The sequence below is a fragment of the Crocodylus siamensis genome, chromosome 5, assembly GCF_052110815.1.
Source record: "Crocodylus siamensis isolate JL-2025a chromosome 5, ASM5211081v1, whole genome shotgun sequence".
Taxonomy (NCBI): domain Eukaryota; kingdom Metazoa; phylum Chordata; order Crocodylia; family Crocodylidae; genus Crocodylus; species Crocodylus siamensis.
This window is the reverse complement of record NC_143399.1, coordinates 145,718,980-145,791,068: the sequence shown is the minus strand read 5'-3', so window position 1 is coordinate 145,791,068 and position 72,089 is coordinate 145,718,980.

The window sequence follows — 72,089 nt, the reverse complement described above, 5'->3', positions numbered from 1 at the left end:
CTTCACTTATTTGTCCCTCTTCATTCTGTGGAAGAGGATAATTACCTCTTATCAGTAGTTCACACAGAATTCTAACCATATCACAGTTCAGCAACATCCTGTGCTGTATTTGGGAGATCAGTTCATCTGATATCCCATCTCTGAATCAGGGTGTAGAGAGATACTAGCTTTGATCAGCATATGCAAGTCCCATTGACAATACAGTTGAATTACAAACTAAGGACAGCCTTTGTCTCTTCCCTTTTACAAGAATATCTATATTTTGCCATAAGCTTGCTACCAGCTTTTCATCTTCCCTGTTCTCTGCCAATAGACAGAAACTATGTATAGTTGCTTTGTTCTCATTCTTAAATCTCAAACTAGATAGAAATGAAGAGGAGCTTTGCATAGTTGTCACTCCACCAGCGTGCATTTGATTCTTGAATAATAAGAATGCAAGTAATACAAGTACAGTAACTTAGACCAAATAAAAATCAGCAGATCTGTTACATGCAGCTCCCTTGATTCTAAAACAATAAAAATGATACCATTTATCTTAAACAAAGCTGACAAACATTAGTTCAGTCACAACACCAAACAACAGAGGTAACTACTACTGAGACTGCAGAGAAGTATCATCAGCATTGTACTGGCAGTGATACTGCCTCCAGGGAAAGGATAAAGGAATGAAGCATTTGGTGCACATGAAATAGCTGTAGACAAATCCAGTTTGGGGCTAAAGTACAAGAAAAGGGAACTCTCTGAAACAGAAGGTGAAATGAGAAGGGTGTTTCAAGATAGAAGCCAACCAACAAATAGTTTTCATTATTTAAAAAAAATGCAAGAGGGAGACTCACCTATCAATCAGAATTTGTTTGGAAAATGTTTCAAATTGTCACCCAATTGTCACATCAATGCCAAAAAATAAGGGTTGAAAAGTGAGCATAGAGAATTATGGTCAAATATGATGGGGAAAACACTGTGAAATGGAGCAGCATCTCTGGCAGCCAGACACTACTAGCACAAATGAAGTAGGCCTATGGGCAGGGTTGTTCCTGGATGTTTAATGCTCATAAGCAGATTTTCATAGCACCTGCCAATGTAGTGCCCAAGCACTGTCCTAAGTGGGTGCTTAAGATATATTTCACTGCAAAGATCCCCAAACCTTCCACCTTTCCAAGCAGGACAGTTTATTATATTTTTTTTTTTAAACCAAAAAACCCACCATTTACTTTCTCATGTTTGTTCTTCATTCTCTTATGCTCCTCACTCTGTTGTTTTCAACTTTCTTCACAATTTCTAAGCTTGTATTTTCTTCTCTCACTCATGTGGTCAAATAAACATCCCCTGTCATTCCCATCTTTTATTTCACTGCTTCTCATCCTTTTTAGGCACCGGTTCTGAAACCCAAGGCACCCCTTATTAGACATGCCTTAGAAAATGCCAGCTCTTTGTTTTTGCTTGTTTCTTGACTAATGAAAAATAATAGAGTATTTTTTTTCTGCTGTAAAGAAATCAGAAAGACCACCACATGTTAGAAAGTTTCTAATTCTTTGGATCCCTATGCAAAATCTCTGGGTGTCTATACAGGTACTCCAATGTGTTTGAATTAGAAAGCTCTAGCATTGCTGTGCCATAACATGCATAAGCCCCTGTGGATTTAAAAATGGTTGCTGGGGTGCTTTAACTAAAGCTTATTGAATGAGCTTTAGGTAAAGTGTCCTGTGGCCATTTTTAAACATATGAGGCTTTAACATGCATGATGCTGCAGCATTTTAATTAGAGGGGCTCTCCAGGAACCACTCTAATTAAAACAACCTGCCCCCCAAGCACATGTATAGACACCCTCTGTGTTTATTTTGTGAATCATGTCTGCACAGCTAACATTACTGGATGCCCAATGGCACCCTTAAAAGTATCTCCAGGCACCCCAAGGTGCTGTGGCACCCTAGCTGAGAATCATAGCTTCATTTTCTTGTATGGTGCTTTTCACTCTTATCTCCTCCTGCCCTCCTTTCCTCCAATCATCTTTCCATTCTCATTCTCACCCCCTTCTCTTGTTGTTCTTCCTCCATCCGCTAAATATTCTTCCTTTTCTTCCTCCTTTTTCTGGAAACCTTACTAGAGAATTATTTTTAAACAGTCACCACTGATGGACTTTGGTACTGAAACACTTAGTTTTGCCATATGGCAAGTTTCAAGGGATGAAACATTAATGCCTTAGCAGAATCTCTGTATAAGTCACTTATGCATCATGTAGTGGTGGCCTCCACATTTATTAAAAAGAGATCTCATCTCTGATTTATTTACTCCTGCATCCTGACTCTGAATGTTGGTATGCTGTTTTAGGGAGATGCACATGAGCTGTTTCACTGCTTATTAACACATTCATTATAGAAAACACAGTTTTCACTGTCCCTGAAAATACCAATCATTATTTGCAACCTTGAACCTACTTCTTGTAACCACCTTTCTTTAACCTGCTTGTCAGTTAGCTGACATCAATAATTTGGTCTCTAATTAGCCCATCTGTTATCTAGGCACAAAAATTTCAACAATTTGGCAGGTCTTTAGCATACTATGTAAACTTGGCAGGTATAAAGATGCTGTGCCATTCCCCAGTGACATTCTTGGAAGGATCCAATTATTCATGATATTTCTGAATAACTCTATCGAACCACTGTAGTACTCTCCATTCTGCAACTGGAACATCGAGTAGATCTTTAGTGCCACTGAGTTTGCCACATATAAGAACATAAGAAATGCCAGCCTTGATCAGACCAGTGGTCCATCCAGTATCCTGTCCCTGACAGTGGCAGAAGTAGATATCATACAAAAAGAGCACCAAATCATGTATTTCTAGAGTGGTCTGTCCCCTGTGCAATACCCTCCCTAACATGCATTTATTTAAAGATGTAAGAGGACACATCTCCAACCATTCTGTTCAGTAGTATGAGAGAGGATTCACCTCCTCCAATTTTTCTTCAGTCCCATTTGCTTCAAAAAAAAAACTTGGAACCAGTTCATCTATCTCCTCCTACCACTGTGGTATTCAGAAGATCTCATTTGTGCCAGTTTGACCCTTAGTCCCAACTTCTTAATTCTGTCACAATGTGCTAAAACCAGAAATTATTTCCTGATTCTAACCATACAGCTTTCTGATAGAAGGCCACATGCTGATGGTCCCTAACTCCAGCACCTATGGTCAACATTCATAGTAAACTCACTTCTCCCTCCTTCATCCCAACAAAAAAATAACAAACCAAATTTCTCCTGTTCTCAGTAAATCAAATAATTGGCCAAAACCAAAGCAATTCCTCATCAAAGCTCCCCTAGATAAAAAAAAAAAAAATGCTTACTCTTTGTTGGCGGATTTTCTTCCCAGACTGCCTGCCCTCTATCAACCAAATACTCTTCCAAAAGCTTTGTCACCGAGCAAATAAGTAGAAAACTTACTGTGGCTGACCTCCTACTAAGTCCATTAGTCTAACTACTAGGGCCTCATGTGCAAAGACAGTGCCATTCCATATTACCAATACCCCAAAAAGACAGCATCGATAGCATAGTTTTAGGGATAATATGTTTTGGATAGGAATGATCCTGCCTTGAGTAAGGGGTTGCACAAGATGTCTTCCTGAGGTCCCTTCCCTTCCATCCCTGATTTTCTATGATTCTATGACACGATCGCATCAATCTCAAATGGGGCAGGCTACTTCATAACAAAACACACCATTCTTTTTTTAATATAATCTGTGTTTAGGTGGGGCGAGGGACCTAACAGATACCTTCCCAATATTCTTGCAGGCTACTTTGACCCATTTTAAAATGAGCAGGAGACTGGTTTCAATAAAAAGTAACTCCATTCATGATGGTGGAATTAAGCCGGTGTGAGAAGGTAGTGAGACCCTCATTTGAGGTGTCTCAGCTTTTAAGACTGAGACTCTAGATTTTATTTCCAAGACCTTAGAGATGTTGTACATCAAAGCCTGTTACTTCATTATCTTCATACTACTCTGTGAATTCTGCTGTAGGGGGTCTGCAACTCCTAGGAGTATCTTAATTACACAGGTAGCTTAAAAAAGAGAACAGCAAATACATTATAAGCTTATGTGCTATGTATTATATGCAAGGGACACATAAGAAAGCCTAGTTGCTAATGTTAAAGGCAAACTGTTAGGTGGAAATAAAAATGGAGATTAACTCAGACACATGCTCTGGATGCTGCCACTAAGTTACGAAGTACATTTAAAGATAAATTATTTTTAATTTACATTTCTTTTAAATAATTTTCATCCTGTCTAAATTCTGACGCTTGCTTTTGCCTAGATTCTGTATTACTAACCCCACATGTTCAAAAATCATAAGTTAAACCCTCAAAACTGGCAACTTAAAATCATGACATATTAAAATATTACATATTTTGATTCTATTTATGTGTCTTGATTTTCAATCGCTTCAGCTTCAGGTTTCCAGGCTCTCTCTACAACCATGTACGTGGGCTATGTTCTTGAAACTATGTACTAAATACTTGATAAAAAAAGCTAAGCTTCTCGTGCAAATACAACTTCAGGATAAAGTGCTTTAAGAAAAATCACCAAATATCAAGAGCTCTATGATAAACATGATAAAGGAATAAGTATGAGAAGCAATCCTAGTTTGCAGACTGGAACTGTAAATTGTCACAAAATGCTGTTGAGTTCTTCAGCAAAATCAAGTGTCATAAGATCTCCCAGGCAAATGTAAAGCAAATATAAAAAGATGAAATGTTTTGAAGGAAAAAAATCTTGAGAACTTATTTCTCTCTCAAATACAGTTTTTTCATAGTTACAGTTTTAAAAAGGAATATTTACTGCTCTGTTTCAGCACTGACAAAATAGAGAATAGAAGCCAGTGGTTGCTGAAAACCCACGGAGAATTTAGAATCTTACCAGATATCCCACAGATACTGTTTTCTGTTCCAAAATGCAAGTTTTCATAATGGAAAAAAATGTTAAAAAAATGTAATTCCATGTATTATTTTATTCTTGATTCTACATCAGACAAAGACAAGAAAACAACAGCATAATAAACTAATTACAAACATACATCTCAGTGAAAGCTAACTTGAAAGACTCATTATGTTCTCTTAAAGGCAACCATGGTCAATCATTTCCCTCCTGAACATCATTCCAGAAAAAAAAATAATTTTACATATTTATCTAGGGTAGCTGGGGATTTTCCTCATATACCAATGTTCCAATGGATGCACAATTTTAATGGGCAAATATTTGAAGGTTATTTGGACATGTCTTATTGTTTTTATACTAATCTGATCCAATAAGTGAAAAATGCATTAGCACTTAAGTGTAATTGGTACATCAGATATTACACTTGCTTATGGAAAGTGAAAGGAATGATACTTACCTTTTCATTAAACATGATTTAAAATTATTCTTCCCTCATACCAGTCTGAAAAAATCCTCTTCCAAATTCAAACAGCAAAACTCTGCTACGTTATTTGCAGTGAAAACAACTAGGTGGGCAAGACGCAAGAGGATGACAATGCTTTCCCATAAAGGCTTTTAAAGGAGTTGTAGGACCATGGTTGGAAAACATTTATCAGAGCTTCAAAATGTCATCACCTGCTTCTGTTTCCCTGAAGGGAATCTATGAGTTTGCCCCTTGAGCTGCAACAAAATCTTATGTGGACACAAGGTAACTATTTGACAGCTCAATTAAGTCAAGTACTAAAGTAGTCCTATTGTGCCCGGTCCTCTCACATGCACACACATACAATGCATGCACGTGCATGCACACACACACACTTACTTGTATAAAAGTAACAGTACCAAAATGATTACACATAATGGTAGGCAAGTCTTTTTAAGATTTAGTTGCCTTTTTCCCAGCTAGCAAAGTATCCCAGGAGAAAAAAAAAAAACTAACCAGGTTACAAACACTGATTATTTCAGTAAATGCACTGACATTCTTCTGATAGCTTGACATGTCACACGTTTATTTTATTATTATTAAGTAGTAGTCAAATTGGCTGCTAACATAAGAGTTGTGCTTGTATGCCTAATTTTTAATAGAGAAACCGTTAAAAAGGCCATCTGGCAATGTCATACCCTGGAGCCTTCTTTATAAGCAAATCTCATTGCTCATTTCATCAGGAATTTATGTTTAAAAATAAAGGGCATCCTGTGGCTCTTAATGACGAATGATCTGCATCACAGTGGTGCCTGAAGGCCTCAAGACTGTTCAGGGCCCCATTCTGCTCGGCTCTGTACAAAACCATAAGTAACTTCTTAAACAAAAGAGCTGTTTTTTCCAGCTCTTTGCAAAATGCAGCCCACGAGCTGGATGTGGCCCTCCAGGCCATTCTATCCGGCCCACGGGACCCCTAAAAAATTTAGAAAATTAATAGTTTTCTGCTCCTGGCTGCCTGTCATGTGGCCCTCGAAGGCTTACCAAAACTCAGTAAGTGGCCCTCCGCCCAAAATAATTGCCCACCCCTGTGTTAGTCTGACTAGACAAACCAGAGTCCTAGGAGAAACAGAAGTACAGTCACTGTCCCAGTATTACACAAGTGGCCAAGGCAAGAATAGAGCCCTTGACTCCAAACCAATACCCTACCCGCAAGGCCACATATCCTCTCCTTCGTATGGCTGGCTCAGTACCTCATCACATCGTGCTGGTTAAAATTAAAGCCCATGGTATGTCTAGCTCTTAAGAAAATACAGCCTAAGATTTTACACTGTGAACCAAATAATAGGCTGTTGTGATAAAGTAGAGCACACTGAGCTTATCTTCCTAGCTCTAGTGGGTGAGCTATTTCTGAGCTCAGTGCGAAGGCCAGCATTACCTGCAGTTAGGGAATCGTTTCAGGAGTTGGGTGAAGCATATGTCTGGTCTATCACATGGAACACAGCACCCACTTGCGAAAAGCGGTTTAGGAGTGCTGCCGAGATGGGTAATAGAGGTTAAGGAAAACAGAAAGCAAATTTCAAATATGACTACTGAAGTATCCTGACTCTATGCTTTGTACAAACCAAGTAACCTATAAAACTAACCTATGGGAGGATTGTCCCTAAATCCATAGTGCAGTACAACTCATAACAATCCTTATTAAGGAACCATCTGTGTCCAACAGCATGTTCTTGATTTATGGCAAGGTGACTGATTATTAATTAACTATATTAAGGCACTGGCCTCTGAAGAACCATAGGCTTGAATCTTAGCACTGTACTGAGTGTTACACTGTCTAGCACCCATTGGTGATGCCTCATGCACGCCCTGAGATTGGCCGTGCACCCCTTGGAAGCACCGTCTGTAAAACCGGACGTGTAATCAGCCAATGGAGCCCCGCCCCCCCGGTCGGTGATCGGCCACTGGGGGGACCCCCCTATTGGTGATCTGGTGCTCCCCCAGACTCAGGAGGCACCAGCTGCTCATGCTAGCACCTGCCAAAATCCAATTTATTGTCTGCGTTAGAGATGACAGGCAGACCTATACAACACCTGTAAAGGTTAGTTCCTGTAGAAGGTTAATGCTGCCAAATTCAGACATATGCAAAGCAGGAACCAGCAGGCATTACGTTCTAGGCATGCACCAAGCTTTTATCAGCACAAATGACCTGTGCTGTTGGGTTCCCCACATCGTGCTGCTACAGCTAGCAAACAAAGGCAGATCCTTAGGAGATCCTGGAAAACCTGTCTCCCACTCCTCTGTCTTCTCTCATATTTCTTGTCCTGCCCAGGTTGCAGTACAGAGATTCCAGGTCTCTTCTGAAACCTGGAGGAGGAAACTGGACCTTGGAAAAACAATACATTGGAGATAAAATTCAACTTTTAAAGAAATAAATTAAAATGCCAATGCCCTCTTCCTTATTACATCTGGTGTTCGGGAAAGAGAATGTTTTCTGAAGCTACGTGCAGACATGACATTTGGATTGACCTAACTAGAAGTAGGCCCATCTAAGTGTGGATATGTGCAGACATTTGGGGAGATTAAATCAGGCCAAAAAATGATAGACCAGATGTAAATCAGTTCACCTGAGGAGAACTAACTTGACTGGGAACCAGCCTGATCTACTGAACATCTGCACACATTCGGAGCACAGCCTCAGGGCTGGGAAAGCCCAGCCCCAGTCCCAGCCACAGGGGTATCTTCTTCCTATTCCCCCAACCCTAACCGAACTATTTTTAGCATCCTGACTACTTCAACCCCAAGATGGACAAAGCTGCCAGAGACCCACCAACCCCATCACAGACCTACCAGTCCTCCCAATTCCTAGTACCCCTCCTCGCACCCCAAGCTACTTCCACCAGGTTCCCAGCATAGCTCTCAGCACCAGTGAACACATGCATATGCTGCTCCCAGTCTACAATCGCATGGTTGAAAGTAACCCATGCAATCATAGAATGGGTGTTGCAAATGTCTGCATGTACCCCATGGCGCTAACTTGTGCTACTAAAAATGGGAAGCACTGGAATGAACTTTCACTTGCCTCTGTGAGAATCAACTGGGCTCCTGCAAATGGCAAATAATGCTCAGGTAATCATTCTAATGCAATATTGAGACAGCTGTAGACAAGACAACCAAAGCAGTGATGGAACCAGAAATGTTGCAAAATAACATTAGAGTGCAGACAAATAAATTCCAATTCACACAACCAGTTGGACACTGCTAGCTGCAACCCGTGCAAGGGAGACTGAAATGTTTCTCTGAGGTAAAAGGGAAAGAAGATTAAAAAATGCAGGATGGTTCTGCAAGAAAACCCTAGTAATAGCCAAAGTTAGGGAGAAACCTTCAGACAGGGTTTAGGTTTTGTCAGCATAAATTGATTAACTAACAGAACCAAATCAGGGGAGTGAAGTCTGAACAATACACAGCAACTGCCTTTATTCCATTTAGACGCATGTAAGAATTCCCCAGGTAGAGAATATAGATTGAAATTCAATGCCTCCTTTAGGCAGACAACAGCACTCATACAAGTGGCATTTAAGCCACTTATGCAGATCTTAATTCATACTGCACAACTTGACTTGTCCTTCTGGAGGCCTAGAACCTGGGTCTCCCATCTCCTACATACCCTAACTACAAACCTATTGAGCTGGAAGTTGTAAGTGCCTCCTCCATCCTAACCTCAAAAAAAAAAAAGTATGAGTTGAGTTGCACAGACAAGACAAAGATCTAAATTTGGTGTAAATAGCCAAAGTGCTATACCTGCATAAAGGGGAACGGGATTGGGGGCCATAAGATTTTCTACAATGAAGCTCACTTTGATATTCTACGTGAGAAAAAAAACAGCAATTTTAACTCAACCCAGAGTTTAACAGGAGTTTCAAAGGTAGGAGAAAAAATTACCATATTCTTCTCATTTGATTATAACTGTTTCCTAACCTGCTATCACCATCTGTCTGCATGACACTAATTTCTGACCCCAAAAACTTTTCCACCCTTGGGAAAAAATGTTAGAATAACTTTTTGCCATTGCCAATTCTTCCCTGCTGGACTTACATCTGTAAAGATAACTTCCATCAGTTTTTTAATGCCATCATACTTTTGTCATTAAGACTTCTGATTCCTCCATATTAAATTATAGTTAGGGAATTCGGGGTGGGCGCAGCAACCACAAAACCTATTGAGCTGCGTCTTAGAAGCAGTAAGTTTCTTCTTGTGCCCACTATTTCCATTGGAAAGTTGTTCCAAATCTCATTCTTTTGATGGTAGAAACCTTCTTCTAGTTTCTAGCCTAACCCAATTTATGGCCAGTTTCTATTAATTTGTTCTGTGTCTTTTAGATTTGGTAGTTTGTTTACCTCCCTGATGTACTTACAAGTAGCAGTCATATCCCCTCTCAGCCTTTGTTTTCCTAGGCTGAAAAGGCCAATATTATTTGTGCTATACTTACACAATAAATTTACTATCTCTGATGGTATCATCAAGCATAGTAAGCTGCTTTGGGTGACTTGCCTCCTAAAATAGAAGCGGTGAGGCCCCATCCAAATGATGCCACACAGGTAGGCTTAAGAGTGAGCTAGTAGGGCCTGTATCTCAGCAATGCCAGATAACTCATTAGGAGTGCTACATAGATGCAGGTATTTCACTTCCAGTTTAGTAGTGCACTGGCTTTGAGAGCGTTGCAGTTGGGCACAATAAGGCTATGCCTACAAGGTAAAATGTACGAGACTTAGCCTGTACGCTCACCTGATTATCTCAGTAGCCAGTTTTATTACCCATTCCAGTTTGAGTTCAACTTTCATGAACCCAAATTATACGGTGTACTCCAGACCAAAGGTTTTGCTTTTAAAATAGAAAACTTTAGTTGTGTTTCTCCTTTGGTTTAAATCAGACTATATCAATTTGTAATAGTTTCATAGTTAGTAGGGTCAGAAGGGACCTGAGCAGATCATCTAGTCCAACCCCCTGCCATGGCAGGGAAGAATACTTGGGTCAAATGGCCCCAGCAAGATGTTCGTCTAGCCTTGTCTTAAAGACCCCCAGGGTAGGAGCCAGAACCACTTCTCTTGGAAGCTGGTTCCAGATCCTAGCCGCCCTGACAGCGAAGTAGTTTTTCCTGATGTCTAATTGGAATTTACCCTCTGCCAGCTTGTGACCATTATTTCTAGTCACTCCTGGTAGTGCATGGGGGAACAGGGACTCCCCCAGTGCCTGCTGGTCCCCTCTGGCTAGTTTGTAACAAGCCACTAGATCCCCCCTCAGCCTTCTCTTGTGGAGGCTGAACAGGTTCAGGTCCTGTAGCCTCTCCTCGTAGGGCCAGTCCTGCTGCCCCCTGATCATGTGAGTGGCCTTCCTCTGGACCCTCTCCATGTTGTCCACATCCCTCCTGAAGTGCAGCGCCCAGAACTGGATGCAGTACTCCAGCTGCGGCCTGACCAGTGTTGCATAGAGGGGAAGTATCACCTCCTTGGACCTGCTTGAGATGCAGCTGTGGATGCATGACAAGGTGCGGTTGGCCTTCCTGACTGAATCCCCGCGCTGCTGGCCCATGTTCATCTTGGCATCAATGATGCCTCCAAGATCCTTTTCTGTCTCTGCACTGGTGAGAAGGGAGTTTCCCAGCCTGTAGGTACGGTGCTGGTTCTTCCTCCCCAGGTGCATCACCTTGCACTTGTCAGTGTTGAATCCCATCCTGTTCTCATCCACCCACCCCTGTAACCTGTCTTGGTCCAATTGTAGCCTATTCCTTCCTTCTAGCATGTCCACATCCCCCCACATCTTAGTGTCATCAGCACATTTGAACAGGGTGCTTTTTACCCCCTTCTCCAAGTCACTGATGAAGATATTGAACAGCGTGGGCCCGAGGACCGAGCCCTGTGGAACCCCACTACCCACATCCCTCCAGGTCAAAAATGACCCGTCCACCACCACTCTCTGGGTGCGGCCCTCCAGCCAGTTGGTGACTCAACTGTGTAGGTGTCAACACCACAGTCCCCCAGTTTTTTAATGAGAACGGGGTGAGAGACAGTGTTGAATGCCTTCCTAGAGTCCAGCAAGACTATGTCCACTGCTACCCATGCATCTAAGGATTTGGTGACCTGGTAATAGAAGGCCACCAGGTTGGTCTGACAGGACCTGCCTCTAATGAACCCGTGTTGGTTGCCTCTAAGCATAATCTCCCCTGCTGGCCCCTCGTGGAAATGTGCCAGGATAATTCCCTCAAAAAGCTTACCCAGGATCGAGATAAGACTAACTGGCCTATAGTTTCCCAGGTCCTCCTTCCTCCCTTTTTTGAAGATGGGAACCATGTTGGCCCTCTTCTGGCACCACACCGGAGCACCACGAGTGTTAGTAAACCCATGCCAGGGGTCCTGCAATGACCTTAGCTAATTCCTTCAGCACTCTGGGGTGGAGATCATCCAGACCAGCTGATTTAAATACATCCAGTCCCTCCAGAAGTTCCCTGACTAGATCTTCACTGACCCTTGGCCTAGGTGTGCCTGCCCTGGGGCCTGAGGGGGTTCCAGTGGGGGTGCTGATCCAGTCCCTGCTCAGGAAAATGGAGGCAAAGTCGTCATAAAATAGGTTAGCTTTGTCATCTGGTATGACGACCAGATTTCCTAGCATGTCTTGCAGGGGCCCCACGTTATCCGGTACCTTCTTTTTGCTGCCTATGTATTTAAAAAAGGACTTCTTGTTGTCCTTGATCCGGGTTGCTAGTTCCAGTTCCATCTCCGCCTTGGCCTTCCTGACTGCCCCCCTGTATCCCCGAGCAACCACAGTATAGTTCTCCCTGGTGATGGCCCCTCCCTTCCATTGTGTGTGCGCCTCCCTTTTAGCTAGGAGACATCTCGGATGCTTTTGGTGAGCCATAGAGGTTTTGCACCCTCCTGCTCCCTTTGATCCATTTTGGGATTACCTCCCTTTGGGCTTGGAGGATCATCTCCCTAGGGAGCAACCACTCTTCTAGGACACCTGACTCCCCTCCCCTCCAGGACCTCAGTGCCTCCCCGACTATTCTCCTTAGCTCATTGAAGTCTGCCCTACTGAAATCTAGGGCTTTTGCCACCTGGATGGTGAATTCCAGCAGGCGATGATCACTGTCGCCCAGGTGGTCAAGCACCCACAGCCTCCTCACCAGGTCAACACCCGTGGCCAGCACCAGGTCCAACAAGGCGTTTCCCCTGGTGGGGCTGTGCACCTCCTGGGTTAGGTGGAGGTACTGCATTTTGGCTAGGAACCTATGTGAGCGGTCAGACCTGGCTGACTGCTCTTCCCAGCAGATGTCTGGAAAGTTCAGGTCACCCATGATGACCACATCCTTTGACCTAACTACCTCCGTGAGCTGACTTAAGAATTCCTGGTCTAGCTCTTCCCCTTGGTTGGGTGGTCTGTAGTAGACCCCCACCATTAAGTCTCTTTCTCCTCAACTGCCTTGGAGTCTAACCCAGAGCGCTTCAGTGTGCCCCTCCTCTGACTCTGTGCTACTTGATGAGGATGTGTATTCCTCCTTAAAGTAGAGCACTACACCCCCGCCTTTCCTCCCTGTCCTGTCCCCCATTCCAGCCAAGGTATTTTTTTTCCTTCCATTAGCTGTGCTACAATATCCTTATTACTCAGCAAAACCAGGACCAAAATGGAATCACCTCTTGTTGTTTTGGGGACTATACGGTGAAAATACCTGTTGACTATCACCTCCAGGATGAAATGGGCTCTACCATTTTTATTTGGATTTGTTCTTCAATTCATATGAGGGAGATTGAACTCCTTCATAATGGCATGATTCCCAATGGTACAGTTCTAACAAAAAAACAGAGACCTCTCGTCATATTCAAAGCCAAGTTGGAGAGAGAGCTCCACAACACACACACTTCTGTGTTACAGAAACCCTGAAAAACTCTTCCATGCTGTGCTTTTGCAGCAGAGAAAAGGAGCAGTTTCTTTGTGTGTGAAGTCCTAAATGGCAGTTCCAAAAAGCAGTCACCTTTTACTTGAACTGCAGTATTAATGGAGCTCTCCAGTTACAATTGTGACATTGCCCCAGCTGAACTTTCTTCGGTGAAATATTAATTTTTAATACAAAAGCACATCCGTTCTCACATTATGCTCTCCAGATATTATTCAATTCCGATCCGACCATGGTTACCTACAAAGGCTGCCTGTCACTATGGGGAAAAAAGGCTTTGCAAGTTTTGCCAGATAAGTAATATCAGGATAAAATAAATTATCTAAAATTGAGTTAAATATTGACATTATCCTGTTCAAAACTTCATCCAGATATTGAAGTTGTTGACCAACACGGAGTGTAAGTATATTATTTTTAAGTTGGTGCCAAGCAAACACTGCTTTTATTAGCCACTTTCTTCATGTATTCCAGAGTGCCAGTTTATGGCACAGGTGCAAGCTAACCAGAAACAACATGCTTCGTAAATAGTAATTATGAAAAGGCAATGTAGTTGAGCATGTTATTGTTCTTAATAAATGAATAGGCTCTCAGCACAGTGGAAATCAGCCCAAAGTAGTGTGGGGTATGATTCACTGCCATTTGGGAAACAATTATTGAGAGAAACCTTTGAAACAACAGAAGCAACAGGTTTGCTGTAGTCAAGATACAAAAGGAGGCTAAAACATCATCACCTCTTGAGAGTGTCATCTAAGACCAAAGAAATCACAAGGATACATCAGGAAGTTGTGAGTACAGCAGTGGTGAGTTATGATTACAGCAGAGGTCTCTATGAAAAATGAAATAATTTTTAAAATTAGTTTTTTAGCATTTAATCCTACTTCCATAAACATCAGTGACAAAAAAACCACACTTGGTTTTAATAGGCTAAGAGTAGACCCATAGCAATACAGAACTCAATCCTACAGTATGTTTCCTAGTAGTTTGCCCTACTTTTGAATGCCCCAAGCAATGATGTCTCCATCACTTTGTAAGGGGATTATCCAGGCTAGGGACCAAAATTACACATAAATGGGTATAAGTGATTGGAAACCTGCTCAAATCTGGAGCACAACAGAAGTTCAGTACACATAAACTGCTTTCAAAATGGCTGAAACTAGTTTAAGACAAACCTGGATAGTTGTAGTATCAGATTTAACTGATGCAGGTTAAAACAGTTTATTGAACTTCTGTCCCACGTCCCCTCCAGTTAAGTCACAGTCCCCCAGCATCCCAGGATGCTTTGTATTTCCCCTGCAAACCCCACCTCAAAGGCTGGGTGGACTAGCCTTGGCTCAAGGTGTCTGCTCCAGTCAAGCAGAGAGGTGTGCTCTAGCACCCCCTGGCTTCTAGCCTGGGCCACTGGAGGCATGTGGCTGTATTTCCAGAATCAAAAGTTAAATGTCTGTTCACTTGCTTATTGGTTCAGTCTATGCACCTTAGACTTAACCTGCAAAGATTGAATCAATTCAGCCATGGGCTTTTTGACTGTCTGTACTTAGTTCCTGCGGCCAAATAGAGCTGAGTGTCATTAAACTTTTTTAATATATAGTTTTATTTCTAGTTTTAATAAATATATTTGTAAACTTATGCTACCTCTGAACAAGCACTGAGTTCATCAATGCACATTAAACCACAGTGAACTTCCATTCACTGATTACGTTTGCTTGTGAAAATTACATCCCTCATTGTTTAACACATGGCCCACAAGCATTTCAGTCTTAATTGTGTTGGATTCAATTTAGAAAAAAACACTTTTGCCTGTTTTCTACTTCTCTAAACTCTTTAATACTTTTTTATAATTGTCCTCAGTCTTCAGTGCATTCACAACATCTCTCTCACACCCAATGACTCCTACCACAGATGCTTGAATGGGAAAAGGTGAGGCCTACGTTGTTTATGGGATAGTATCAAGAGAATCACAATGAAAAACAAACTAACTGCTCAAAGAGAAAGTGTTACAATGGGAGTTAAAACTACTCATTCCTTACTTTCCTCTCATCTCTCTCCCATCTATTCCACATTTTTAAAGAGGTAAGCATTCACCAAAATACTTTCTGTCGACCTCTCTTGACATGAACAGAAAACTATATTAATTTTCCTTTACAAAAATCCCTCCCCAAATTACATCTAAATTGTTTGCTTATATTTTTCAGAGATACTCACATTGGAAAAAAACTTCACAATGTACCATCTTCATATGCACTCCAAAATTCCATTCATTTCCCCCCTAAAACTTCATAGATGCGCCCCACAAGTTTGGCAAGAAGAAAGAGAAGTGCCTTGGTCAGGAGGGGAAAAAAACTGAGAGCCTTTGGTGGGGCTGTGGAAAACCTGTGAAAGCAGGAGTTTGTCATAGAGGTGTATGGTGTGAAGTAAGGGTTGCAGGGTCAGCACAGGAAATGAGGCAAGGAGTAGAAGTAGTCAGGAGGCTGTGAATGAAATGTCTATTATGAAAAACTCAGGGAATTGCAAAAAGCAAGCCTGGATGTTTGGAGAGTCAGAAAATCCTGAAGATTTTGATAGTAAATCCCCAAAGATTTTTATAGTAAAACCTAGGGTCCTTATCAAAACCAAGTTGAATGCTGGGTATTGTACATGCATGTAATTTGTGAGAATCCATAATGCAAAGATATTCCATGATAGACAAAATATACAAATCTGAAGATGCAAATATACACATCACTGAGAGAGAGACAAAGGGCACATCCTCATGAGCATGTATGTGCATTTCCCTGGAAACAACTAGCAGTGGCACATATTAGTGCCGCTACTACTTTTGCCTGGGGAGTGCCCTTGCATGCACACTCTGGCTTATGGCAAATAGTCCCGGGTTGGGTAGAGGAGGCTAGGGCCAGGTATCCGGGCTGGCCTCCGCAAACTTACCTGGTGTCTTGGGGGCCTCCCAGGGCTGCAGCAGTGGCAATTTGGGTGCATGGAGCCTGGCTGGTAGCATGAGCAGAGCATAGCTCTGGCCAACCAGGTTCTGGTTCAGCGCACACTGCTGCCACGTGCACCATTCCACTTTTCTCCCCACTTTTTTTAGAAACTTGGATTTCCTGGTATCCAATTTTGCCTCCATGCTGCAAATATGCAGCACAGAAAACTTATTTATGTGCCTCATGTGCATTTTGCAGTGCCTAAAAAGTGTTTGAGGCATCAAAAAGTGCACGTTCCCGCTCATGGGGATGTGGTCAAAGTGATGAAGTGACTTGCCAGAGATAATCAAGTAGGTCAGTAGCAAAGCCAGAAACAGAAACCAAGTCTTTTCAGTCGCACTGCAGTTCCCCCTCCACTAGATGATTACTCTGCCTTTGAAGCTTTGACCAGCATTTAAATTCTGATGGTTTTCCTAACTAAACCTCAATACTTTTTGCTTGTTAATATTTTTATAGCTACAACGCTGTTTTGCTGTGTGAAGTGTAAAGCCCGTAGCACAATTCTCCTGCAATTTGCACAACCTCATTGCACTTTTCAGCTTGATGGCACAACCTTTGAACATTCATCAGTCCTGAGCATCAGGTTCCTGAGCACATCGTGATGGATGCTGTGACCTGATTAGTCTAACTCAATTACATTAAGAAATGAATGTGATAGCTCCTACTGCTCTCCAACCAATTTGCACATTTCCTGAAGACTATTTTGAATGCTGTTATCACCCAGACACCTGCCACTGTGCAAGTAGCATAACAAGACAAAAATAAGGGAAAAATAATTGAAAACACAGGGACTAAAAAAAGCAAATATTCAGTTATTAGTATTTCCTTTAATGTACACTAGAACAAGTAAATAGGTAAAATGGAATGAGGTAGACAGTTACACGAGGTAGTGATATGAACCTATAAAAATTAGGGTAAAGTACTACATGTGAATAAGTGTCCCATAAATAAGTTCCAGTCTCAATTAGTTCCTCATTTTTTGAAAAAGCTAACTTCACTTCTAAAATAACATAGCAGGCTCTCAGAAGTGGCATCTGATTTGGGGCAAGAGAAAACAGGAAAACCCCCCTCTGTTGAGTGACTTGATGATAGTGGTATGGCAAAACCATAAACTGCAGCCATAGCAGACAACCTGGTGACCACGCTCTTTTCTCCGATCCAGTACATCAGGGCTTCAGTTCATAACGCATGCTGGGCTTTAACCATACTGCATATTCAGTCTGAAGTTCAGAGCTTAGTTCAGAGCTTCCAATGCTTGTGAACTTATCACAAACATGATTTTGGCCCTTTAAGCAAAAATTCAGAAAGCTTCATTTGATATCAAAAGAGAAAAATTCACAAGGCACACTCTCTGACGTAGGCAAAGGTTCTCTCAAAAGCAAGCCTAAACAACACAAACACTTCCAGTGACTGCTCTTATTATACACCTGTTGCAACTTATAGCCTCATACTACTTCCCCAGGGGCCATTATTTGTTGCTTTAAAAATAAGATGCACAGTTTAAACTACAAGCGTGATACAGGCTTTAACCACATCGTCCTCCACTGTGTTCCTCGAGACCCTTCCCCGCCCCTACCCAGTCACCTCATGAAAGTTCAAGATAGACGGTGTTCAGTGAACCAAGCAGCTGTATGCATCTGCCATGCCTCATTAAGGTTTTAGAGACTTAACAATAAAAATAATAAGCTTTGTGTTCCCATCCCTTCTGACTATTCCTGTGATACTACTCCCACCCTCCTTCCTCTGCCCATTAGTTTTAATGTGTTCATATTCTATTTCATTATAAGCTCTTTTTCCAAGCTAAAAAACTCCAAAAATATTTTTGGAAGTATAGCAGCTACAAATAGAAATAGTCTGAATCTAAATACACTTTTAGTTCATTCACCCAACCCTAGGAAGTGATTTGTAATTGCATTTACTGAAGCATTTTGTAAGCTGCTTTCAAAGGAACTTGCTGTTTTGCATCTCTCAATCTCCCAGGAAAACCTAGATGAGGAAATCTGAAGTGTAGCATCTGTCACTGCCTTAAAACCACTGGAGGAACAAAGCAATTATTGCATATGCCTTTGATGATTTTATTTACCTTTAATCTGCACCTGAGGATCAACTCTAAATTATCAAACAGAAAGAAAAATGCCCAGTTCAATCGTTATCTGAATCACGATGCATGGTAGACCGAGCACATATGGCATAACGAAAAGGGAGTATCCAAAAAGCATATTCAGGGCAACTGATAAGCAAATGAAATAGCCCGGAGGAAGTGCCATCATGTCCTTTTCTTCTCTCTTCTTACAATCTACAAGTAGTTGTGGATACCCTTGAATGGAGAAATGAGACCTGCCAGCAAGGAGGCAGTGAAGCAATCAGGGAAAAAATCCTGGTGGTTCTATAACCATGATCATATTTCTGAAGGAACAGGTGCATCTCTGGTTCCACTCCACTGACAGATAACGACATGCAGATAGCCTAGGAAACAGCTGAGGTTCTATTTATGTGAAAAGGTATCATCATTACCATATGCATATCTGGCCAAACCGAATCACAGCACTCTCAGTGGATAAATTCAGTGAGCTTAGACCATGTCTTGACTATGAACTTACTGTACTGGGCAGTGGTACCCCCAAGCATGTTGCACTGCTCAGTGCAGGCTGCCTCCTGAATCAGAAGTTGTGTAGCCACCTTCACACAGAGCTATGAGCAATCTAATTAGCACTGCTTTGTGACAGTGCCAATTAGCCCATCTGTACTAATGCGTAAACATGCCTACACCACTTCCAGATCAGAAGGCACACCGGTCTGAGTAGTGTGGCCACTGTTAGGCATGACAAGTTTGTAGTTTAGAGATGGTCTTGCACATAGAAGTGAATGCTAGTCTGCATCCAACCACAACTACAGCTTAGACTACTCCCAAATCCTATGTGTCTGTTGATGGCAGGCTGGCTTTGGCCAGCTTGGAAATGAGTCAGGAGGGTCCAGAGGTGATGTGATAGATCAAAACCTGGGTACAGAATGGTAGGTATTTCAACAAGAAAATAGGGCTCATTCTCACTGCCAGTCAGATGCTACTGAGAAGTCACCAGCTTTTCAAAACAGACCATAAGGGACACTGGAATTTAAAACCAGCCAATGGAAGACTGAAGATATCCAGTACAGTAGGTGGTCAGGTGAGCTTTCAGCTACCATTTTGACTGGTGAATCTTCACAGAAAAGTCAACACTGGCAGACATGCAGTTCCTGATGTGATGTATATGGGCACAGGGAGTTGCATGTCAAGTGACTTAGTATAGGACAAGTTAGGGCCAGGTTTGAGGACAATATTCTGCTGTTGAACAGAAAAGCAGGACAGCAGCTTGCAAAGAACCTTTTTTCCAGCTACTCAGTTGGTTATCCAAAGAAACTTGCCTGCCTAGAAACTTGTCTGCCTATGTCCTTAGACCAACACGGCTACAACCTACAGCCCTGTATCTCCTAAAATGACATTTGAACTAGTTACTAAGGTTCTCTCTCAACTGGACCATCGTTACCATGGGATAATATTCACAACTTCTTTGTATTAAGTCTCTAAACTTGGCAAGCATTTGTCTCTCCCTTTGAGATCCAGTTTTCAAGTGTCAGCCTACATCTCAGATCCAGTCTTTTGTTGCACCCTTCTCCATTCTTCTTAACTCTGCAAGTGATGTTCCTTTGATTTGCTTAGTGCTCCCTCTTCTCACAAATTTCTCCACCTCATATGTTTTGAATGCTGTCTCCAACCCTCTGGGCCAAGCCACCTCCTTCCCTTCCCTTCCTAAAAACACCTTTTAGCTATATCTCCCATGACAAATGGGGGAGCAGAAATGTAGCAGAGATGACATTCCTCAATGCATGCATGTGGTTTAATGAGTAACTTCACTACTTTTACATATTATCATGCTCTTCCTCCCCATGTTGTTAATCATGTATTTTAGAATAGCATTCCAAGTGAGGAGAAGATTCACTCATGCAGGGCACTGTATTTTGCAAACATATAGTCAGAGGTAGTTCTTTCCACCCAAAAATACATACTCAGAAAAGACAAGACAAAGCAAAGGGAAAGGGGGCAAAGAGAGGTAAAGCAACTTGCCTAATATCATGCAGCAGTTCACAGATAAGAAAACCCAGTACCTGTGCCATAGTCACTGACATGTATTGCCTCCCTTTGTTTTCTCTCTGTTACCTTCCCTCTTCGTGTTTACAGATCTAGTTTGCACACTCTTTGACACATCTTTTAATTATTTCATGCCTTGCCTTACTGGTACAGGAGTTCCCTGCTCATTCACAAAGTCATCCAGCAGAGAGGTCAATTTTCCCTGCTCCTGGCTTCCCACTGTACCAGCAACAGGAGGTTACCTTACTTAATGCAAGTGGACTTCAGCCCATAACCTTGCCCAAATCTCAGGGCTCAAGTACTCTCTGAGCTCAGGTTGCAACCCTGTCTACCTCAAAGTTGCTGCACCTGCACACCAATACACCTGTACCCCCGTAGGCCACTTTGTTTGACCTGGTCAAATGGAGAAGTAAAACCCATACTTATTAATGTATAAAGAAGGCTTGATAGTGTTGAATGCCACACTGAGCATTCAACAGATCTTACATTTAAATAGTGCTGAGATTTCAATGCCATGGTTCTGTCACACCGTAAATGTATCAAGGGTTTGTATGCAGTTTTGAACTGGGTCTTCATGACCCAGAACCGCCTTTCCTGTTATCATTTCTGTGGCACCTGCTCTTTTCCTTGAGTTGGTTTATCTCATTGAGTTATAGCAGGAGAACCTTGAATGTATAGACTTTGTGACTGGTCTCTAATTAACTTGCAATAATAGTATAATAAAACTCTTTTGCTGTCTTTACAGTGACCAGATACTCAGATCTCAATTATATTTCATACCCAAAACAAAGCAGCACCATGTTAGTGTTTTGTCATCTACATATAAGCTTACCCCAAGGAAGTTTATCAATTAAGGAGTTCTGAATGGAATAATTTCTCTTATTCAATTTTGACAGTGTTTACCGTCAAAAGATTATTTGTTGTGTTAAATAATGAATACTTAAATAACTTAAATGCTCAGTCTTTGAACATCTTTAGTTATTTGTTATAGAGTATGTGTTACAGAAAATGTACTAAGCATCCTTTTGAGAAGAGAAGCAGGCAGATGAAATGTGATGACAAATTTGCAAGTACAATAGATTGAAAACACACACTCCTAGCACCACTGCAGAGTTAGGGATTTGTGCACTATTTTATCCTCAACAACACTGTCAACTAAATGCCATATGGTGGCTGTAATACTTCCTTCCATTACACCGCGACTTTCTGATGGGGAAAAAAAAACCATACCAACCATGGTACTCCCCATAGCGACTGCCTGTTTTACTAATCTGTGTTCAGCAGCAGATCTTTCAGTGCTGTCAAAGGATGCAGTAATGTTATTTTCCTCCTGTAGCAACTTTTTTTTTTCAAACCAGTTGAACAAAAAACCTAAAAATACCTGCTGCTAGTAATCCACAATTTCAGATCTGTGCTCAGCTGATAATGGATTTTTAAAACGGATTCTGAGCATGCTGTTGCTTAGTTTTGGATTGGGAAGTTGAAACAGGGGCTTCTGTTACTAATGCGAATTTAGGACTTAAGAGAAAACATGACTTTTTAGTTTGACACTGTTTTTTTTTCTTTTCTGTAGAGCACAAGTAACTAAACCAGTGATTCTTAACCAGGGTGCTGTAGCATCTCAGGGTGCTTTGAGAGCCTTTCAAGGGTGATGCAGGGTGCCACACAATGGTAGCACTCTCAGATGTACAAATATCATTCACAGGATAAAACTAGAGAATAGGAAATAGGAATTCATACTGTTGAAAACATTCTGACTTCCTGTGGTTTCCTGAGTTCTTTGCAGCAAAATTATTGTTCTGTTACTTTTCTGTAGCCAAAAACTGAGTGAAAATTGTGAGCTGGCATTTTTTGAGGGGTGCCTTGAAGCTAAGTTGAGAGCCAACAAGGTTGAGAACCACAGAAAAATGAACAAAACCGTCCCCCCCCCACTCAATAACTATTGTTCAATCCTGTGTCGTGTTATACAGTTAGTACATGGCGATGTTATCAGCAAAACAAACGAGAGCTGTTAAGTTCTGTGTCTAAATGCAAATACTGATGAAAGGTTGTACATCCAGGAAACCATTTTTTTTTGGTTTTAATAGAAACTCCTTATCTCAGAAAAATAACTCTCACTCACTAGTTATCTGAGCTTCTCAGCTGCTCAGTTCTAAACAATATGTCACTCCAAAGCTTCCAAGTACTGCATTTGTTCAGTATGTGGAAAACAAAAAGATTATATATGTATAATCGTTGTGTATATGTGTATGAAACAAAACATAAAGCCAAACCCCACGATGTTAACACTGAATGATGCTAGTGGCTATCTCAGTACAACAGTGAGGACTTCAGGCATATATCAGGTGTTTGAGAGAGAGAGAGAGAGAGATTGTTTGGAAATGTGCATCAGTAAAGATTAAACAAAATGATAATGTGAGGCAGAGGCTAAGCTCTCAACTCATAGTGCACAAGAACAGACAGGTTATCTGATCAAAGTATATCATTCTTATATTTCTTATTATATCTATCAAAAGGGCTTAGTCCGTCTGTCTGTGCGTAATGCTCTTGGGGGTGTGGCTTCTGGTGGGGTGTGGCTCCAGCCAGTGCTGTGTCAAGAATGGCCGTCAAGAATGATGGGCAGGGCGTGGGAGAGGGCCAGGCAGATGCAGAGCAGGGAGGGGAGGGGGGGAGACAGGGCCAGATGCAGACTGGAGGGGTGCAGGGCAGGGGGACAATGGATGGTGGTGGCCACCATGTACAAGCTCTCCCCACCCCTCCCCCATCTTCTGGGAGGCAGTGGCAGTGCAGGTAGTGGGTGGCGGCACTCTGTGTGTCCCCCCCCACAATCATTCTTGATGGGTAATTCACTAGTATATGTATATATGGTCACTGAGTGTTGTTCCCAGGTGCTGGCATGCAGGCAATGACATGTTTTCATAATTTTTATGAACTGTATTAAGCCTTCCCATGGCGCCTTCTGTTTTCTTGGTACTTTCTATAGGTTCTCTCTACCATAGCCAGACACTTTCTGGCTAGTGAAGTATTAAAAACAAACATCTACTTTTCATAAAGCCTCAAAAACAAACACATACGAAACATTAAAATTGGCAAAAGGAAATGATACATCTAAATCAGCAGAAGTGAAGGCTACTTCCAAGTTATGCTCGTCCTGCACTCAAACCTCGGAGAATGCCACACTGCAGATTTCAACTGCGAAAGGTCTGACAAAGACACAATGTTATTGGGAAAAACATTGCATGAGCCTGAAGCAGCACCACACAGAAATAACACTGATGCAACTGAAGTTGATAAGGAATGATTATCACACTGACCTGGAGTGACCTCACCACACAGGTCACTGTGATAACAAAAGACTAATGCAATAGATATCACAGCTTTTTAAAAAATGGAAATAGTATAAGACTTGCTACTACTCAGTAATCAGGAAGAACAACTTTGAAGGTTCAGCAGCTTTAACTCCTTATGTGCATCACCCATTCCCATCATCCATGCCACAGAGGCTTTTTTTTTTTTTTTTGCACATTTCTCATCCTCCTTCCTCTTGCAACCTCACCTTGACAACCTTGTACTGGTAAGAACATGCAGTTACCAAATAAAAGGATCACAAAATATTGTTCCCTTACCATGAGCAATTTGATGTAATTAATTTAAACTTTAAATATTTCAGCCAATATAATGAGAAACAGACTGCAAACTCTGTTATTCACAGAACAGGTGCGTCTTTGCATCTTGTACACAAGAGCAAATTCCTTTCCAGTCCCCACACACGTTTCACACTATAACTAAAGGAAGCAGCTCTCCAGGTAAAGCTATCCATGATCACTCAATTCTGGGTCTTCCAAGGGAAGCCCAGCAGCTTCACATGACTCTATATGAGGTGGTCATGCATTCGCTAAGAACAGAACCAAGACCACTAATACATTTAATGCATGCCCCCAGACAGCACATCTAACAGTAATCATCTTTGGTTGCCGAGAGGTAGCCACAGACTGGTGACCTACAATGATTTGTCCCAATAAGCCAATTAAAATTACTTGTCTCAAAGGCTGACTGAATAACTTCCCATTAGCGATGCCTTTCAAAAAAGTCAGGAGGGAAGTTTATATTTCCCCGTGTTCCTTTTTAAATGCCATAATAATTTTAAAAATATGTATCATCGGCAGTTTCTTTGTTATACTGAGGAGTGATGTATGATTTTGCACCAGTAGCTGCAACAGCATGTGCTTGTCTCCACAGTTTGATTTATTACATTAAGTTAAAAGAAAGGGAAGGTTACTTCAAAGTACTTTAGTACATATGTTCAGAGAATTATTTTTAGCCTAATGCAGATATAATCTAAGAAAATATGTGTGCTAATGCTGAGCCATGTGTGCATTGTAAGCAGCAGATCTGACCACACCTGAAGAGCTTGTAAACTACATGATTTCATTATACTATGTAAATTAAATACTAATGATGCAGTAGGGAAGGATTCATAATTACTGCTGTATTGCCTGACATCTGCTGTCTATAGTTCAACAGTCTGAAGAGCACCAAGATGTCCCTGATGCCATTAGTGTTAATTACACTCAAATTATTCTGCTCCATGTTTGGCAAAGATGATTTTTGTCTGTTGGGTCAGGTGATGACAGGTTTAGACTTTGGAAGGAACAAGAATCCCATTTTTTAACTGCATTACTGGCAATATCCAATCAGTTCTAACCCCAAGCATAAAAGCCTGATACTCCAAATAGTGTCATACACTTATGCAAAGATTTTTCTACCTTTGATAGTTCTTGACTCACTGGAAACAATGGCACACATAGCAGTAGTCTATCTAATGGGATTCATGTGGATGAATACTAAGCACAAGCAAAGTTATAGAAACTGGCAAATCATCATAGACAAGGCTGGTAGAAACACCTATAGTTAAATCTGTCTATTGAAAGACCCTATTTTAGTTGTTTGTAGATCTTTGCCAAACTTAAAAACCTTTGACACTGAAATTTTAATCCAATATTTCTCTCCCAGGTGGAATTTTTGGGCCCATTTTGCCACAAGAAAATTGAGTGGTTTTCACAACAAAGTTCAGGAAAAATCATCCTTTTATCCAGGTTCAGAAAAGAAAATCATATGATCTTTTTAGTGAAAGGCTCCAATGTCTCCATCCTTTGCGCATGGACTGGCAATTTAACAGACGCATCATTCTAGTGCGAGGATACCTTTCTTGCTGTACCAATAAAAATCATCCCCAAACCTGCACAGAGTTCACATCCTTTCAGTAGGGGCTTGCTTGGCAGTCGCATTCTCATTGCATTCTCTGCAATGGGCATGCTCCAGCTGAGGGATACACAGGCTTTAACAGTATATCCCAACTGCTGCCCCTGAACTGAGAGCAGAGAAACTAACTGAGCGCACAAGCCACATTCAAGTCAGGGCACAGAGGAAGGAGGAATGAAATAAATGTTGCCAGAGGAACACCGTGGGAAAATATCATTAAAGACTGCAATGTAATGGATATGCATAGGGAAGTCAAATTAAGGTTGCCTGGGCCACCTTCATTCTTGCATTTTCCAGCTCTTCAGTGGATGATTTGTTTTAAGCCAAATCACATGCAACTAAAACAACCCTAATAATTAAAGTGCTCTTGAAACTCGCTATGTAAAATGGCACCTTCCTGCCCATGTCTATTCCTTCTTGTAATGAGGAGAGCTGCTCCTTATACAATATAAAATTGTAGAGAGAAACACAGACCCTTACTACTTGAGCTGCATGTAGTTAGCTTAGCTATTATGAATAGACTAGAGCGAAAACCAAGGTGAGAGAACTGGTTCTAAGAGATTTCCTGTTTGTGGATGATGGTGATGATACTGCAGCCTTGGTTGCCCACAGTGAATTTTCCCTACAAAATCTCTTAGGCAGATTTTCTGAATCATAAAAGAGTTCTGGAGTGGCAATTCACCCCAAGAAGACTATGGTCACATACCAAAGTGTGAAAGAACCAACACTTGACATCACTCTGGAGTATAAATCGCTTGGTGTTGTTGACATATTTTGCTACTTAGGGTCTACAATCAGCCCCTCCCTTTACTCCTTTCTTTTTAAACATTGTAACGTGTGGTGTTGGCTAATAGCTTTTGCCTAATAAATTATGTTGAATGTGACCTCTTGCAACTTAACTGCAAATGACTGTATTGCAAAACACCATGTTTCAAACAAAGCAAATGTTTCATGCTTTATGTCCCTGCTAGGACTGGGTTGATATCCTTGCTAATGCTGGGTCACCGACAAAGGAATGAGAGACAAAGCAGTAATGCTGAAATAGCTTTGGGCACTTTGGCCCCTGGTAACAGGTCTATTCATAAGTAGGCAACCATGCAGCTTCTGGATCATGGTGTACACATAAGAGATTTAGTCAGATGCCTGATGAATCTATTTGTGGCTGACAAGCCCAGTTTGAGAGAAATGGCTTGTTACAGAATTCACAGATCTATGTGTTGTCTGATGAGGGAAGTTAGTTCAAGTTTACAGCATGCTTCTTTCTTCTTTCTTACGTTGCTGCTATCTTCTGGATCAAACCTGTTTCATGTTGAGCTGCACCTAGTGCCAGATGTTCCCTCGAGATCAGATGGGATTCTGCGCAGTCCCCTCAGCTTTCTACACTGATGTTGAATGACTTCATATAATTTTTACACATATTATGGTACTGCCATAGAGGGGAACCTAGCTTCCTAGAGCCATCTCAAATCTCACTGTGCAAAATGGTCTTGGGGATACTGTCTCCTCCTAGTCTCCTGACATGACCAATCCATCACAACCTCCTCTTCTTCATGGCGGTTTCTAAGTGTGTCAGTCCGTAGTGCTCCAATACCTGTGTGTTTGGTATTTTGTCCTCCTACTTTATTTTCAGGATCTTATGCAGACATCTCATGTGGAAGATGTGTCTAGCATATGTAGTCCACATTTCTGAATCAAAGTAGGGATGACAGCATGCAAGTCTCAAAGATTTGCATCTTCACCTTAATTGATAGTTTGCTGTTATTCCATGCATATTTCTGTAATAGCCTGATATTCTTAGCTGCTTTTTTGATTATGTTAGTCAGTCTGAAGGTCAAGCTTCCTGCTGATTGTAGAAAAACATTAACATTATGCTAATACATTTTAACAAAGCAAATAAGCAAAGCTAAGTTAAAATATTTTGGGTTTGTGCTATGCAGTTTTTAGCATTGTGTGTAGCTTTTATATATGTATGTTAAATAATTGGGTATGTTTGATTTATGATACATAACTATATTAAAAACAGAAAAACATAACAACAAATATAAATTAACACTAGCTTTTTTTTATTGGTGTTTAACAGCCACTGATTTTTTTTAGTTTATTGGTGTTATGGGGCATTTTGTAGCTTTTAAATAAATTTAATATATTAAATTTCATACACCATTAAATAACTTTAACTGAAATATATGTACTTATTTTAATTTTTTTAATTGTATTTGATATATTACTGAACTAGGATGGTTAATGAAAGGTACTAGTTTAATTTATTTGGAATTTAAAGTATGTTGTCTTTTACTTAATTATAAATCTATAACTTGATTATAATTTTTTTTATAAAAATGGGTTCCTAATTTGTTTGTATTTTCCCCTGAATTTGTTGAATTTTTTTTATTGTGTTATATGTGCTGCTGAATAAAATCAATGTATTCAAAACTTCAAAAGTTGCAATTAAAAACTAAATTTCTATTTGTTCTCCAAATTTAAAAATTGTAACCCATTTGTCACCGTCATTTAAAAGGTCAAATGGGGGACATGTAGTATGATTTTTTTACATATTAGTTCATTTTATATGGTAGTTTAAAAGTTTAGATTATGCTTAAATGATAATAGTAGTAAATTGATAAACCTCTATGATTGTATTAGATTTATTTTTGTCTTTTATAAACAACTAAAACTCCATTTTGTGCTTGTTCCGTGCTTGACATGAGTAAATGAACTTTGTATGCTCTATGTAAGTAAGAGTATGTGTGAGAGGGTAAATGGTGAAAAAATGGAATTTTTTGCATGAAAGCAAAAGAAGAAAATTTAACTTTTTGTGTAAGCAACAAGGAGCCAATGTATGAGTTACCAGACACTAAACTAATTAATGGATGGCTGAAGAACCCACTTGTGACCAGGTACAAAGGAAGATAATGAGGAAAGGAATGCTGCATATCCTGCCATTTGGGCTAAAGAAGAATACTTCAAGGCTGAGATACCAGCTTTTACAACCAACATGACCTTGAGCTGAGATAACAAGACGATGGGTGGAAAACAACATCTGAATAAAAACTGAGAATGGAAAAACCCCAAAATGCAGGACAAAGACTTGCAATCCCTATGTAAGTGAAATCAAAGAATGCCAATTTCTTTGAACTCTCTTTCCCTTTCTGCAAATCTTCACTGGAGCACAGGTGCATCTGTTCACCCCGCTCCTATCTTCATCTTCTACCATGAGCCTAGGCTGGCCACCCAGTGCTAACATTGAGCAACCTCTGCTGGTAACTATAACATCTTGCTGAAGTGGTTTTGTCTATATGTCTGTCTATGTCTGTTTGTCTGTATGCTTGTGTGTGTCTGTTTGTATAACTGGTGTGTCCAAACTTGTGTCTCTGTATTTTACAATCATTAAACGTGGCATTTTGCCTTATCCCCCTTTATAAGGTCTCACTCTTGATCCGATCAATTTGCAATTTGTATAACAATAATATTTTTACATCATTCATAGTTTCCTGTCAATGTTAAATTTTGATAATTGTTTCTGATGCATTTGTCTCTAATTTCTCTATATAGTAACTTTTCCAGAGATTTCTCCATTCCTACAGCAGGCAAATAATTACCATCCTTCATTCAAGTTCAGATTTTATAGTGCCTTCTAACAGTTTTAAGAACCTGAAAAGTTTTATCGAGTCAGCAGTGCACAATTCCCCAGAAAACCATCTTTCCTCCTATTCTCTCTCTTTCAAGTCTCTGATGAGAGCATTTGCCTCAGTGAAACTGGTTAGAGACCCATCACAAAGCTTCTACTGGGAGATGTTTTATTGCAGCACAGCATGTTTCCCTTCAGACCATTACCATTCTCCCTCGGTTTCAGGCTGAAAATAAACCTGAAAGGATTTTAAAGTTTGAATCTAATTTAGAAGTTCATTGTATCTCCAGAAGACTAACAGATGGGTATGCCTCCTAGCTTCCCTCATCCCTCTACCACTGGTGAAGAATTTTATTAGTTCAAAATTGTAATGAAATAACAATCACTACATAAAATTAAGACATTTGATAAGGCTTTAAAAATGTACATCTTATGCTGTTCTGGCTGCCAATGGCAGATGTTGGGCCAATGTGTTATATTTTTATTTCAACCAGTTTTTACACAGACATATATATGGCCATGAATATAGAAGTTGACCAATAAAGTTGTTCTGAGATTATTTTTTTCTTTTTATTGTTGTTGCTGTTGAAAAATATCAGCTGGACTTTTCAATTTTAATTGAACTTTCTTCAGGAAAGTCTTGTCAAATCTAAAACTGAATTCCTGGACAAAATGTGAAAGTCATCTAGCTCAGTGACTAGGTCTCCTCACCCAGTTCAGAAGAGCAACTTGACCCTGAGTGCTCAAAACACCATGCTATCACCTCTTACAGATAGACCTCTCTCCTTCTGGTTTTACACATAAAGCTTCAAATGGTGTTTGCTTCATAGCGATGCAGAATAGAAAACATTTTTAAAAATTCAAAAATTTTCAGGAGTCAGTGACAGTTTTCTAATCAGGCATAGTCAAAAACAGCATATATGCAATTCTCCCCTTTCAGGAACATTCTCCAAAACACTAATACCCAATTTCCAGGAAGTAACTCTGTCTCAAGAACTCTGAGGTTAGAGAAATGAAGACTGAGTCAAAATGCCTGTTTATCTGCCAAAGCTCCATCTGAAGTAACCTGCATTCAGAACCAACACCATGGTATTTTTCAAGACCAAAAGGTTAATAAAGAACATGTGCAACTTTTTGTTATGTTGCCCATCTGTTGAGCTCCTGTACAACAATGCTTTTTCACTTTACCCGAGCTCGAGTCTACATATTTGGATTCTTACCTTGCAACCACATCCACAAATTAAAAAGAGAATACAAAAATACCAAATAGGTCTATTTTCATGGAACAGTAACTTCAGTCTCAAAACAGGGGGCTGTAGAAACCTTAACATTTAAGCCCCAAGCCTTTTCTGTTCTAGGGACCAGCTAGATTGATTTTAAAAACTACTCTAGTAAAAACCAGTTTGGACCTGGCCTAGTTTCATAGTTTCTAGGGTCGGAAGGGACCTGAGTAGATCATCTAGTCCAACTCCCTGCCATGGCAGGAAAGGGTACTGGGGTCAAACGACCCCAGCAAGGTGTACATCTAACCTCCTCTTAAAGACCTCCAGGGTAGGAGCCAGCACCACTTCTCTTGGTGCTAATATTTGTTCAGCTTGAAAAAATAAGTTACAGATTTAAGACAGGCATGCTATGTAGACAGTGCCATAGCAATGCAGTTTGGCACCCAGGGCAAAGCCCACAGTGGCAGCCCGCACTTGTCCAGCACACAGATCAGGGGGGCACCCCCATCCCATGCTTGCCCAGGAGTGCACACAACAGTGGGAACAACCCTTCCCCTATCCCCACACTGCCCAAATGAGCCACTTGCAGCTTCATTGTGTACCCTGCCCTGGCTGGGCAGCACCTGTTGGCACCCCTTCACTTCAGTGCCCATGACAGCTGCCCTGCTCCCCACCCCAGCCCTTGCTACAGCACTGTATGTAGACGACTTCACCTGGAAGTTCATCACAGTCTGATTGCTCTTTCCCTTTTGGAGGAGGATTACATTGTCCACTAACTGTACAACTGTGCCTCCACCCCCATAGGAGTTAGCCACCAAAGCTGTAGGGATAGAGATAGTAGCTGAACGATGGGTGGGCAATTAGGCCACAAACCCTGAGCAATGCCTTAAGGGGTAAGGGCACCGGAAAGGAGTTAACAAGTGCCTTCTACACAGCACTTTCCCTGAAGCAAATCCAGCTCTGGTTTTGGCAGTGGGGAGAGCAGAGTAAAACAGTAACAGTGGCAGCGTATGTGTCTGAGGTTTGTTGGAGGTTTGATGCTGTTGGGGAGGTGGGGGAGAGGGCCACCTTTTTTGCTGTTGAAAAATCAGTGTCTAAATGGCTGCTTGACATGTCAACAGCAAAAAATAGGAGGCAATTCCCTCCCCCAACAGAGAATCTTTGTCTGCTGCTCATGCACTGTGCACTGCCACTGTTCAGAGCATAGAACTGGGCAGTTTGCAAGCTGTACACTCCAAAAGTGATGTGGGCCCACAGGCTGGGGGGTTACCATCTTTTTTATAAGCACATTCCAGGTATTTTAAAAACTTTGTCCAATCCCCCCTTCAGTCTTCTTTTTACCAAACCAAAAAATCTCAGCCTTTCTTATAAACCCGTACTTGTGCATTTGTTCCTTCTTACCCTGCCTCCATAGTAGCCAAGAGCCCCTGTCAAGGGCAGAATGCCCCTTCAAATGCTTCTCTGGGATGGCGAGGCTTTGCACTGCTCCTTTCTGCTATCTGATGATTAAATGGCATAATCTAGCCCTTAATTATGTATACAAGAGATGACTTTGTGATTTTTAATCCATACAGCTGTGATAATGCTGGCATGGAATCATTTTAAAATTATATACAACACATTGGTTTTTAAATTAAAAAGTCATCAACTGTGATTTGCCAAGCCATTTTCTGCCCTGCTGCAAGTATTTCCTTGATTAAATCTGAGATATAGTCATTGTCCTGCAAGTCAAAGTGCTATGTGTTCCATTCAGCAAAACGGAGAGCAGGCTACCGGCCCTGATGTGCCTCCTTGGCAGTAATCAGCACCTGGTGTTCAGAATGATTGACTCTGTGATTCCACTTTGCTAGCTCGCATTTTCATTACCTGTTAGTCACATTCGATTGAAGATTTACTCCTCTGTAAGCGAAGTGCAAGTCTTCCTGGCCTTGTTTGGATTAAAAGGAATAAATCCACAATCACTAACGTTAGAGAACTAGTAATCTATTCCCAGACAGTTGGTAAAAATACAAAACACCCTTAATATCTAGGTCTCGGGGCTTATTCCTATAGAAGCAGCCGATCTAATGCTGAAAGAGATGGTGGCATTACTTTGGGTATATTTCATTTAATTTGTATGCATGGTCAGTGCTGTGGGACAGCAGGTTTCTTTACATCCAGCTCTGCATGCTATAGTCTTATATGCTTTCCTTGGGTCTGAGTATTTTGTTCACTCCTAAGCTCATCCAGGTCAGGACTACAGGACTCTACTGCCTGTCCCATTAAGGGAACAGGTTCACCTTCATTCTGTGGAGCAGATTCCTTTCCTTCCTCATTCAATTCAATCCCTCCAGAGAGCACCATGCCAGAATATGCTATATCAGAGTCTCGCTGTGCTCATCATGAGATATGTTCTTGTGATGGCCTGATACCTGCTGACTACTTCCTCACCAACCAAGAAATGATCATTGTCCAAGTCCTGCTGTGGCATGCTGCATGTGGTCAGGTCCAGGAAGTGGGTTAATTTATTGTAACAAAGATCAAAACTATTCCCCCTGGGACAGAGGATAGTTCATAAACTGTCTCTGAGACTGATTTAATTATTCTGTATAGGACCATGCAGTTCTACTACAACTAAGTCTTCAAGCCTCTCTGAGTTTTATGATCCCCGATTCAAGCTAGTTCATCCTCTTAGTATATCAGAGCACTTCTGGTGCCTCTGGATGACTCCACTTTGGTTGTACCTTAGAGCAGGGATTTTTGACCTTTTTTAACAAGTGTACCCCTTTGGTTTCACAGTTTCAGCTCATGTAACTCTTTATATTTTTTTCTTGTTTTTAAGGGGGCGCAGATCGAGGCCCCTGAAGTGAGGGAGGGAGTGGGGATGGGGATGGGGCAGGTGCTGCATAAGTGGAAGGAGAAAAAATTATATGAGGGGGACTGAGTGCATGCACGCCTCTCCCCCCCCCCCCAAAAAAAGGTAAGTCTGTGAGGGAAGCAGTGAGGGGAGGTAAAAGGGCCATGGGGGATGTGGCAGATCGAGACCCCCTTGGTGAGGGAGGGAGTGGGACACAGGCAGGAGCAGAGGCTAAGGTGAATGGGGTCCCAACCAGGCCGGGTCATGGGACATTCCCCATAGTGCAGGAGGGAGTGTGGCAGGCATGAAAGATTCGCCTCTGCCCCACTCCCTACTGCACTGTGCGGGGTCTTGATTTGCGCCCCCCTCCCCAGCCCAGTTACAAAGAAAGTGAGGGAGGGAGGGAGGATGACATGAGGGAGGGAGTAGGGCAGGTGCTGCACAACTGGAATGGGGCATGTGACTGAGCTGCATGGGAGGCAGAGGCTCCCACCACTATGCGCACCCCCAGGAGTGCATGGGGTATCTGCCCCCAGATCAGTGGGGGGGGGGCATGGTGGGCTGTGCTCAAGGCAGGCAGCAGTGGCATTGGGAGTAGTGCTATGGGAAGGGCTGCAGCCACCCCAAAATTCCCCACAGCCCCTCCCAGCCCCCTCCCAGTGCAGCCCAGCCCAACCGCCCCACTGGGAACAGCCCAGCACTGCCCCGGCCCCAAACCATAGTGGCCAGCAGCCCACCCCCATGCCCTCCTGGGGGTGTGCATAGCAGTGGCACTGGGAGCAGGGACCAAATGCCAGGGGCTCGCACACAGTGGCTGCCACCCCACTTGGCCACATACCAGGCTGCTTTTCCATGGCCAATCCTGCCTCCACAGGCTGCTGATGGGCCTCTTGTCTGGCCAATCATGCACTGCTGGGGACCGACAAAAAACCTGACCCTCACAGCCTAGCTGTAAGAGGGTAGCAGCCAATTAGAACAGCAAGCTGGGGTGGGGGTGGGGGTGGTGCCACAGTGTGCTGCACAGGGCCAGTGACACCCAACATGTCCCTCCCTCTCCTCTGGGTAAGAGGTGAAACATGGGAATGCACTGGGGGAGACTCTGCCACCATGCCCCAGGGCACGCTCTGTCCCCACCCACCCATGTGTACCCCTTACAACCTTTCTAAATACCCCTGGGGTTACATGTACCCATGGTTGACAACCCCTGCCTTAAAGTACTAAGAATGCCTACCAACCATGTTAGGTACCCTCTGGAATTAGCATACCTTGCCACCACATCTGCCTCACACAGTATTTCTATTAGGACCTCATTCTCAAACCTAAATAGACCACATGAGGTATACAGGTGTACATGGGACATTGCAAACTGTCTCTCCTTGATGGCAGAGGCACCTCTTTAAGGTTAGGGAAGCTTCATACTGTTTGAGGAAAGCTATCACAATTGGAGATTTCTGGGAGGTTCCTTCTAGTAGCGGAGGAAAAAGGGAAGATGTTTGATTTTGAGGACCAGGCTTGAGTTCATAAACAGGTAGAGACGCTCTTCACTGGGGTCCACTTGCACTGCATCCCTGTATCACTCCGCTTGTTTTCCCACATAATTTACATAGGCATGAATTTAACTGAAATATCTAACAATTGCATCCTGCCCTATATGCTATTCCCTCGCCTGGCTGCTCTATGCATAGTTCTCTCATAGTTTGCCACTACCATCTAGCTCCTCTGCTGCTGATGGCTCATCAGGAAGTTGTCACTGCTCCCCCAGGTGTAGAGTTACTTCTTGGATTAGAGATTGACCCCCTCCTCCTAATCTGGCAAGAGGCCCCTCTGGAAATCATGTATCAGGAGCTGATAGGATGAATGCCTGCCTATTAGAATCTTCTTTCTGCCCCATGGAAGTTCAGGTAACGGTAAATTACACAGTTACATATGAGCAGTAAAGATCACCTTTCATTAAGTACTCATGGGTGCAGCTACATGTGTACTTTACTGTAGAGGTAGTAAATCAGCTCCACAGTAAAGCATCACTGTCTACACGTGCACCAGTATTAGGGTTCAGTAAATTAATTAACTCAGCAGTAAAACGGTGCTGTTAGAGACAGTACTATCCTACAGCAGAGTCATTTACTGCACAGAAATTCATGTGTGGATGGTGACCAGGACTGCAGCAGTTTCAGCTGGGGCAGAGCAGCCCCAGACTGGCAGCAGGCTCAGGGGGAGGCTCAGCCACATGGTTCTTGCAGTTTTGCAAGTCTTGTGCTCCAGCCAAACCCTCCACTGCCTGGCACATCCAGAGCCCAGGGCTGACCCCCTGAGCCTGCTGCAAGCCCAGGGCTGCTCCATCCCAGCTCAAACTGCTGCAGTCCTAGGTGCACGTGCATATGCTGCAGGGGTGTAGGTTGTAGCCAGGTTGGTCTAAGGACATAGGCAGACAAGGTTCTTTGGGTGAATCTGATATCTTTTATTAGACCAACATAAATAGTTGGAAAGAAATTTTCTTAGCAAGCTGTTGGGTTTAAAAACTCTTCATCAGGCTGAGGAAACATGCGCAGTTGGTATGTGTTCTTCCTGGATGGAATGAATAGTAAAGAAGCCAGAGGCTGGAATGCATGCAAGAAAGGCAGTAAGTGAAGATGTTAATTGAGGAGTCAGTGGGTGAGAGACAGGCTGGGGGTTGGGGTGAGACAGAGAAGGGGATGAATGTAGCAGGTAAATAATGGAGAGATACATGGGGAGTCAGATGTCAGGCAGGTTATAATGTGTCAAAAATCCATTTGGTGCATTGGATGAGATATATTACCTTCTGGGAGGTACAACTCTAAGATCCAGGAATGGTGATGGCTCTGTTGTGGGGTGTGATAATTGTAGGGGCAGTGGAGATATGTTGGGAGGTTCTGCATGTCTTGTCATGGCATGGTCTGGATCCATTCTGTGTGTTCTGGGCCTCAGGAAGTTTGCTTCTGGTGCTAAAGTTAATGAGGTCTGGTGCTTGTTTGAAGGCTATGATGGTCTGGGAAGATCACTTTAAGAACAAGGTCTCCTTCTAATATGAGTTGCAATTGTTTGAGAATTTTCCGTATGTGTTCAAGGGAGGGGTGATATGTCATAACCAGTGGTGTGTGATTTGTGGGGGGGTTTCTTCTGTACTGCAGCAGTTCTTCACGTGGTATCCAGGTGGCTCTTTCAAACATATGATCTATCTTTCTGGAGGAGTGTCCTTTTGGAATGAAATAAGCAGACAAGGTTCTCTGGGTGAACCTGATGTCTTTTATTAGACCAACTTAAATAGTTGAAAAAAAATTTTTTTAGCAAGCTTTCAAGTTTAAAAACCCTTTGTCAGCCTAAGGAAGCCTCTGCAGTTGGTGTGAGCTCTTTCTGAACGGAATGAAGAGTAAAGAAGCCAGAGGCTGGGCTGGTATGCATTAGGCCTGTGCAAAGTGGCTAGTATTCACTTCAGATTTGGATTTGGCCAATTTGGGGGGCAGTGATTTGAATCGATTCAGGACAGTGATTCAGCCGAATCAGATTCGGAGATTTAGCTGTTGCCGAATCTCCAAATCAGCCAGGCCCATCCCCCAGAGCCTAGCAATGGCTGGCCTGCCTGCCTCAGCTCCTGGCACTTGTTAAAAAAAAAAAAGGCCCCAACTCAGTGGGTGCTGCCAGATCGGGGAGTGATCCCTGCTGCCACCCGCTGCTTGAGGGGCTCTACATGAGACCCCCAACCCTCCCCCCCGCTGACTTGCCCACCATGGCCCTTTAAGAAAAAAAAAACCCTGAGAAACCCCCAGATTCACTGCTTCTGCCAGTGGAGAGCAATTCCAGCTGCCCCCCCACTACCATGCACCACATGGAGGTTCTTCCGCGAGCCCTCCAAAAACCAGAGGCTGCTGCAGGAGTGGTGAGTCCTGGGGGTTTTCTCCAATTTTTTTTGTTAAAAGGCCAGAGCTGCGGTGGGCAGGGCACCCATGGGGAGGCTGGGGGTGTGGGTGGGCATGAGGGGACTGATGCAGAGCCCCCCACACAGTGTGGGGCAGTGGGGGGCAGCAGGGATCATCCCCTGCCTGGCAGCACCCGGTGAGCACCGGGACTTTTCTTTAAAGGGCCAGGAGCAGGGCTGGGCAGTGCAGCCATGGGAGGACTGGGGGAGCAGGTGGGGGATGCAGGCAGGGGCTGGGGACTGGCAGGGGCCCCCCATGGTCCCCTCCTCCAGCCCCTCTCCCACACCCCTAGTACTTACCAGCTTGGAGTCTGGCTGCAGCTCCCTGCTCAATGATTTGGGCAGCTCCCTGCTACAGCCACCAGGAACCGTCCAAATCATTGAAGCTCTCCAAATCTTTTCTGAAGATTCGGAGAGCTTCAAAATCGATTCAACCTTTCAATTGGTCCCCTGATTCAATTTGGATTCGGAGATTCACACAGCCGTAGTCTGCATGCAAGACAGGCAGTCAGTGAAGATGTAAATTGAGGAGTTAGTGGGTGAGAAACCCAGCCTGTCTCTCACCCACTGGCTCAATTTACATCTTCACTGACTGCCTGTCTTGCATGCATAGCAGCCCATTCTCTGGCTTCTTTACTAGTCATTACATCCAGGAAGAGCACACACCAACTGCAGAGGCTTCCTCAGCTTGATGAAGGGTTTTAAAACCCAAAAGCTTGCTAAACATTTTTTTCCCCAACTATTTAAGCTGGTATAATAAAAGATATCAGATTCACCCAAAGAACCTTGCCTGCCTGTGTCCTTAGACCAAAACAGCTACAACCTACACCCTTGTTGAGTGAAAGTCTTTTTAAGATTAGTCAGGAGGCAATCCCAGGTGTTCTCCTCAGTGCAAATTCAGTGGTATCTGAGGGCTTATATCACAGCTTTCTTGGTGTGTTTAGAGTGATTGCTGGTTTTGTGCAGATATGTATGTTGGTCTGTGGGTTTCTTGTATAACATGGTCTGTATTTTACCATTCTGGATACTGATCATCGTTTCTAAAAAGGAGATGTTGGTACTGAAGTATTCAAGAGATAGTTGGATGGAGGGATGATGATTGTTCAATTTCTGATGGAACTCAATCAGAGATTGCAGGTTTTCAATCCAAATGACGAAGATGTCATCAATATATCTTAAGTATACAAAGAGTTACAGTTACATATGCAGATGCTGCACACAGGATCAGCTGACTTCAGATTTCTCTATGGTCCTCCAACAGATGATGCCAGAATTTATTGCTCTGCACTAATTGCACATGTAGATGCACCCAGTGTTTATCACTGTAACTTTCACTTGCAAAAGTTGTTTTAAAACAATTCCTGTCTTCAAAGCCCTTCACTTCAATTGCACAATTCTCCTATAATCTTCTTCATGTTCATCAAAGTTACTGGAACTTACCTCAAATATTTTAATGATTTCTCCTTTACTAATATATCCAAGACCTGTATTTCATGGTTTTGGCTCCAATCCAGATGAAATCTTGACTACAAATAGATTTTGGAAGTGTACTGAGTGTGGCACTGGATTTAGGACCCAGCACTTATAACTTTGTTCTGGGCAAGCACAACCCTCAGACCAACCATGACCTTTCTATTCAATAATAGACAAATGTATTGATACAAAGTGATAACAGAAAAGCAACAATACAAACAATCAAGCAAATTCTATATCTACCAATCCTAGGGCTGTCATCAGAGTCAAAGTACATCTGGTTAGGATGCAGGCTCCACTCTGAGGCACTTTCTCTTAAGTGTCAGCGGTCTTGAAGTGGGATCCTGAGGCGCACAGCCCCCCACCAGTGGGGTGCAAGAGACGTGCTGGTGCTATGCCTTTAGTTCATGGTGGCCTTGAGGACCCTTCCCAGGGGACGGGGATGGGGATGGGGACCTCTCTCAGGGACCAGAAGGAGGAATGGGGAGGGATGGAAAGGAAGAGAAGGAGGGACAGCAAGGAGGGTCAAGGAGGGATGAAAAGGAAGAGAAGGAGGGACAGGGAGGAGGGATAGGGAGGGACCCTTTGTTAATATCAAGTCTCTGCTTTTGTATTCTTCTTCCCCCTTGATGACTCCTGATGACTCTTGATCTGTGGCTATCTCTGGTTGGTTGTCTCTTTGTGGTCATACATCCATGTAGCCTTCCGGGCCTTGTCCTAATTTGGTCTTTCCCCCCCAAACCAGGACTCAGTTCCCTGCCCTCCCACCCCCCACCGACTGCTCTGAGGCCTTGTAGCTGGTGTCACTTATTTCATGTTATGGAACTGTATGGAATATATATCTTCATTCCCCAGGCTGTGTGTCCTTGTTGTGTTAGATAACCTGTTGGCTTTCAGGCTGTGACCTCATGTTATGGCATGCCCCTCAATTCTCAGGCTGTGTCCATCCATTGGCCTTGTCATGCTAGACAGCCAGTCTGCCTCCAGGGCTATATGGAACTGTGTGTGTGAGATCCAGGCTCTCAATTAACCCCTGTTGCCCATCTTGAACCCTTACAATCCATATATCTATACCTATAAACCAATTCCTAAAAAACAGACCTTTAAGTACCATTTTAAAGCAAACATTGAGTTCTGCTGGAGTAAATTTGAGTCCAAATATTTATTTTGAGTTCTTACTTCCTTGTTCTTTAAGAAATGTAGGGGCCATTAAAAAGAGGCTAAATTACTGACACTTAAGATTCTGGCCAGATTTTGAAATATTAGACTTGAAGGCAAGAGTAGTGGTTTAATACTCAGACATACTGAACTTTCTCAGACTGCAATCAATTCAGCAAGCATTGTGAATACTCAGAAATCTGACAGTTTGACCATTTTTGCTTGGGTTTCTAAACAAGAATGATTTTAGGCAATCGAATTTAAAATGTTGGTCCCTCAGACTATTTTGCCATTTTAAATACCAGTTGATATAATGCACCCAGCCAAGTGAAATGAAGCCAGACAACAATGTAGCATTTCTCTCACCATCTGCAATATGATAACTTCTGAAATTCATAAAAAAAACCCACGTTCTTAGCATCAAATGGGAAGAAGCCTATGAAGTTTGGTGCTGAATGCACAGTAGTAGTGTAAAGTAGTGTAACAAAAGTACTAACTCAGACAGTGATCATTCATTCTTTTCATTTGTGTGTCTAAGGCCTCATGCATGGCAGAAGATGTGATTTGGGGATGAAGAATCAGATTCGGGATCAGATCCCAAATCATGTCATTACTACTTTCAAGTTCAGGGGGAATGCAGGCCCATAATCCTGGGCTTCTTCCACACTGGCAAGTTGAAAGATGAGTGCCTGCAGCTAGTACTGGTAGCCAACCAGTTGGCTAGTACTGGTAGCCAACCAGTTGATTGTTGGCTCCTACCCTGGAACCACACCAGGTCTTAAACTAGCCCCAGTGCAATCCACAGGCCACAAGAAAGCACCAGAGACTTGAACCAGCCAATCCAGTCTTCTTCCTTTACCTGATCTTCTGCTCTGCTTTCTATTCCCTGCCCTGTGCTTGCTGCATGATCTGCCCCTTCTTTCTGCTCTCTGCTCTATTCTTCCTTCATTACATGCAGATAGGGCAGGGAACAGAAGTCAGAGCAGCAACTGTGCTGCCTGTCCCCTCCCTCATTTCTAGTGTGCCACACACACAGGCTGCCCATGTCATTTGTGGCATGTGTGCCACAGGTTGGCCACCCTTGAGTTAGATGATGTCTTAAGGTCTCTTCCAGCTATATTTGTACACTGCTGCACCTGATCAGACAAGATCACTCATCTTTGTCCAATCAAACCTCATTTTAGTTCACTTAAGCATTACCCATTTGGCACTGTTGGCAGAGATATCTGATAGGGTGTAGCAATGGAAGAGATAATTAAAACAAGGTTAACCCTGAACACGAAGTTAAGGGTTTTGGTTTAAAGTTAAAACTAATTAAAGGAGACAGTGATGAATGACTGAAGCACAACTGGTGTTACAATACCCAGAATCCTCTGCCAAATAGACAGAATCAATGGGAAGTCAGTGCCATTAAACTGATAAAGCAAAGAAAATATGAGGAGCAGTATAAATGACTTATAAATAAAATGTAGCAGTATCCTGCATATGGCTACAGATTCAGGTATGGTGTCATCCTGTCCCTCCCACTACTTTTCAACTCAGCCTACATAAGCAGCCCCTAGTATTATGTCCATGCAATATCACCTCTTGTTTATGACAATGAGCAACATCTTATTAAAACACTACCTAGGTATGTAATAAAAACTCAGATACTCAAGTTTTGAGAGCAAGGAATAAACTGAAGGCTGTGGCAAGTACTGGTAAAAGGATCTTACATAGACTAGAGGAGAAAAATATTTAATATAATAAACTATGACAGAATCATAGAATTTAGAGGCCATATATGGCCCCAAAAGGCCATATAGTTTACACCTAGACTGATTCCTAGATTTAGGAAAACCGTATTTCTATGAATCCATCTACTTTGCAATGAATAAAAGATGGGGAAAGAGTATCAAATACAGTCTTAAGGATAAAATGCAGCTCCTGTAAATTTAGAGTTGTGAGTAGTTCTCCCCCTCCCCCCCCCCACATGAAATCCCTGTTCCACAAGCTGTGATGCAACAGGGATCAGAACACCACCAACACCATTTCTGTGCTGATTTCTTCCATGTTTCATATTCAACTAAACATACATGGTTGAAAGCAGAGGTCAAGTTTAATTATCAGCTTACAGAACAGTGACAACTAAAACAAACTCATATGGAAAATGCAGGCAAAAAAGGACAAGCTCAAATGAGGACATGATTTTATGCATTTATTAGTAGGTAAAATGGAAAAAAGGCAATCCAATGCTGGTGAAAAGAGAAAAGGAAAGATAGACACGTCTCAGAGAGAAAAAGGAAGATAATAAACAAGCCCTGAGTACTGAAGCAGATACAACATGTACACTTTGCATCCTTTCTTACAATATATCAACTGGAAATCTCACTGTGATATTAAAACTTTAATAAGTAAGCACTTAACTAAAACAAGTAAAAAATATAACCTAGGATTTCTCAAATTTGAGATTCAGGCTTCTCCATGGTCCTTAAGAAGCCATGAAAATACAATATTTGACTTATATTTTGTAGCATACTCCCCTGTAGATGAATGATCTATAGAAATTGTAGAGCATACATAGATGTGCTATGTAGAGGGCAGAGCAAATATGACTGCCACTGTCAGCAAAGAGGGAAGGAAGAATTATGTGAATGAACAGAGGCTGACTCAAGAAAAATGTCACAAGACAGTGAATCAAGATGTCAGAAAAGCAAGGGGGAAATAGTAGCAATGTAGAAACTAGAGAAAGAAATTGGCACAAAGTACTGAGTCAGCACACACATTATGTTAGAAGCATCAGTGGTGCTAGAGTTCAGGGAAAAAAGAATTTTAAAAACACACAAAAAAGTACAGGAATACAAATCATACAGCACGGGCAGAGTGATAGAAAATTGAGAGTAAGGGAGATAAAATTGGAGGGTAAAGACTGGCAGGGCAGGAAAGCTAGTTACAGCATTTTCTAGTCCTTATGAGGAAATTTTACAAAGCAGCACTTGATATGAATGACAGGACCCCTAACCAAAAATGGCTGGAGCAGACTAGGCAACAGCTTGTGACAGCAGATGCAAGGGTGCAGATAGTACCAGGTAGAGGGCTATAGGCTGTAGGAAGTGGAAGGATTTGAACAGAAAGCTACAGCTACTGAAATAAGAATAATTTTCTTTATAACACCTCCATCCTTACCTGGGGCAGCTAAAACAAATTAAACTAGTTAAAAATAGATATTATAGAAGTCAAATGAAATACTGAAGACTAAAATAAATTATTTCAATGACTTTAAGGTAAGCTAAATGAACAAAATGAACAATTCTTTGCTCAGCTGTTTACACCTGAAAATATACTTGATCTACTCATAACAGCGCACCTCTTAAGCATTATTACAATACGCAGTTTGATGAATGTGCTACAAGCTGTGAATCTGGAATGATATGGATCATCCCAGAGTAACATCTGAACTGTGAAGTCTGGGCAACAGGCAGTACCTAAAAGTATGCCAAGTCCTATAACCTTCCAGAGGTCTATCACAGATATGGAGCAAATTTGCTTTCAGTTATTATACACCTCTGAGCAAGTCAATACATTGGAACAGGTGTACATTTGTTTCACACCTTGAAAAGTCCAGAGCTTGATTTGGAACTTTAAGCATTGCCAAAATGTACGTTTAAAATAGTATCATAGAAAGGATATTTATTAGAACAAGAATAAACCCTGTGTCAGATCTTCTGTTATGGTATGTCTCCACAGGTTAACTGAAGCCAATAGTATTACAGCCGTTTACACCTGCTAAAGATCTACCCTTTTAACTTTAGTCTAGGCACCCCCAACAGCTGGTTTTGGCACTTTAAAGCTACTTACCCAGCAGTATGTGTGGTTTTCTCAGATACTGAAGTTAATGGATCTCACTCTTAGTGTTAATGCAGCCTGAGCAAGTAAGAGCAAATTCCTTTACCTAGTAGCATCCACCATGACCTTGCCTCTATCATGTGCTCCTTCCAGTCCTGTATGAAGGGAAGAAGGGCTGATTGACAATGACTTTCTCTCAGTTACATTGCAACATGACGCCCACAGCAAGTTTATAAATCAAAGCAGGAGTGGAAGATGTATGCATGATGATGTTCACATGGCATGCATGATGATGATGCCAGAGTTGCTGCAGGGTATATTCTTTGAGTACTTATCAACATGGACTCCAAAGATCACTCGCAGGCACTATCCCCTCTGACTGGTGGGTAAAGGATTCATAGTCGATCAGTCAATAAAGATGGCAATACTGCACTTCAACCTGATTCTGAGAGCATAATAGTTAACAGAAGTCAGTTAGTTATTTCATGTGGCTACTTTACAGATCTCAGACTTCAGCACATTTCTCAAGCAAGCTGTTGATGTCGCTCAACACTAGGGAGCATGCTTTGCCAGTTGAAGGAAAAAGTTCACCAGTAAAGTAAATTGACTTTCAGTGGAAATGCAGCATGTGTCTTATTTACCAAACCCATGTAACAAAAACTAATTGAAAATCACCAGGATAAAAGTGAACCAAAATCCAATTCTTTGTTAATTAATTTCCCCACAACGTTATCTTTTTTGTGGGTGTCAAGGGTTCAAAAACTATCTGGATTTTTTATCTCAGGAAAAATATTTATAAGGAAGAAACCCAGACCTCAGCATATGAAAAGGATAGCATATATAAGCAGCAAGCCTAGAAGAAACAGAAAAGGAGACTGATCAACAAAGAAAGTTAAATTTAAAGGTCAGGATGTGTTGGCTGAAGCACAATTTGACGAATATTAGGCTTCACCCATACACATAAAAAAGAACAAGGAAAGTAGAACAATTTTGAAGTAATATTGGAGTAGAAATTAAAGCTGATACAAGAACTGCCTAGAACTAAATTAAAACTGAGGCAAAGTATTAAAGACAGACAACAAGTTGAAGATGGGGCAAAGACAGGGTGGCTAACAGTATGGAAGAGAGCGTGGGAAATGGAAATAGAAATTACTATCTTCATGGTAGCAAAAATTCAAAGAGTTTAATTCAATCAAGTTGGGAAGGGCTGGGTAACATCCATCCTAGAATCCAAAAAAGAGCTGGCATGTGAAACAATCAGAGGGGGAACACTGCATAACTAAAGAATAGCAAATGTAGTACTTATATTTACAATGGGAGAAAATGTGATCAGGCAACTGCACATTTGTTAGCCTGACTTCAATAGAATGCAAGGATTTGGAACAAATTTGAGGGAAAGAATCATTAGAGCAGTGACAACAAATGGAAAATGGAATAAAATGAAAGGCATAGTCAAAGGGAAATTGTCACATCCCAATACCTTTCTTTGATAAGATAACTTACTTCCCAGACAAGGAAATGCAGTAAATTGTATCTATCTTGACTTCAGTAATGCATCTGATATAGTGCTATATGGAAAATTATTAATTAAGATAGAAAAAAAAATAAAGAGGTGTAAAATAGGGAAGGCGCTGCTATAAGGGGGGAAAGACAAGAGATTATGCAAACCAGAGAAGTATTGGGCTGAAAAGAGTTCTAACTAGTAAAGATTTCCAAAGATGAGTGTCGGCTTCTTTAATATTTTCATCAATGACACAGACAAAATGTAGGAGTATGCAAAGGAAGTGGGCTAATGACACCAAGTTGGGAGGTATTGCTATTGTGGAAGAGAGCTGGAATAACATACAAAATGCAATGTATACGCCTAAGAACTAGCATAACAGAAACAGGACATTTAATAGTCCAAAATGGAAGGGGACTAATAAAACATTTCTGCTATTAGTTGAGGTTTATCAGTTGGAAACTACAGAAGAGGAACACATATATATTATTCATGTCACCATACAAAACATTGTTCAGATTTCATCCAGAATCCTGTGAACAATCCTGATCACCCGCAGTCAAGAAAGATAACGGGGTTGCAGCTTATGAAGAGAAAGCCTATTAGGATGATCAGGAGAATGGAAACTAAAAGAGCTAGGCACATTAGCTGAGCAAAATGAAAGCCAAGGGGAAATATTATTCCTCTCTATAAATACATCAGTGTGGGTAAACACCAGGTACAGAACAGAACTATTTGTACTAACACTGTCCTTTGGCTTAAGAACAAATTAATATAAAATCATCCATGATTAACATCTAGGCTGAAAACAGGAAGATGTGTCTAAGTACCACAGCAGTGAGGTTTTAGAACTGCCTTCCAGTATGAGCTATGGGGATAAAATCTTACCTAAGTTTAAGATGGAGCTTGATTCTTATGGCTTGGTTGCTTGCAATAGTAGAGGACTGGATTTGATCACCCTGGAGGTCTCTTCCCAGTCCATGTTCCCATGGCCGTATACCCATGGTTCTCTGCTCAATAACTTCAGAAAGAAGATGAACTCCAGAGAGTGAGAAAGAATACTTCTTTTTGATAAGAGATGCCAGTAAGCAAGGCACCATCAGTGACAACATGCGTGTATTCTGCTGGGAGAGGGGGAATCTATCTTCTGATACTAGGTCTTGAGAGATTCGCCAGTGCTAAGGTCTGTAGCAGCAGAAGCCTCAGTACAGTCCTGCTATTCTTGTAGATTGTTTGTGGACTTTGGCTTATTGTTCTTCTTCAGTGTCAAGGAAGCTTTTGAGGATTATTCTGGTGCTTTCCAGATTGCTGGTGGTTCTTTCAATGCTAAAGGTCTTAGTGAATCCTGCAATGAAGACAGCAATTGTGCTACTATCAATGTACATGCTAAGTTTTTCTAAAATGTTGTATATCACCTGATGCCCAATGATGTACGGCACAGTTCAGGCACGATGAGTACAAGAGTCTTGGAATCCAGGTTTTCTAGGTCTGACCACTCACAGAGGTATTTCTAAAAGAAGGATTCCTCCTGGCATTTCAGGACTTTCATTACACAATGAGATGATTAGAATGTGGGAAGTAGCATAAGGATAACTATTTGCTATAGTTACCCTAAGGGGGCTCAGCCCATTACATGATTATTAATGTTAACATATAAAGCCCCCGTAAGACTGAAAGCCCACAGGTTTTGAATTCATCATTTTGAGGCATCTGTATGGAGAGTAAAGGGCCCAAAGGAACTCGAGGACACTTAATCTGACCAAGATGTTGAAATTAAAAAACTGAAGATTGTTCTGCAGGATTTCAGTGATTGTTAAAGAAGTTATGATAAGAAGACTGTTTAGTTCTGCTGGTTGTTTCTCTATTGATAATCAATTGCTTACCAGAAATAGCTGCTGTTCAGAAACAGATGCACTTATACAGAGTTATTAATATAGCATCTTCAAAAAATAGCCAGGCTACACACCCTCCTCCAAAGCCATCAGTGCCAGTGTGCAAAGATATCCCTCCATGCAACAGTTCCAAATCTCCACTGTGCCAGCACTCCTGTGTAAAAAGTCTGACTACCTTATCATGTAATACTTTGATGTTATTGCAGCTACAGCTGTGTTAAAACAGTGAGAGTGTGACTCACTATGTCTAAAACTAGCCAAACTCTTTGATCCAGTAGGTATGGCTGGAAACTAGTAAGGGAGGTACAAGACATTCTAGCATTTCTCCTAAACCAAAGAGGAAACATCCAATATCCAAACATCAAAAACAGCCGAGTAAGCTAGCAAAACAAAAAGGGCTGGAGCAACCTCCAGTCTAAAGTCAGTGGCTGCATCTACATGAGACACTGACTACACAGTAGCTCATTACTTCTGTGCAGTCAGCATCACCTACACGCCATTCAGCAACACTACTGCACAGTAACTCTGGTTACCATGCAGTCAACGTCTTGTGTAGACACGTCCAGTATAGGATTTCTTGTGGCAGTGGGTGGTGTTAACATACACTTCCAAATTAAAGTCTGAACCTCAATAGGAACCATTCACCAAGGCATTTTTTCTGTTTTTCCTTAGTCCCCCTGTTCCTTTATCTCTAGTGTTCCCCTTCTCTACTCCAGCCCATTTCCCGAAAGTCCTGCTTCATCTTCCTGAGCCTGACACAATTCTGAAGAGGCTTTGCGGTGAACAAATGTCCACTAGGGGCTGTGTGAGACCCTGAATCTAAGTGACATTTATCAATTTAAAAAAGAATATAAACTGACCTCTCACCAAGAGAAGAAATCTAGTCATCTACACTTCAAGCTCAGAAAAGTGTCACAAACACTGAACCTCTCAAGCCTTGCCCAGCATAAGGATTTATGCACAGCTTCAAACATAACCAGGTGAAGACGTGTTTATGGAACTGTAAATATCCTCATCCTTGCCTCCTTATGATGATTGCCCTTCACAGATTCATCTTTACTTCATAAGCAAAACAGTCAGCACCTGCCTGTGAACCCTGTTTGTAGTAATCATGCCAAGTTGCCCAGTTGCATACAAGACAGATGGCAGTTGCATACAGTATGGGGCAGGCAGACAGAGAGTTATTTAGTTTCTCTCAATATAAATAAATTCTAAGGTCAAATGAATCCATATAGTCGCTGCCTGCATTTCTATAGTGCAGTCCCCATTTTTACACCAGAAACTCCCCTTCCATCCAGCTGGACCCAACTCATTTATGAGTTAAAGAAAAGGGAGTGTAACTATCTTGCCTCATATCTATTTGAACAGCCCACATTAGGAATCAATGATGTATAGCTTTCCAGGGCGTTCATTTTATTACATCCCCATTTTGCCTCTCTAGCCTTTTTCCCAGCTTACTCTTGTTCCCTTCATTATCTGAAGCAGATACACAGATTCAACTATAAAATTTCTGTCAGGACGAAGCCAAAATAATAGGAGACACTGGGCCAAATTCTCAATTTGACAGTATAAACATAGCTGACACTTGATTGCTGGACTGCATCACGTGTGGAAAACTGAATGCTAGAGTTTAAAAAAGAGAAAACTATAGTACCAATCAAACTAGGCTCAGAAATGAGTCCATATGGTCTTTCTTATGTTCTGAACATTATTCTTAAGACATGAATGGAGAGAGATCAAACAAATATATTTCTCAAAGGTAAGTAACAGTATGCTCTCTATGTCTAATCTAAGGGGGAACAAGATAAGTAGTGATATATACAAGAAAGTTAGGCCACAATTCAGGAAGGCAAAAATACCTGTTTACATATTTTCCTGACTAGTTTACATCTTCTCCTTCATCTTTCCCAACTGAAGGTGGCAAACCAAACCACATTTACATCCCTCTAGAGCAGTGGTTCCCAACCTTTTTTTGCCACAACCCGCTGCTGGGAGCAGAGCGTGGCGGCAGCAGTGGCCCGGTGGCAGAGGCGGGGAACTCCTGGCGTGCGGCACAGCTCATCCTTTGTGTGCAGTGCCGCCAGCATTGCCTCCACATCCCTCATTTGAGTTATGACCCAAGCTTGGGAATCGCTGCTCTAGAGGCCAAGAGACAGTGATACAATACACACTGCCAAGGAGTAGAACAAAAGCAAACTTACAGCTCCTGGTATGGAGACAAAGAAGTCAAATATGTCTTGAAGGTAAGGCTATGCTCTACATTGCTATCAAGGAAAAAGTAGAGGGAAAAAAAGAAACAGGAGAATGTTGTCTCCCATTCAATTAACTGAACTGTTTCAGTAGAGCATCACTTAATTCTAAAGAACCTTTCTTTATGAAATTTCTTAAAGCTGCACATATAATTTATCTGATTGCAACCTTTGCTTGGCCTGAAATCAACACCCCCGTCCACCTGCAACAAGGCTCCCAGGGATCCTGCCAGGATGTAGGGTACATTCACAGTGAAAACTCGAGCAGAGTAGAGAGATCTCTGGCCTCCACGTGGGCCAGCTGTGACTAGACTGCTTCTGGTAACCAAGCTAATGTGAACGTCTCTACACAGGCAGATCAACACGGCTACAACCTACACCCCTGTAACATCTCTACACCACACTCTGAGGTCTTCAAGGAAAACCCAGGCTCACTCCAGAACATCACTGATGTTTACATAATTACATATTTAGATTAACAGAATTGCAGTCAGAAGGATTAATTTTCTTGATGAAATATAACAGGAAGAAGGAACCGAGTAAAAACACCTGATCCCAAAAACCAATAGTTACCAAGCCTTCCCATGCATGGTCCTGATCTCAGGCTGTACAAGAATAGGCTTTATACTATTTCAACAATGTACAGTGAAATCTTGTTAATCTGTCACTCCAAGGAGATTGGTAATGACAAATGATTAGCTGTGAATGACAAACTATCAGTGGTTAGCCGTTTTCACCTTTTTACAAAAAGTATTTTGTATTCTATGCTATAACATAGTAAGAGTGACATGGGGCATTTATAATAAAGAAGAAAAATATTACAGCAATTCAGAATGCAAAGCCTACACAGTCTGGCTTACTGCAAACCTTAGGAGGGCTCACTCTGTAAGAATTAGCTGACTTTGAGGTAAAATAACCAATCAACAATTTCTGCTTTGCATTCTTACATGCACTAATAGCCAATATAGAAGATAATTGACTATAGAGAAGATGGAAAAACATGATTCGCTGTGGCCATAAGAGACAGGAGTAGAGACCATGGCCTCTAGCTATAGCAGAGGAAATTCAGGTTGGAGATTAAGAGCAAATGGATGTCTATGAGGGTGATCAAGCATTTTCAAGAGCAAGTTGGACAGACACTTGGCTGGGATGATTTAGTCAGGGATGATCCTGCCATGAGCAGGCGGCTGAACTAGGTGACTGTATGAAGTAGGTTCCCTTCCTGCCCTACGTTCCTATGATCAGGACCAAGTTCATTGTTTACTATACATATGCATCTGAAAATAACTAATTATGCTTTAATGGATGACAAAATCATTGGGACTCTGGCAAAGATTCAGTGCACTGACTAATATGACTATAGTAATGAGTTCTCAGTACTAGTTAACCAGAATACACTCTAGTTTGGTGACATGGTTATGAGGATATGAACTGTTTCAAAAACCAAAACATAAGTGATCCTGGGGAAGTTCTATGTATAATCTGTATAGTGGAGCACAGACCAAGTGACTTTATGGGGATCTACTGGGTTTTGGGTGTCTTTGGTTTTTTAAATAAGTGTTTGTTTGTCTTGGAAGAAAACAAACTTCTGTCACTCATAAAAGTGAATCTCTAACAGAATTAGGTTGTTTAGTGCTTATGTTATTAAGCCAGCCATGAATATTAAAATATAAGTCTAGTAGATATATATATCAGATGCTTAAAAAAGCAGTAAACCTGAAAACCCTGCTTCAATTACGCTGTACACTTACCCCCTCAACACCTTCAAGACATTTGCTTAGGAAAGCTACAGAAGCAAGTAACTCATACTGTCAACAATTCTGTTTTCTTTGGGGACTTGGGAGTTTTATAATGCTAACCTGAAATGCTACTAATACAGCCACTGAAGCCAACACAGCATCGGGATGATATGCTACTAACACATTTTTGTCTGTAAAGTACAAAGTTGTCTCTAAACATTTCTTTTTCTCTTCTGGGATTTATTGTACTGCATATATGTTTAACCAATAATAAATGAAGAACATTAGGAAAACTAACTAAGGAAGCAGCAGCAGAAAGAGATGCTCTCTGGAGTCTCTGATGCAGACGCAGGGGGAAAAAAAAATGAGTAATAGTGCCCCACTAAATTTAATCCCACTTTTTTAAAAAGTAGCTCTTGTGTGTAATTTTCCAGCTCGGACAATAGTTCAGAGCCATATTTACTTTCTCCAGATGCATTCCTCCATCAATATAGTATGAACAAATGAGACTCCAAGCTTGTTTACCTCTAGACAATTGCCACCTACTCCTGAGTCCTGTTTTAGTGTAAGTGGCCTCAGCAGGGTCTTTTTATTGCTTGTTACTTCTGCCAATGGTGTTTTTTTATGTAGCTGCTGTGAATGTATTGATAGCATGATGGCATACTTAATTGAAATTGAACAAGAGTTTACACTGAAAAGGTCAACATCTTCAGCTTAAATGGATAGGTGCAGCATGCGTGTGTATGTTCCTTTGACACACTCATGACAGCAGTGCATTCAAAGATCGTCACAAGATAATTAAAAAGGTGGAATGCAAGAATAAATGGATTACAAGAAATAAAGTGCAGTTTTTCAGCCCTAAATAGAGCTCAAGAATGAAGTGGTAATGGTGAGCTTCCCCCACAACAAGGCTTGTTAGTCTGACATCTAAGCAGCAAACCTCATTTTGTTATTGCCTATATATTTATTCCATAACATACATTAGCACACCCACATTTATTTAGTTCTAAATATGCTGTGAAACATGGTAAATGGAAATGCATGGAGAGGCTGTGAAATTACTGTGATCATCTACAGTGCAGACTTTTTCTTGTCATTAGTAGATGCAGGTTTGCCTAGTGCTTCTTATTTTTGCTCAGTAGGTATTCTAAAGTTTTGCAGAGTTTTAAAGATTTATGTAATTGAGACAAGTGAGGGGAAAGTTTGTGGAAGAGTTGGTAAGCCAAGAGCCATTATCTAAAACTACTCTGTTCCATTTATGAGTCTTTCAGGGTTGCTGCTCTGTTGCCTTACATTTTCTGTAGTTGTAAGCAATATAGTAAAAAAATATAGTCATGAAGTTGCTACCAAAGCAAAATGTTACACCCACTTTTAGAGTAAATAGGCATAAAACCAGTTTTTTCTCCTTAGCTCCATTTTCTAAGTGTTTTAAGAGAATGGTGTTACCATATATATATTTTCTAAAAAGCATGAAAAAATGTGTATCCAGGTATGCCTACACATGCATTAATGCACTGTAATTACAGCACATTAAGTTTAGTACCTATAATAACAGGCAGTAACTTCATGTTCTGTAATTGGCGCTACTGAGCAGTAGTGCCAGCACACACTATTTTGTTATGGTGATGCACAGTAGTCTAATTCAACTGCTCAGTAGCACAGGTTTTGCCTGCTGGGCTAATGCATAGTTGAATAAGTTTACTGCACCTTTATCATCTCATGTACACATGCTCTCCTTTGTGTGAAAGAGGCTGTAAGCCGGTATTAGAACACCATACACCCACATCAAGCTCTCATTGGCTTCATCTACAAGACCCAGTTCAGTTCTGTAGAAACACCTGAGCTAGCTTTAAACAAGGTAACTCAGAACTGAAAGCAGTGTTGCCACATTACCACAATGTTCTCCCTGAGCTAATTTACTGTACTTCTGAGAAGCTAGTGTAGATATTGCTGTACAGCACTGCACTTTGCTATGTGAATATGACCAACCACCACGGCACATGCAGCTCATTAACTCTACCACAGATATAAAGGAAGTGTGTGCTCTTTTTTTCTTCTTAGAACAGAGAAAATAAGGACAAAGACCCTCCATTTTTATGTCAGTGCAGATAAGTTTAGGGTCCTTAATGGGAAAAAAAAAACAAGCCTTGATCAAATCTAATTAATTTAATTCCATACACAGACCACATTAAAATTTAAAATGAAGGAACAATAAGAAAAATCAGTTTACATAACAAATTGACTTAACGTTTAATGAACAAAGACAATAACACTGTTTTAAAAATTAATACATGTTGGTCCACTACATGGAAAAACAGGAAATTAAAGTGGAGATGAAAACCTACCAGAAGCCATTAGCAAATAATACATTTAAAAAAAAAGAAAGGAGAAAGTGAAGATGTACTACTTGAGAAGAAATACAGATGGCACAATCAAACAATTAACAAGAGACATGTACCCTATTGCTCTGCCAAGTGGAGACATCTTTCAATATTTGGAAAGAAACTCATTAAAAAGAGGAGTAAAATGCAGTACTGGAAGCTATTTTTAGCATCTATAACATCTGCAATAGCAAGGAAAGTAAATCAAAAGGCAGCTGCATGAACACTTCATGCTTCTCAAAGGACTTATTTGAGTTATACATAAACAATACAAACTCAGTAATGCAAATTCACAGTTTACCACAAAGAGAAAGATACTATGAGATTTTGCTTATGGTTTCCATTCAAAAACCTGTTCTTTCATCAGCTTCATTAGCTCAGTTAGGATAGTTATTGAATCGAGCCCAAACTAAGAGATGCAGAAGTGCAGTGACTGTGTAAAACTTTTTTTACAAATTAATCCAGCCAGCATATTTCTCCCAAAACAATTCATATAAAAAAGGAAAAAAACAAACAAACAAAAACTTATTGCATATGGAAAGTGAATTGATTCTTTCAGAGATACTTGAGTCACTTAGTCTGTTGCTGAGTGGTTTTTGATAAGCCCATCATCCAAAAAGAATATGCTTTGACCTGAAACTAACAAATCAGGTCACATTATGAGGCTGTGCACTGAGGTTAAACTGCCTTCTTGCAACTTGTTAATTTTGGAAACTCCTACATTAAGTACAGACATTACATTTAATGTGCTTTAAGCACACAGAAAGTGCTTTACAGTTACAATAGAACAGACGGTCATGGCACATAAAGTACTTTAAAAATGGTAGATCTCAGGTGGCATTGTTGCTATGGAAAAAGCATAAATACCAGCATGATGTTAGGTAAATAACATGGAAATAGACTTTTGCCTATTGCTTTTAATCTTATGTATTTTCTTGAGTTTTGCATTGCCTTAAGAAACTCCATTTTGTACTGCTCTGTAGCTTGACATAAGTGCTTGACCTTTTACTCTTTTGTATGCTGTATGGGTGAAATTGTGGAAGTGGAGGAAGAAAGTGTAGAAAAGAAAATCACCAGTTGGTGACTGGCTGAAAAATGCAGATAGATAAAAGACCAAACAAGAAGAATCCACCCCAGAACAGTGAGAGAACAATGGCAATCAACCTTCAAGAAAGAACACAGTGATAACCCAGCAAAAGCCCAGAGGACTGGATGAAGTGACAAGGCTATAAAGGATGGGATGAGACCTATTGATTTTGGATCTTGTTCTGTATGTCATCCTGGAGCATTGGTTCATCTGATGAGATGGATCAGCAGAAGCCCAGCTCCCACTCAGATCAACTTGGCTGGCCACTAGTTGATCCCAGCACCAATAAGACTGGTAACATATACCAGTGCAGAACAGAAATTGGGGTACGAATGCCATGCATGTGTGCATGTGTATTAAGTGCTTAATCAATAAATGCAGCACTTTGCCTTATCCCCCAGCAAGGTCTCACTCACGATTTGAGCAATTGGTTATTTGTGTAACATTGTGCAGGGCTGTGCTCTAGCCTTGGACAGAGCTCATTAGCTCTGCCTGACTGCTGGGCTGGACCCACCACCTTGACTGTCACTGACCCAAGGGGGTGACAGCCTCTGATCCCAGCTCCGCGTGCAGCCTGATCGGGGGTGGGGCGGGGGAAAGGGAATTTCTGTCCCTGAAGCTGCCCTGGACCTGCAGCATGCCACACCATGGCCAGGGCAGAGGGTGGGGAGGGAGGGTTGCCAGCAGGGGAAGTCTGGGGTCTCTCTCCTGGAAGCCATTCTAAATTATGGCTCTCATTCTAAATTATTGTGCTTTGAGTAAAGCATGATAAATTACAGCACTTCTGCCAGAGGCATTTTATGCATCTGCCCTAGTGATGGTCTCAGGCTGTGGAAGTGTTATGCCAAAAATGGTATAATAGTCATGGCTTGTTTAAGTTACAGAAATCTGGGGAAATGACTTCACTGCTAGTGTTCTTAAGTGACAGGGGTCACTTACTAAATGACACTTTTAATAATAAAACAGGTCATTTCCATCAGAAAACATTCCAGGGAATTCAAATTAGAGTGAGGACGGATGCTAGCTGCATCAGACAATTATGACATTTTTTGAATGGGGGAGGGAGTGATCTACAAGCCCACCAGGCCATGCCACTGAAGGCCCAGGTACCACTGTGGGGAAGCAGTACAGCCTCTGCAAGGACAGGAGGTCCCCTGGGCTCTGGTCCGAGTTCTGCAGTGGGAAGCGTTCCACAGTTTTTCTTTATTATGCACATGAAAAGTTTGGTAGATGTAACATTTATTTAAACTTAGGGGCTTCAGTTTCATGGACAGCATTTCCCCTGCCACCCCAAGGTTTTGTGTTTGTTAAGTTGAGCCCCCATGTGCCCACCTCCTTTTCCTCCTCAATGTCATAATCACCTGATGCAGCCAGGGTCTTTCCTCCATCTCTCAGTGGTAACTGAGAAAAAGGTTCCAAGTCCTGGAGCAGGAAATGTTGTACAGATAAAAGGGACTGGGTGGAGAGATTAATCTCACTCATAGCTTTAAAAAAAAAAATCCTGTATATTTGTCAGGCACTGTATGAAATACAATGACATGCAAAATGAATGAAGCAGTGATTGTACAACAGGATTTGTAAAAGTAGGGAGATCAACCTGGATTCTGTTTCAAAGTTGGAGCCCTAATTTGAATTAGGATCTTGCTTCCCCCACATGGAAACTATGCAAGATGGCAGGAAACTGTTAAAAACCACCAAAAGATGCACCAAATGGCATGCTTCCATGAAAGATTTAACTTCCTTGAAATGTTTTCTGATGAAAAAGACCTGTTTTGTTAAAAAGCCATCATCTGTTTTATTGTTACAGCTGAGTACTTGCACCTGTTTCCAAGAATGCCTTGGAACCCCTTTGTAACTCTGCGCCCATGTTGGTGACCACTAGCAGTCACTCTGGCAAATCAAATGTAAAACTATAATAGGACAAGGTAAGAAAGAATTTGAGCAGAAACATACTACAGACATGAAAAGTATAAATACAAAAATGTATTTAAGTGCATTAGAAGACAAAGACCATCAAGGATGTCAGTAGGGCCTTTAGACAATCAGGGGCACTAAAGGATGAGAAGCTAAGGAACCAAATGTATTCTTTGAGTCTGCCTTCACAATGGAAGATGCTGGGAAAATTCCCTTACCAGATCCACTCTTCTCTAGGGACAAGTCAATGGAACTGACCCAAACTGAGGTTTCAATAGATGAGGTTGCAGAGGAAATTGATAAATTAAATAGTAGCAAATCACTAAAACCTAATGATATTCACCCTGGCGTCCGAAAGGAGCTCAGACTGGAAAATGCCGAGCTCTTAACTGTAGTATGCAACCTATTGCTAAACAACCCTAGTACCAGAAGACTGAAGGATTGCCAAAGTAATTCCCATTTTCAAAAAAGCTCTAGAGGGGACCCAGGGAACTGCAGACCAGAGAGCCTAAATTATGTTCCTGGAAAACTGGTAGAAACAATAATGAAAAAAAGAATTGTTCAGCACATGGATGAACATGACTTGCTGGGAAGGAATCAACATGGTTTTATCAAAGAGAATCATGCCTCAACAACCTACTATATTACTTGAGGGTGTCAATAAGCAGGTGGATCAGGGTGATCCTGTTGATGTAGTATAGTTGGACTTCCAAAAAGCTAGGTCCCCCCATCAGACCGTCTTAACTAAATTAGGTAGTCATGGGATTACAGGGAGCATCCACTCGTGGATTAGAAACTGGCTCCAAGATAAAAAGCAAAGAGTGAGAATAAATGACAGTTTTAAGGATGAAAAGAAGAAAATAGTGGAGCCCCCAAAGATCTCAGTTGGGACCACTGCTGTTTAACATATTCATAAATGACCTGGAAAAAGGTCATTTATGGGTGAGTAGTGAGGTGGCCAGATTTGCAGATGACACAAAATTACTCAAATTGGTAAAAGACCGAGGCAGAACGTGAGGAACTACAGAATGATCTGACACAATTGAGAAAACGGACAACTCAATGGCAGATGAAATTCAATGTAAATAAGTGTAAAGTGATGCACCTGGGCAAAAATAACCCATACTATGCCTGCACTATGATGGGCTCTGCATTAGGTGCTAGTCAAGTCAGTCCCAAGGTCACACTAACCACTGGGGCATCTTCGATCCCTCCATTCTTCCTGGTCTTCTTCAATCCTTTTACTATCAGTCAGTTTTAATCCCATTCAGTCTTTAATGTTGGTGGTCCATCTTGTCCTACATCTTCCTCCTTTTCTTTGTCTGTCCACAGCACCCTGCAGAATGGTGTTGGTAAGGGTGCCAGACCTTCTTTTTGTGTGTCCAAACCACTGCATCTTTCTTCTTATAATTTCAAGTAAGGGTTCACATTTTCCAACTTCTTGTCTGATTCAATCTTTCACAAATTCATTGGTTGTGTGTGCAGTGTAGGATATGCATGGAAGACTTTCAAAAGTCTCAATTCATTTTTCCAGTGCCCAAGCGAGTCTCGCAGCCATAGAGAATGAGTTGTTGAAATAACAATAGCATATAGCAGGTAGAGTTTTGTTTTCATTGTCATGTTGCTGCCAGTTGATTTTCCTCAGCTTTGCTACTTGTCTATTGGTGATGGCTATTCTCGTTTTTACTTCATTTTCTGATGTAGCTTCTTCTGTAATGGTTGCTCCAAGGTATTTAAAGTGTGTTACTTTTTCTAGCTTCTCATTACCAGTTTTTACTGATGCATCATCATTGCTACTGGCTGATGTTATCAGTACTTTACTCTTCTCTGCACTGATTTCCATTCCATATCTGTTTGTATCCTTATGCAGCCTTTCTGTTATTTCTTTAAGCTCTTCCACAGTTCCAGCTATTAGATCAATGACATCAGCAAAACAAAGGATGTTAATTTCTTGTCCTACAACTGACACCGTTTCAGTGAAGTTTTCTAAGGCATCTGACATGATTTGTTCCAGGTATAAATAAGTGTGGTGAGAGAAGACCATGGGGGAAGGCAGGAGTACCTCACTTGATGAACTGAAAGCTTCATTTTGATCCTGCCATTTGAAAGGTTATTTTACTTTTATAAGGGAGTGTAAATTCTAACTCTGACAAAACAATGCTGCCATTACAAAGCTTAAGGAATGAGGCCACAGCTAAAAGCAATTTGTCACCCTTGTACAGACACATTTCAAATATTGACTGCTAATCATTTAAGAAAATGCTAGTACAACAAAGTAGGTATGACGAATGGAAGGTTTGGAGTTAGCTTAATATTCATGGAAGGCATAGTTTGATCAAGGTCACATCAAAAAAGAGGAATAGAGTTAAGACTATGGTGTTGATGTCTGATTCAGAGTAGTGGAAAGATGTGATTCTGTTGGCTGAAAGATGGAAACAAAATTTAAGATGCTTGCTTTTGTGCTTTAACATCCAGAGTATGTATAATGGCTTTAAACGTTGTTCATTTCCAGTGTACTTGGCCTATCATATAAATACATTAAGAACAAAAAAGAAAGAAAAAATTTTTTTTTGAGACATATCATCTATGAAGACAAAACATTTGATAGAGACTTTTTTCTTCCCCTCTTCCCAGTAATTAGAGACCTCCCAATCATGTCATCTAGTGAATATGAAGATTTTAATGAAATTTCATCAAGTTCTCTCATACCTAGAAGGTAATTAACTTAAGATATCTATTAGGTATTATACAAGATTAGAACAATACCCTTTTCAGTTGCATTTTAAATTTTAAAATGGCCCCAAACCTATTCAAGTCCATTAAAACAAGCTATTATGCCTGCATGAAGATAAAAGTTATTTGGAAACCTATCCTCCCCTCACCTCTCAAATGCACGCAGACATTTACAGAGTTTAAAATAGTATGCACCAAGGGAAATATTAATCTTCCAAAAAGGTTTCAAATTCCAAGATGCATGACTCTTCCCCAAGGTTCTAAATGCAGGAAGCTAAGGATTCGCACCTAATACAACAAAGAAGATATTTATAAAATGAACTAGAGCCCTATCCTCACCCTTAGCATTTACCTACACTATTATCCCTGATACAGTCAAAATTTTAAAAAAGAGACAGGCTCAAACTTTAAATGAGAGACCTCAGTTTTAAATCCACACAAACTCTTCATTGATACTATGTTTTATCATTTGTTTTTTAAATTTCTTTTTATGATGAACTTAATTATCTCCTTGCTTAGTGTCCATATATTTTACATTAGTGTAACTGATCTTAGAAGACAGTGTATGCTTTTCACTAACTTAAGGACCAAATATATATCATTACACTTACTTAATGTACATATAGTGTATGCTTTCCTGGCACATGCATATCTGATCAGATAATATAGTATAGATTTCTTCTTCTAAGAAGTTCAAATAAGAAATATTAAGTCATAGGATGCCCAGATTTCTAGTTACTGGAAAACTGTCTTACATCTGTCATGCCACTGGAAATACAGAGTACTTTGTCCTCCATATTTATACTGTTTATAAATGTAGAACACATGACCCATGAACACATTACTTCACTGATGTTTCCTGAGTACATACATCCTGTGCCTTGGGGAAAAAGTAGAGTACAGGACACTGGTAAGAGAATGAGCAGACAGTAGGTCTTGCTGTGCATTACCACATTTAACCCATATCTGCACAATGATAATAGATACTTCCTTTCATATTGCTAGAAGACAGGGGTGACCCCTTTTATTAAAACAGATGTGAATTGAGGACTTCTCCTGCTGAGGCAAGAGAGTTGGCCCGTGCTCTTTCAGTTTAGACACTAAGGCTGTGTGAAATTTTGCTGTCCATTTTGTTTCAACACTATTTCGACTCATTTCGAGGTTGAAACAGCAAAATCAAAGTGAAACAAAGGCTGTCAAAATAGCCTCCAAAAAACCCAAGGCTAGTCAAAACATTTTGAAATGTGAAACGTTTTGACCACAGCGCTGAGGATGGGAAGTCAGTCCATCTGACTGGGGGTATGCTCCCAGGCCATTCCCCGCCACACAGCACCTACAAGGCATCGGGGCGGAGGTTTTCCAGCACCTCACCTTTCACTAGGGAGGCACAGGTATAGCATTTCCTTAAGACTTTTTCACCACAGGTAGCCCCACCACACCATCCAAACCCAGCAGGGTAAAATTTCAGGTCTTACCCAGGACCAACAGTAACTTCCTCCATCCCCATAGTTGTTACCCTATCCTCCAGATGTTCCAGGAGCTGCTCTCTTCAGGCTGTACAATGTTACTCCACTGGCTCCCTAGATGTAACTTCCAGCTCAGCTCCTAGGGCCTGTGTTTATACTCTGGCTACCCAGCCCCTATCCAATCGGGGGGGCGGGGCTTGTGGTCATGTGATGGCCTAATTGGACCTAACTGCACCTGTTGGTGGCTCCACAGCCTTCTCAAGCCCAATAAAGTGGTGGGCACCAAAGGTGCCCCACCACACTTATGAGTTAAGATCACCCAAAATGAGATGGGTTTAACCAGTAATACACTTTAAATTCTTTATTTCTTATTCTGAATCCTAATCCTATTCTTCAAAGTGCCTGCAACTCCACCAATCTTGATGTCATCTGCAGATTTGCAAACAGTCCACCCATTCTCCAAGTCATTAATGAAGATACAGGACCCAACCAAGACACCTAGAGAGCCCTCTTCAGTACCTCTTCCCAGTTCAACATTGAGCTATTTATGACTGCTCTTTTAGTAGTCGTGTCCCAGCTCAACCAGTTGTGTCAGATTCAGTACTCTCATCTAGGTTGTATTTTTTAACTTACTAATAAAAATGTCAACAGAGATTATCAATATCCTTGCTAAAGTTGAGGTATATCACATCAACTACTCTCCCCCACCTACAGAGGCCATCACCTTGTCATAGAAAAAACAGATTGATAAAGCATGACTTACTCTTGACAAATACAAGTTTGCTATTTAATATCAGCTGAGAATTTGCAACACTACTGCAACACAAGAAAGGATGTATTTTTGGAGTTTTGCTATACTGTGATCATCCCCAGATAGTATAAAACGGCCCTCGAGGCCATTGCAGGTAGGTACCAGTTAGAAGCTGCAACTGTGATCTTTGATTTACACTGAGTGGATCTACACATGCAATTAATGTGACTGAATAAGCTCTGGTGCCATTTGAACTAGAGTAATCCTGACATCACCGTCTACATGTGCGTTTAAGCACAGTAATTTACTCTGCCATTGGATAGTACTTGTGTCTGATGGAACTATCTGATGGCACTGTAAATTAATCTATGCCAGTCCAATTGCCCCATACATGTAGACCGTGATGCTTTACTGCACAGGAAATTGATCTACTACACAGCTAAGCAGATGTGTAGACACACCCACTAAGTGCCAAATCAATTTCCCCAGAAACTAAGTCTTAGCACCCTTACATTCCCCTTGCACCCAAGGATCAAGGCCTCCAAAGATCAAGACACTATGCAGCAGATAATAACCAGAAACCATCTGCTGCAATTAACTTCATACTACAACAGCAGTGAAACCTGTCTGACCTATATAGAGTGTAGCAAAAAAGCCCCTCAAGACTTACTAAGAAAAGGTATCACACTCCCTGGCTCTAATTCAGCTTCATTAGGGTTGAGAGCAAGTAATCCTGGTGGCTTGCCTTACATTTCTGTAAACATGGAGTTTTCCTGCTTTTGTGAAGAATGCCCACAGATATCCCTTCTCAAGACAGACTGTCCGAAAACACATTGTTCTGGATAAATGGTGTAAGGAATGACCAGCTAAAAAGAAGCATGTGGCCACTTGTCTTGTAAGCCTTTAGCATCCAACTTGTATCTGCTGAATTTCCCTAAATTTAAAGAGTCAAGACTTTAGGATGAGATTTTCTGAAAAAGAGTAAATGAGCCTCCAGTTTTCTTTTGTTTTGGAGTTAAAAACTGAACCAAACAGGAGTCCAGAATCTTAGAAGAGATTTTCAAGCATAAGGTTTTTATTCAGCTGATATCTGCTTTTCAGCTAAATTCAGAAAGGATGGCAACAGAGCTCAGAGTAGACTAGTCAGGCCTCCTTCCCCCAACCTGCTATCTGGGGAGCTCCAGATCCTTGTTTTTTAACGTGAAGTATTTTGCAAACATCAGCCAACAGCTAGAAAGACTCTGCTTACCCTTTTTTGTCTCTGCAGGGGTCTTATCTAGTTAGATTATAAACTGTCCAGGGTGGTCTATTACTCTTGAACAATGTTTAGAACAATGAGGTCTCATTCTTCATTGATCCCCACATGATACACAAATACAAAAGGTTGCAAAGAAAACCTTAAAAACTTGTTAAAACCTTAAAAACTGGTCTGAACCTAGACCATTAACTCAGAGATGCTCACTGCCTGTTCATCTCAAGGAGGTTTTACAATTACACATTACATGCAAGTGACATTAATTATTTGATTTCTCCTGAAAGTACAAGAGGCAAAGAAAAGTCCTCACATCACATCTACACAATCTATTGTGAGTGACATCACATTTTGGCACGGTAAGTGGATAAAAGACCCTGTGGATGAGTGCTGCCATCTTTAGCTCCAGCAATAAAAAATAACCAGTTCAACGATAAACATCATAACTAGGGCTGTCAATTAAACACAATTAATGCCCACGATTAACACGTTAATTTGATTCTGTGTTAAATTTGTTTAATGCATGTTAATCGCTGCTGTGTACTTGTCTGTGTGCTGCGGGGAAAGCAGCCTCTTTCTCATCGCTACTGCTAGGCCGCAGACAGACACACACCGGTCAGGCAGACACAAACACACAAGACACAGACACCTTCACTGCTGTGTGCCTGCCTGTGCTGCAAAGGCAGCCCCTCTCCCATTGCTGCTGCATGCCTGCTTGTGCTGCTGGGGGAAAAGCAGCCCCTCCCCACTTGCTGCTTCCTGGCCATACACACACCACCCGCTAGCCAGGCAGACAGACACACAGAGACAGACTCACAGACACCAGGACACCAGCCAGACAGGGTCCTGGGAGCAGACTCAGCAGCTAGATGCAGGTAAGTATGTGGGGGACAGAGGTTGTAGGGCCAGGTCCTAGGGACCATCTAGGGTTTGTGAACATGTGTGTAAATCCAAAAATATTTATAATAAATTGAGATTCTGTTATTATTTAACTGTGTGATTAATATTGCAATTGACACAACTTTTTTTAATCTCACAATGAATCATTTGACAGCCCCAGTCACAACACATTTTGCATTTAGATTAAGCTAGAGGTACAATGACCTTTTGAACTGAATTCATCTCAAATGGAAAAAACTCACAACAATATTTGTGAAATTTCATCTATATCCCATCAGAAAAATATTGCCCTTACAGTTTTATTTCCAACGTGGAACTAGTCATAGCGGTAAGACAAATCCAGATAGTTGAATTAATTGGCCACTATCCCAACTCAAAATTCAAAGTTATGCAGATTCACGGTTGTAACTTCTATCTATAATTGATCATTTGCTTGGAGTCAGCACTGCATTTAAGGTACAGAAATTGCCTTATATGAAGGTTTTGATAAAGTCAACTTTATCCCCCAATAAACAGATGTTTCTAAAAGACCAAAACATGTCAACGAGTTCTATGAAATATTGGACATTTCTGTTGCTTATACCTGTGATTCCTTTAATTACGTTACATTTGATAAGTACTTCAGGCAGAAAGAAGCAAGATTACTGGTAATACACACAGCTACTAAGGAAAATTGCTTAGCAATGACAACTGGCATTTTTCCAGCATTGAACTGCCTATAAGGTAAGTTAAACTTATGAAAACTCCATAGTAGAGCCATGCAGTGACTCACAATAGTATTACACATGGTCAGCACATTTTCTCATTAAAAAAGGGAATGTTATATATGGCACCCGTCTCAGAATATTACATATGACCTACCTCAAAAACATTACATTCACAAATGATCACCAGGTTACCAAGTCCAATAAAAATCAGATCCTGTGAGCATCACCTGCTCTTAGCCAAGTGAGAAAATATAAAAAGGAGAATTGTAATCTCTTACATTAAATTATCCTTGGAATGTTATTTAACTGTAATATTCAACTAATTAACCGAAAAAGTCAACCCATAATACTTCAGAAGAAGGATATTTCTGAGTTCCTGAAAGTCTGTAATGAGATAAATAGACAACAAGTAGTCCTGGACTAAGTTACACCCTTTTCCCATCTGGAAGTTTTCTTTGATGCACACAGGACTGATAGAAACCAAAATGGAATTAGACATGCCTATGTCACACTTTTCTTCCTCACCGCCAAAAAAGGCTTCCTCCATTCCACCACTATTAATTGCACAGATCATGCGATACCCAAATAATTCCTCTAAGTCACAGCCACTTCTCTTACAACAGCTACCTCAGATGATCAGAATCTCTCTTAATCTGCTAGCTAAATTAGATAAAGTATCCCAAAAAGGCTAGATAATTTGGAAGCATTGCAAAAGAATCCCTAATATAGCGGGACAAAGGGTTATCATATATACAAATGAGCCATGCTAATATTGGAATGGCTATTTAAAATGTGGCAAGCTGTTGTGGAACTCTATCCCACATACCATGTTACCATCATGGAGGAGAACTGCCACATTTTTTATCAATAAATACATATCCATGGAGTGGGTGGGAGAAGAGGTGCCATGGGATTTCTGTGAGTATCAATAGCTGGAGCTCTGGCAAGGCAAATGTAAAACATTGGTGGGTAGTTGGCATATTTCCTTTTGCACAGCTGCACGCAGCATTCTCTGCTGATATGTAAATAGGAGAAAAATGATGGATACTGTTTTTCTTGGAGAGAGCTCTCTCTAAGCCTGTCAGGTATTTGGGTTAAATGGCTTGACAGGTATTGGTTTCCTTCCTAGGTTATAATGAAGGCAGTTTCATTTCCTGAGGCTATTTGCTATAAGAGGTATTTGATCATAGGCTACACCATCCATGTTCTCAAGCCACTGACATCTGGAGCAGACTTTACTGGAAGATTTTTTCATAAAGAGATTTAATAATAGAGTTCACATGGCTCTTGCATTGCAGGATGGACACACCCCAATACTGGTTTTGGTTCTGTTTTAACTAAATCTACTGGGGAAGTGTCCACACTATCAAAAATATCCCTAGTTTTAAGAACATTATTAAAACATCACAATCTCAATGGTGCCAGAAAAAAAATATACTTATCAAGATTTAGGAAGACAACAGTTTACCTTAATAAGTGAAGCATTTCTTAAGAGACAATGAAACATCTATTCTTTTAGTTAATCAAAAAAAAAAGAAAAAGAAAGAAAAAAACCCACACTTAACACAGCTTCTGAATTGCACACTTTTTCCTTGCACAATTTGCATATTTCCTGCAATTCAGTTTGAAATTATTTAAAAGCAAAATTAACATGCTTCACTATAAGTGCTAAGAATACAATTACAGCCCATCAAAGGCAGAACAAAAGGAGGACAGAATAGATTTGGGTGGTAATGAAGAATCTCAGTTTTTGAAGGTGCAGTTATCTCCTGTAGAAGTCAACCCAGCCAGAGATAAAGGTCCGGGGTTAATCCTCTTTTATTAGAGCTCCAGCAGTCTGGTCTCTAAACTCTAACTCCTCATGCATTAGCTTGACCTTCAAGATCACAAGTGTCTAATCTTATATAAAATGGCCTGATAGGGTTACATAAGAAGAAGAAAAAAAACACCATTCTTCTCTTCAGCCTCTCAATCTTAAAGCAGTTAGCTATTTTACTCAGAATCATTTTCTAAAAGTCTACATTTTTTCTGTCTCTTCTAGCTTTTTATCCTGAAGTAGCATTACACAGAATTGTTCATAAATATCCTCCAACATTATCTAATGCTACAGACACAGAAAAAAATACCATACAGATTACATGTGTTGTGAGAGTCAGAAATTTTCACTAATGTCTGAAAAGGCAAAGTTCATTTGTTGCTATTTTTAGTAGAGAACATATACGTTGACCTTCCATCCACCCTAAATCCTTTCACAACCAATTGCTGATGAGTAAAAATATGTACACTTGATGTTGGCTCCTCCCATATGTATATTCAGGGAGGTTTCTTGTCATCTTGGCTTTAGGCAAGATGGGCAAATAGGCCATGTCCACATGAGCATGAATGTTTGGTTCCCCGGGGATAATTAACAGCAGGACACCTTGTGCCACTGCTAGTTGTCCCCAGGGAATGCCTGTGCAAAATGCCCTCTAGTGTGTGGCAGATTACCCCAAGTAGGGTAGAGGAGTCTGGAGCCAGCATTGGGCTGACCCCAGCAGCCTTACCTGGGGGGGGCTGCAGCTGTGGCAATCCTGCCACTGAGAGCCTGGCTGGCAGCCAGAATGTCGCTCTGGCTGGCAGGGCTCCAGGTTTGAGCAGCACATGCTCTCCCCGCATGCACTGCTCCACTTTTTTTTTGTATGAGATTTTTTGACCCTTGGATATCTAGGGGTCACCCCCCCGTGCTGCTCCATTGCAGTGCAGAGAACAGCTGATTGTGCAGTACATGGCACTGCTGATGTGTCTGCAGCGCCACAAACTGCAGGGCCATGCTCATCTGGACATGGTCATAGATTACATACGTAAAGGTAAATGTGAGCCCTTTAGTTTCAATCAAGATGCCAGATATTGATAACCTAGACAAGAGGAAGCAAAAGCAAGTCATCAGTTTTCTTGGTATTGCAAGCTGTACATGTGTTTACAGTATCAACATTTTTTAAATGAATATTTCAATCAATGCCTTGACTCTATCATATTCAAGTAGCCATGATTGGATAAGGACATTTCTGCTAAATGCTCATTAACGTTAAGAACAAACAGCTGCATGTGATGCTAAAATGTTTGGGGCCAAAAGCCAGTTAGCTTTAGAAGAACAGACTATTTTAGTCTTTTTCCCCATTGCTACATGTGATCTCACTTATCCAGTTGTACAGACTGATTTACTACATGAAATGCTACAAGTGGGCAGGCTGAATTCCAGTTAGTATGAACAACAGTTTTAATCATGTAAACACTGGTCCATACTTATTTACCCAAAAATTGCTATGCTTACATCCCTTCATTTGTAGAGAGGCCTTTTCTTGCCAGTTTCCCAGATAAAAAGATTGGAAATGGTTTCTGCACTAATTATTTGTTACATTTGCACAGCACCTCACAATCAGGTACTGTTTAAAAACTGAGGATCCATGTTAAAAGTCAAGGTGTAAAGAAGTCCTAGAATACATACATTTGCCATTTGTCTCCGTTCAGTAGAAGGTTACCCCACCAGTATCTGGATCTTCTTATCAGTACCAGTCATAGTCCCTCCAATACAGACAAGTAAGAGAGAAACTCACCGAATTAAGCACCACTGATAAGAGTGTAGCTAACAGATGCTATCTCGACATCTTTCCCTAAAGATCAATGTTAGTGTTCTACTCCATTAACTTGCAAAGCAACTCAGAAGGGCCACTTAAATTAGACCGATGGGATGATTTTCATCTCCCGTTTGTCAGATATGAGGGTAAGTGATTAGTGCTGTGTAAACAACTGGTTTTTCAGTTCACTGCCAGTTCTAAAAAAGTCTTTTTTTATTATTATTCTTTGACTGGGTCAACCCAAAAATAAAAGACTATAATTTTTACCAAACTGGGGGGAAAAAAATGATTTCAGGACCAAAACTTTTCATTTTGGGAAATTAAAAATTCTTCTGTTTAGTAAAAGGAAGCAAATTTTGAAATGAAAGGGCCATGGGCAGATCTAGAATTTTGAAAAGGGGTGGGGGGAGTGCAGATGGTGAGGTGCATCTGATGATCCAGTTTATATAAACTTAGTTTAAAGTTTAAACTAAACTAAGTTTAAAATAAACTAGAAGTTTTATTAATATGCTTAAGGACCTGGGACTAGATAGTGCAGTTTAAAATTGAAGGAAAAACAAATATAATTTCATTGGAATGAGTTAAAAACAATCTGCAGGGCTGTGAAACAGATGCTCCATTACCAGGAGCAGCTAAAAGAGAGCAAAATTGCAGAACAAAGGATAGTTTGATTGGTGGAACATCAAGACTGTTAAAAAGCATTATTAACGCCTGTTTACAATTTGAGAAAGGATCAGGTAAATGACAATGAGCCATGAAGTCAAGTGACTCCCTGAGGACTGCCTGACTAGAAATGCTGCTGCCACTGCCAGGTACCTGATTTTAAACTTTGGGAGGAGCGAAAATCAAAGGGTGAGTACAAGTGCACCAGTGCACTGCTCCTCCCTTGCCCCGTACCCCACCCCCAGTTTCACCCCTGGAAGGGACAGATTCACAAAGAGACTTGGATGGTAGGAGGAAGAGCCTTGATACCATGTGACACAGAGGTAAGAATACTCAGTTGGGAAGCCCAGGTTCAAATCTCCTTTGTGCCCATTTTGAGTGGAGACTTGAACTTAGGCCTCCATCCTCTCTGAAGACCGGCCTAAACACTGGAGTATGAAGCATTCTGGGAAGGGTCTCTTTCAGTCTCTCCAGTTTTAAATTGAATTTGTACAATTATTAAATGGAATAAAGACACTAACTTAAGGATATCCCCTTCCAAGTAGGTAACTTTGCCCATCAAGCTATAGTCATTCTTACACACTCCATCATGTGATGCTACATCTATATAACATTTACTCCCTAACAGCCGTGGCCTCATGCATGCAGCCCTGCTCTGGGTGAACATTTACCAATTTCAGTGGAGCTATGCCAGCATATACCAGCTGAAAATCTAACCTAACGACTCAGTGCATGACCTATCTATAATTTCTATTTTCAGAGCTACCAAGAAAACACCAGACTTACTGCTGCTGAAATAGATCTCCAATTAGACAAAAAACTTCTCAAAAGTCTCAACAACAATTATAATATTGCTTTGTTTCATAATCATTACAATGTCATTGCAAAATTCCACTTTTATTATCCCAACCTCTGAACCACAAACAGAAATTCAATGGAAGTTATAAAGCTATTTTTCATACTCTAAGAACAAAAGAATAGTGGGCACAGCTTATTAACAAGAAGAAAAGCCAATAAAATCTGAAGATCTTTTAAATCAAGACTAAAATAATATCAGGAAAGGAGTGCATCTCACTGCAAGGTACAATTATTAAAATGATTCAACGGAATTTGTATGCAACTGCTGTGTACCTGTAAGACTGCCGTAGATAAAGGTCACTGTTTCTTTATACAGTAGAAAGGCATTCATCAGCTTCCTCCCCTAAACATACAGAATAGTTTCATAGTTAGTAGGGTCGGAAGGGACCTGAGAAGATCATCAAGTCTGACCCCCTGCCATGGCAGGAAAGAGTACTGGGGTCAAACGACCCCAGCAAGGTGTTTATCTAACTTCCTCTTAAAAACCCCCAGGGTAGGAGCCAGCACCACTTCTCTTGGAAGTTGGTTCCAGATCCTAGCCGCCCTGACCATGAAGTAGAGCCTCCTGATGTCTAATCTGAATTTACCCTCTGCCAGCTTGTAACCGTTATTTCTAGTCACTCCTGGTAGTGCTCGGGGAAACAAGGACTCCCCCAGTGCCTGCTGGTCCCCTCTGGCTAGTTTGTAACAGGCTACTGGATCCCCCCTCAGCCTTCTCTTGTGGAGGCTGAACAGGTTCAGGTCCCGTAGCCTCTCCTCGTAGGGCCAGCCCTGCTGCCCCCTGATCATGCGAGTGACCCTCCTCTGGACCCTCTCTCTCCAAGTTGTCCACATCCTTCTTGAAGTGCGGCGCCCAGAACTGGACGCAATACTCCAGCTGCGGCCTGACCAGTGCCGCACAGAGGGGAAGTATTATCTCCTTGGACCTGCTTGAGATGCATCTGTGGATGCATGACAAGGTATGGTTGGCCTTCCTGACTGCATCCCCACACTGCCGGCCCATGTTCATCTTGGCATCAATGATGACTCCAAGATCCTTTTCTGCCTCTGCACTGACGATAAGGGAGTTCCCCAGCCTGTAGGTACGGTGCTGGTTCTTCCTCCCCAGGCGCGTCACCTTGCACTTGCCAGTGTTGAAACCCATCCTATTCTCATCCGCCCACTCCTGTAACCTGTCTAGGTCTGATTGCAGCCTATTCCTTCTTTCTAGCGTGCCCACATCCCCCCACATCTTAGTGCCATCAGCAAATTTAAACAGGGTAGTTTGTCAAAGCAAAATCAACAGATAGTATAAATCAACACGTATTATTTACAGCAGCACAAAATCTGGCCTAAATTGGCAAAGCTGACTTGATGCCAGCTAAATGTCTGACCCATGTGGCATAAGTTTGAGAAATAAATGGCAAGACAATTAATGTTTAAAGTACAATTGTTGGGAAATGATTCTCTGCAAGTGTTGTTCAGAAGCTGAAATCTCAGTTCAAACCAAAGTCACTTTGTTGGTAAGGTTAGAATATATCTATCCCTTTCCATGAACCTTCCCTTCAATATGTTGCTTCCAAGTCCCCAAGGAACTGTAACAAAGCCATCTTTTGTAGGATAAGCCCAATTCAAATAAGCAGTACATTCATTCTTAACAATTTCCAGTGGAAGAGATCCCACAATATCCCTACGTATTCTGAGTATTGTATTCCAGTATTTAAACATCATAACAAAAGTTTTTATAAGATCCAACTTAAATTGTTTTATTGAAAATTAAGTTGATGTATGCATCTCCTATCTCCAGTCTACAGGAAAAACAATTAATCAATCACTGCTTTCTTTATAACTTTTTACACATTGAAAGACTTACATCCTCCATCCCTGTCTTCTACTTTCTAGATCAGGGGTTTTCAACCCTTTTTTAGTAAGTGTACCCCCGGTGGTGGATGTTTTTAGTAGCGTACCCCTAATGGCTGGGGTCAGGGTGTGGCATGCAACTGAACACAGAGCTAGGGTACACTTACTAAAAAAAGGAGTGGAGCAGTGGCAGTGTGGGGTGGTGAAAACCTTCCCCCCCCCCACTGCACCCCATGTCCAGCCACCTGTGTGGCCCACAGGAACATCACTGCCCTCGCCTACCCCGGCCCTGCTCCTGGGAGGCAGTGGTGCTCTGTCCCTCATGCACCTGCCCGTACCCCCTAGAGCCCTCCCAAATACCCCCAGAGGTACATGTGCCCCCAGTTGACAACCCCTGATTCCACACAAGAAAAAAATTTAATTGGGTAGTATTTTTATAAACCGACCTACTGACAAAAACTATAGCAATAACTATAGTACTGTAATACCAATAAGTTATAAATTCAGCATTAGCTTCAATTAAATTCATACATGAATTTGACTTAATTTATATTAGGTTCTGTCCAGAACCAGATGAGTGCTTCTCCCTTCTTAGATCCTACAACCTAGTACTGGTTACTTTCACATGTATCCGCACTCTCATACTTCACTGTTCTCATCTTCTCCATCATCTTCCCACAAAATGGCACACAAGTGTGTAATTCCCCTGGGGTGTATTAAAGGCATCAAGAAATGCTGTTGCACTTTCTGTGTCTAATTATTACACTTCCAGG